The sequence below is a fragment of the Dromiciops gliroides genome, chromosome 3 (assembly GCF_019393635.1).
Source record: "Dromiciops gliroides isolate mDroGli1 chromosome 3, mDroGli1.pri, whole genome shotgun sequence".
Classification (NCBI taxonomy): domain Eukaryota; kingdom Metazoa; phylum Chordata; class Mammalia; order Microbiotheria; family Microbiotheriidae; genus Dromiciops; species Dromiciops gliroides.
Genome location: NC_057863.1, coordinates 469,197,028 through 469,269,116, shown reverse-complemented (window position 1 = coordinate 469,269,116; position 72,089 = coordinate 469,197,028). Strand labels below are relative to the sequence as shown.

The 72,089-nt window shown below is 37.7% G+C and overlaps 1 protein-coding gene across 1 annotated transcript; it reads right to left on the bottom strand.

The window, feature by feature from the left end:
- Nucleotides 1–22,490: 22,490 nt before the first annotated feature.
- RND3 (Rho family GTPase 3) lies at nt 22,491–45,698 on the bottom strand. Its single transcript, XM_043998651.1, has 5 exons — nt 45,281–45,698; nt 44,691–44,778; nt 30,138–30,247; nt 27,070–27,204; nt 22,491–24,496 (listed from the first exon to the last, which is right to left on the bottom strand). The coding sequence occupies exons 1-5, from the start codon at nt 45,428–45,430 to the stop codon at nt 24,245–24,247; spliced, it is 735 nt and encodes a 244-aa protein (XP_043854586.1). The 5' UTR covers nt 45,431–45,698; the 3' UTR covers nt 22,491–24,244.
- Between the last annotated feature and the right edge of the window lie 26,391 nt (nt 45,699–72,089).

Genomic DNA, 72,089 nt, shown 5'->3' with positions numbered 1-72,089 from the left:
TGGTTAAGAACATCTGGCATTGATAATCTGTAAGGTCCTATCCTTTCATAATTGATGAGTATATGAATACATGATATATCTTTCTTCAGCATAAGGAAGGTACCATTGTAGGAACCTACTGAATACCAGGCACCCAATCCTTAGTTGAGGGTAAACAACTCCTGGCTCTGCCATTTATTAATGTGTCTCTTTGGACAAATCACTTAAACTATGTTCCTTAAAATCCTTAGATTTATCTCTTAGAATCCTTAGAATTATCTCTATGGTCTTTTCCATCTTTCTATTTAAGACCTTTTGATCCTATGACACATACATATGTAGCCAAATTCAAAATATATACAGAGTAACTTCTAGGAGAAGGATATAGGTCTGAAATGATGGGCACTTTGTTAGCAATAGAATAAGGATTTTAAAGGGGACAAATAGGATGGGAATGCCAGAGGGTCAGGGATGGCTTGGATGGGTATAAGAGAACAAAAATTATTGGTAAGAGCTTAAATCTACTTAGCCCACAGCTTAGAATAAAATCAGAGAAATACATTTGTTTTTTTTCTTATCTAATCTATTTGTCAGTTCTTTGCTATGTGTAGACGAAGATTAACACTAAAACAACTGGTGATCAAAGGAAATGAGCGAAGTAATGCTTTCACTAAGGATGCTTTCACTGTTTGTACAACACAAAGCATACTGTGACAATTATTTGCTCAATTTGTCTGCAGCAGATGATTAAATAATAGAATTATTGTAACTAACCTGAAGATTGTCAAAACTCTACCTTTAGTGTAGTTGTACAGACTGCATATCTCTTATTTATATAGTCCTTGGAGGCTTCTAAAATGTTTACATTTATGATTTCATTTGAGCCTCACAACAGCCTGATGAGATAGATGCTATTATTAGTGACTGACACCTCCACGTTGTAGATGAGGATCCTGAGTCTTAGAGAGATAAGTGACTTTCTGAGGATCACACAAGAAGCATCTGAGGCAAAATGCAAACCCAAATCTTCCAAACTCAAGATCCACTAACTTTACCAGGTCACTTCTATCTTATTTCTGAGTTGGTTTATTCTATAACATCTGCCTTTGAAGATGTGTGGAAAGTTCATCTCAATGGCATAGTGCTGTATACTCCCCCAGCAGATAAATATATCATTAGTATACCAAATTAGAGAAGGAACAAGAAGGCCACACAGGTGAGTGAAAGGATTTTAAGGAAAGAAGGAGAAACCGAAACTAATTGTGTGGTTGGAGTCCTTTCTTCTGTTGAAGAGGGTGATGGAAGTTTCCTGACTCTTCATGTGTGGGAAGATACAAGGATAATCATGTCTTCAACAAAAAGGCATGCTTAAGCCACTCCACAAGTTTCTCCTGCAAACAAGTGGAAGAGCTGGTTTTATTTTCCGGAGGTTACCACTACAGGAAGCAATTGTGTTTGTGAAGATGAAAGCCTGTCAGAGGTTCTGGGAGCAAGCCAAGGAAGTCTAACATCACTGGCAGGATGTGATGGAGGCTAAAAAACATATGAAGGAAAATGATATAATCTTGGAGAATTCAGCCTCTTAAAAGCAGATATTTTTAAACTGCAAAATTTTAAACAAGTCAAACTTTTACAGTTAAGTGGTGTTAAGGATTCATCTAAAGAAAGATGCACAAGAACAAGTCATTCAAAACTTAAGCCATCTTCAAGGTGTCTTGTTTTAAAACCAGAGATGTCATTTTGAAAGATGGGAACAAGAAAAAAGTTGGGTTTTTTTCTGTTTTATGGGGAAACTGAAACTAATTTAGCTTCTAGGGGTTGAAATTAATTATGGAAAATCTATAGTTTACTATGACATTATGTTAAATAACCTTATCAAGATTATACTTCTTAAGGTTTCTGTTGAGTTTTCCATTCTATTGAGAGGAAAGTGGCATGGGAAAATAGATTTAGAGCTAGGAATCTTTGAGGTCATCTAGTTGAACTCTTCCATTTTAAGCATGAGAAAACTTAACAAACACAGTCAAGCAGTTAGGTGCTGCAGACCTGGCATAGGAAGACCTAAATTAAAATCCAGCTTTAGAGGGGGAAGCTAGGTTGTGCAGTGGATAAAGCACTAGCCCTGAATTCAGGAGGACCTGAGTTGAAATCCAGCCTCAGAAACTTGACACTTACTAACTTTGTGACCCTGGGCAAGTCACTTAAACCCTCATTGGCCCACAAAAAAAGGAAGGAGGGAAGGAAGGAAGGAAGGAAGGAAGGAAGGAAGGAAGGAAGGAAGGAAGGAAGGAAGGAAGGAAAGGAAGGAAGGAAGGAAGGAAGGAAGGAAGGAAGGAAGGAAGGAAGGAAGGAAGGAAGGAAGGAAGGAAGGAAGGAAGGAAGGAAGGAAGGAAGGAAGGAAGGAAGGAAGGAAGGAAGGAAGGAAGGAAGGAAGGAAGGAAGGAAGAAAATCCAGCTTTAGTACTAGCTGTGTGACCCTGGACAATTCACTCAACCTTTGACTCAGATTCCACATCTGTAAAATAATCACTATAATCACATTTACCTCCCAAATTTGTTGTGAAGATAAAATAATTATTAAATGCTTTGCAAACCTTAAAGCCTTGTATGGCTATTGGTTATTATTATTGTTGTTGTTATTATTGTTATTTTTGTTGTTATTCTTAGGCCTTCTGTATCTTTCTCTTCTTTTTTTTAAAATAATAAACACTTTTATTTATTTAAAGTTTTGAGTTCCAAATTCTATGCCTCCTTCCCTCCTTCCCTTCCCTACTCCCTAAGGCAATAAGCAATCAGATATAGGTCATACATGTGCAATCATGCCAAACATTACCGTATTAGGCATTTTGTATAAGAAGATGAAGAAAAAGGAAAAATAAAAGAAAGTGAAAAATAGGAGGCTTCAGTCTGTGATCAATCAATATCAGTTCTTTCTTTGGAGATGGATATTATGCTTCATCATTAGCATGCAAAGCACCAAACTACCCCTATACTTGCCTACCTGAAGAAATACCTCATGTTCCTGACATTTTCTCCATCAAAGCATAATTATCCTGTACCCTATTCAACAACAGAGTATTGCTCTGTAAAATAGCATTACAAACTAATTGTTGTTGGTGTTCAGTCATTTCAGTCATGTCCAACTCTTTACAATCACATGTGGGGTTTTCTTTGGCAATGAATTGGGCTTTTATTAATAGAATAACTGAATATAGTGCCATGATTCAAGAATCCAATTCCATATCTGACATTTATACATTAAAAACCTATATAAAGGCAACTAGGTGGCGCAGTGGAGAGAGCACCGGCCCTGGAGTCAGGAGTACCTGGGTTCAGATCCGGCCTCAGACACTTAACACTTACTAGCTGTGTGACCCTGGGCAAGTCACTTAACCCCAATTGCCTCACTAAAAAAACAAAAACAAAAACAAAAACAAAACCCTATATAAATTAAAGCTTGTGGCTAGTAGAGGAGATTTTAGCCACCAACCAAAGATGGTGAGTGAGATCCTTTCATTCAGAGAAGATTCCTAGATATAGCATACTAGCATGAATGGCCAACATCTCTACATTTAAGGGCTTGATTAATCTTTGGCACAGAATAGTATATATATTTTTTTATCAAGGACAATAGATTTAGAGTTGGAAGGGATCTATGATGCCACCAAGTCCATCCAAGCCTCTCATTTCACAGATGAAAAAAAATTAGGTAGAGTGAGGTTCAGTAACTTGTCAGGGTCACACAGCCAGTAACTGTTTGAGTCAAGATTTCAAGTCAGAATTTCCTGACTGCAAGCCAATGCTCTATCCACTGTATCACCAACATGTCTACATTTTAGGACATGATCAAATTAGATCTAAAACCTGTGAATGGATTTTTGATTTCAAACACTTGAATAATTATGATTTCCTAGGGTCAAATGCTTGAGTTTCCAAGATTTGAAACTAAGTTTTCCATAGTCAGATGTCTGTTTGGCCAGTTTTTTCCATCTTGACTCATTTACTTACAATACTTTGATTATAGGAAGGAAGAATGTATCACTTTCCAGATGACTGGATGAAAATAGTCCCAAAGCAAAACTTTCCCATCCTTTTGTAAATTTTTTTTGAGATTTCTGAACCAAAATGAAGCACAGTTGTGTTTCAAGTGTGGATTTTGTGCCTTGGTATTATAACAGCATCCCAGGGTGTTGGATTTCTTTCAGCTCTGCTTTTTGCACAATTCTCTTAAAAGTCAAGAAGGGCTCTAAGCTCTGTGCTCGGTAAGATAAGCTTCATTGGGTATGGAGTAGGGTATAAAATTAGTCCATAAGTCACAATGACCTTTTTTCATAGTGAAATCAGTCTGTAGTTTTTCCTTACAGTGACCCTAAAGCAGACTGTATTTTCCCATAAGAAAAATGTTATAATGGGAGAGAGGTTTTCATTTTCCTGACAAAGAATTTAGTATGAAATAAGTCAAAGATATGGCCAAAATGTCACTAAAGCAAATATACAACATAAATGAACCTCTATGATAATTTAAATTAGCAAAAGCATGCTATAAGTCTTTAAAAATGGACAGAAATGTGAACTTAATTAAAAGATGCTCAGATTTAATTTAAGCTCCTCTTTATGACAAATTGTTTTTAATTTTAAATGAACAATATTCATTGTGCAGTTTTCTAAAATGGCTAGAACAGTGATTCACAAAGCCTTTGGGGGTTCATGAAAATGATTCAGGGGGCTCACACTAAAAATCCTTTAATGGCACGCAATTGCCCAATTATGTTACAAATGCATTTTTCTTCTGTGACTACAAGCATGAGCATGATGGAAGCATCATGGTTGAGTTTCTACAATGATTCGAAACCATCATGATCAGGTGCTCACTGAGTTGGCTACATATAGAGAGATTACATCACACTTTGGTAATTTCTGATTTAGTGCAATGTATTCATGCAGTTTTTTAACCTATCATCAAATCAGTCCCAACCTTCCCTAAGGGTTCAATACTTAAGCACAAAGGAATTTTCAGTGGATGGTAAGATGCATGCACATACTCTCACTTGTATTCCATACCAAAGTAAAGCCTTCATTCCACTTTGTTATTTTTTTAATTGTGCCTCATCGGCAATATAATCACATGATTGATTTTAGGTTATTGTTGGATATATTAAAAATTAATAGAGTATAGACAAACTCCAGCATACATAAACAATATTTTCCCACGATAACTTAAAAGTGTGTTTGTGGATGCTGTCAACATAATTAATTTTACAAAATTAAGACCCACTAACTCTTTATTGTATACCATTTTCAGCAGAGATGGGCAACAAGTGCATTACACTTCTAACAGAGAGGTATTTGGTGGTTTTGTGAAGGCAGTAATTACTCATCTATTTGAATTAAGAGAAGAGTTAATTGTCTTCTTCATTGATCCACCATCCACTTAACCTTAATGAAATTTATAACTGCTATGAGATGACTACAAAGATATTTAGCCAATATCTTTTTTTTAATTAATAAACTCAACATAGCATACAAGGAACACAAAACAAATATTTAGTAACACAGTCGAGAACAGCATTAACTGCTCTTTGACATTATATAATTTTAAATTTTAGTTGTTGTGCTATAGATCTTGGGTTTACATTTGCCCTAGTAGTGGAAATGCTGTGCTTAGAGAAAATTTGGTAAAAGGCCCAAACTTTGGAAACAAGAGACCTTGCTTCAAAGCTGAGCTCTGCCACTTGGTACCTCCGAGATATTAAATAATTTAACTGCTCTAGGCTTCAGGGGTGTTTTTGTTTTGTTTTGTTTTGGTTTTGGGGGGGAGGCAATTGAGGTTAAGTGACTTGCCCAGGGTCACACAGCTAATAAGTGTCAAGTGTCTGATGCCACATTTGAACTCAGGTCCTTCTGAATCCAGGGATGGTGCTCTATCCACTGTGCCACCTAGCAGTTTTATCATTCATAAAATGATGGCTTTGGGCACTAGTAAATTATAGAATATCCAAGAAACCAAATAGAATTCTGAAGGACCTTAATTTCATGTTTTAAAGGCATCTTAGGAGGAACCGATCATGTTTAACCTGGGAAAGAGAAGATTCATTGAAGATAGCTATCTTGATTATTTGAAAGAGTAGAGTTCTAGAGGATAGTAATAACCACTGAACTATAGGCTTATTTTCTTATCTCTATGATAAAATATCTCCAATTCTTTGAATGTTCACATTCTTCATTGCTGCCATCTGCCTAAGCAAAAGACCTTTCCTAATCCCCCCAATTGTTAGAGTCCCACTTCCATATCACTTTGTGTGTTTATATATATATATATATATATATATATATATATATATATATATGTGTGTGTGTGTGTGTGTGTATGTGTATACATATACACACACACATATACATGTATATGTATGCATGTATAACTATATATGTGTATGTATATATAGTTTATAAATTGTACTTATTTATCCATAAAGGTGTTATATTTTCCCAGTAAAACACATTTCTTGAAGGTAGGGACTGTCTCACTTTTAGATTTGCATTCCTTACACAGTGCCTAGTATGTAGTAGGTGCTTTATAAATGTTTATAATAAATAAAGTGCTTAATAAATGTTAATTGATTTACTGATTACCAAAGCATGTATCCATTTGATTGAAATGCTCATTGAGCTAGTCCAATACTACATATATTTTCTGTAAATACTACAGATAAAAAATTAACTGGGTCCCGAAATGAATAAGAGGAGAGTAGGTTGAATTGAATTTGGGAAACTATAGTTCGTTCAAAGCAACAATCATCTCCCTGAAACCAAGAATGGAAGTTGTTTTCCATATAAAACTCATATCCCTCTAGCTGCAGTTTAGGAGGTTTTATGTATTAGAGAAGGTTTCAAACTAACTATCTTCTCTCCTGTATCTACATAGGATGAGAAAGTGGGCAGAGAGCTGACCTTAGAGTCAGAAATATCTGGATTCAAATCCTACCTTTGACATGTACTGAAAATGTGACCCTAGGCAAGTAATTTAAGTTTTCAGAATCCTAGGCAATTCTAAGACTATAGGTCACAGAACAGTTGTCAGTCTGAATCTGTCAAAGAAGTTTACTTCCTAAGAGTTCCCCACTCCAGTAAGATCACACTGTCAGAACAATGTGTGTGAATGCGTGCATGTGTGTACATACTTATATTTATATGTGAATATAGTCTAATATAGTAAAAAGAACATTGTACTTGGAATAAGACCTAGTTTTAAATACCAGAACCAATACTGAGTAGATGTCTGACCTTGGGCACATCACTAAGTCTTTGTCTTTGTTGTGTTTATTTTCTTATTCAGTCTTCTTTCTCTACTATTGATTGATACAAAAAAATTGAAATGAAGATGCTATGATGTTCTGCCAGAAAATAATTTTCTTCCTATTTTGGAAAGGTTAAAAAAGTATCTAAAATATGAAAGGATTGAATGACTGCTGTTTGCTCTAAGTTGACAGTTTGATTTAAGAACTTGGTCATCTTTAGTGCCCATAGGGTTCAAAGGGCAGCTGGAAGATTGAGCATGATCAATCTAGACAGCTCTGCAAGAATAGAAGGAAGATATCCCATCTTTTCTCAGACTCACAAGTGGTAGAATTCCATTTCTTTCTAAGTAAATCAATATTAAAGGGCTTTTCTACCATCTCTCTTTCTAAAGCTGTGTGGAAAGATAACAAATCCCTTCTTAAAGGGGGCTTAGCAGATGCTGGAATGAGTTTTATGAATATCCTACAAAGAAGAATTGTTGGGATAGAATAAATAAAAACAATAATAAGGCCCACTTTTTTGTTGTAGTTAAGGCATTTTTCAGTCATGTTCCATTTGGAGTTTTCTTGGCATAGATAGTGGATTGTCATTGCCTTCTCCAGCTTATTTTACAGATGAGGAAGCTGAAGCAAATAGGGTTAAGCGATTTGCCCGGAGTCACAAAGCTAATAAGTGTCTGAGGTCAGATTTGAATTCAGAAAGTTGAGTCTTCCGAACTTTCTAGACCTCAGAAGGAGTCAATTAACTTTTCCTTAGAAATGTTTGGATTGCTTCAGGCTGCTTTGCTCCTGATGTCCCTCCTAAGGTCCTGTATTAAAACCTTTGGTATGTGTGCCAATTTTCTTCAAAAATGTTTCACTTTTAACACCTGAAGGCAGCAAGGTCATGCAATGGATAGAGAACAGGGCCTGAAGACAGAAAGATCTGAGTCCAAATCCAGTCTCAGACACTTGCTATATGACCTTAGGCAAGTCACTTAATGCCTCAGTGTTCTCAACTGTAAAAGGGGGATACTAATAGCATCTATCTCTCAAGATTATTGTGAGGATGAAATGAGGTAATATTTGTAAAACCCTGAGCAGAAGTGGTTGGGACATGGTAGGTGCTTAATAAATATTTATTTCCTTCTTTTCTTATCAGAAAGTGTGTTCTCTCTCCCATTCATGTCAATAGGAATGTTATTTTGTCACCTTTATAGGAGATTTAATCCAAATAAATTATGGATTTGCAGTAGGACAACAGAACTTTATTACTCATTTGATAAATCATATAATTTATTTTCTTATATCAAATTATATGAAAAATAACTAGCCCTCCTGAAACATTCAATATAATGTGAGAAGAAAGGCACAAGAGCAAATAAGTACAAGCCAACCAACACTCATGTCTTCTCTTATTCACCCAAGGATCTCATTCTGACACTTTAAGATATTTGAAAGAAGGAATTGTATTATAGAAGAATAAAAGGGAAAGGGTTCAAATTTACTCCCCAAATAGAAACATCTCTCACTGACATGGTTTGCTTAATTCATCTTTCAGAGAAAAAATTCCTCATCAACCAACAGCATCGCATCCTAATTTCTGAAAGTCCATGAATTCTCTCAAGTGATACTTTTGTAATCTATGGCGATTTCCCTTTAGGCAACACTGTCACTGCAATGGAGAGTGGCACAACAGAAAAGGTTCTAGATTTGGAGCAGGGAGATATGGGTTTGATTTCTAGCCAAATCTGCCATTGACTTCCTGCACTACCTCAGACACCTGAGTCTGATTCATTTGTAAAATTGGAAGAATGAGGCTTGAACTAGCTGTCTCATAAGGCTATTTAAAAGAAATTGTTTGCAAATGTTAAAAAAAAACTATAAAAAGTATATACTATTACTGTTAAATTTATAACAGAGGGAAATGAAGTGGGCAGAGTAGTGAATCAGTCCACTATGCTACTAATTATAGCTCTTTCCCTAATTCACTTGAAAGTGTCCAAGAGAATTCCATCCACTATTCCTGTCTTATGTAGCTTCCCCCAAAAGGAAGATCATGGACTTCACTCTTCCCAACTACAAAACAAGGTCATTGGATTACATTCAGTTTGGCTCTGTGACTTAATGTTATTCTGCCAGTTGTCAAATGGGGAAAATAATCCACTCTGCTATTTATATTTTTCAAGAATCAACTGCATATAATATATTTAAAATCCATTTGAAAAATGTATAGAAAGCCATATTTATAGAACCTTCCCCAAGGCAGTTTTACAAATAGTTTAATACCTGATTGGGTCAGTGATTTCATCAGTGTGGGTATGAATAGAATCCTTCCTCATTTTTTCATCCTATGTAACTCTTGACCATGCTTTCCCCTAAGACCTGCACAGTGAATTGAGCCAATGCTCTGGGCCCTTTTTCTGGGTCTCTTAATATTTTGTAGGTACAAGGGTATCACTTGGGTTATCAGGTACCTTTAAGTTACATTATTTCCTACCTTCTTTTCTGGTCCTATATGTGTTTGGTGATATTCTTTATATCACCCATTTTCCCCAACCCAATTGGTCATTATTTTTCCTTTTCTCCCTTCCCCTCTTCTTTCCTCCTTTCCCCTTCTCTCTTCTCCTTTCCTTTCTCTTTTTTTAAAGATTGAGTATTGAGGGCAGCTAGGTGGCGCAGTGTATAAAGCACTGGTCCTGGATTCAGAAGGACCTGAGTTCAAATCCAATCTCAGACACTTGACACTTACTAGCTGTGTGACCCTGGGCAAGTCACTTAACCCTCATTGCCCCACCAAAAAAAAAGAAAGAAAGAAAGAAAGAAAGAAGAAAACTGAGTATTCATAGCTCCTTCTGGATCCTCATTCTTATTGGCACAGGAACTTTGACCTATTCTATTTCTGATAGGTCAGTTAGATCCATTTTGTGCAACCCATTTCTTCACACACACACACACACACACACACAATGGAGGATTCTTTGAAATGTCTATCTTTTTTTGAGAAATTAAAGGTGAAAATAGATGAAATTGGAGTGTGATAAATTCTAAAGGTATTTAATGGATGATTAGTAAAGATACTTCATGCTTATTATGAATATCCCCGATTGACCATCTTTGAAATGGATATTGTGAATCTAAAACTACTACTACATGGACAGAAATAGTAGAATTTTCAGGATAAAATGGTCTGGGAGAGGGGGTAAAGAAAATGCTATAAATGCCCTATGTGTATGTTTTATTCTATCTTCTTGTTTAAGTCTCTGTCTGTCTGTTTCAATTTATTGATCTATTATCTGTCTGTGTGTAAGGACAGAATAAGATGCAAATGGTATTCCATAAAGGAAAGGAGAAGGATGAAGGGGATTTTATACAGAAAAATGTTTGTATGGGTTGGGATCTGGGGAACTATAGAAATAAGACTATTCTTAAGGTTGAAAAGAGCCTATAATACATAAAATTCTATTTCTCATTGGGTGAGATCATTATAACTGTAAAAGAGAATTAAGTATACAAGCAGCCCCCATTTATGAAAAATTTATGTTCCAAAAGTTTACAATTAAGTTGTTTTGAACAGGGCTTGTATTTCCCCATAGAAACATTTATAAATAGTGACTAGGTTTTCAGGCCAGGCCACAAAGTCTACTTAAGTCATAATAGACTGTGCCAGAGCACAACAGAATAAATAAAAAGCTGGACTTGGAGTCAGGAATACCTGGGTTCAAATTCCCTGTCTGACAGATCCTGGCTATGTGATTCTGAGCAAGTTTATTTAACCTCTCAGTACCCCAAGCAACTCAACAAGACTATCAGCTTATAAGCTTTTTATCATTGCATGTTGACAATTTCTCTAAATTAGTAGAGCAAGTTTCTCACTAGGAGCTCCCTACCCATAATGTAACCACAAGTCTGGTGGTGGTGGTCGTAGTGGTGGTTTTTAATATTTCACTATTTTACCATAACATTCTGTTGCTAGTAGCAGAACTGTACAACTAAGAGTACTACAGACAATTACCATGTATTACAAGGATCCCATCTAACTCCACTCTGGGAAGAACAGCCAGGACTCCTACACTCCCTACTTTCCTGACCTGCCTGCCAATGGGAGCATAGGGAACCTAGATACAAGCAATGACCATAGTTCCATAATCTGGAATAGATGCTTAGAAGGACAGAGGTTCAGGCAGAAAGGGCCAGGAATGTGGACTCTGGAGTAAGGATTAGACTAATGGGGTAATTGAGATTGAGGGTCTGAAACAGGGACTCAAAGCAAGTGGGAAGCAAAGAGTTGAAGGGAACTAGACCAAACAGATTGGAGTTGTATTAGATTATGGAGCATGGCAAAAAAATAAAATACATTTTTAGATTATATGGTATGTAATAGATGACAGGTGAAAACCACTCCTTCTTTTATGTAATCTCCAAAAGGAATATCTGATTTTATATTGTTTGGGGGAAGTTTTCTTTTTCTTTTTCTTTTTCTTTTTTTTCAGTATTCCTCACTGAAAAGTTTAAAACAATAGTTTTAAACATAACAAAAGTTTAAAACAATTGTTGTTTCTTGGTAGTTCCAGGCAGATCTAGGTTTGTGGGATAGTGAAAGAGCCTCCTAGCATAGGAGGGATAAAACCATTTCCCTAGTTAATCTTGTGTCTCTCCGGCCACCATCTTGCCCTACCTTCATGAAATGTCAGTACTAGTTCATGTAAATAGAACACCAGCATTGCGTGTTTTCAGCCTGTTCTCTGGTGGGCCTTTTGACTTTTTTCCACAGATAATGTTTGAAGAAAGATGTTCAAATGACTTTAAGTGATTACATAACCCAGTTGGGCAATAAATGGATAAAAGAGCAGGAGCCAAGTGGTTTGTGGGTTAGACAAGAAATAGAAATTGGCTAAACTTATTTTCCAGAGAAACAAAATCCCACTTAAAGAAGAGAAAGCTCTCAACAAATGTTTCTGACCACAGATTGCATATAAAAGGTCTCTCTAGACTCCAACTCTATTTCATTAGTAAGCATGCCATTTATTGAAAAGAAATTTTTTTTACTTGTATGTATTAATTCAAACACTTCCAGTACGCAAACTATATCACTAGCAGTAAGGTTTGTAAAAACTATTTTAACTCTTTGTTACTTTTGAATTAGTGACTTATTGAGAAGTAAAAAACTTAGTGACCTGAAATTCAATTCAATTTAAAAAATCACTTGTAAAATGTTTCCATATTAAGGGACCTATCCTAAGTAATGGAACTGATTTTTTAAATGAAAAATGAGGCTTGGTTCCTGAGTTCATTGTGTTTACAAAAGGTTATGGCCCAAACTCAGATAACTGTAATGCATAATAGAATAATCTCAGTGTACATGAATAGTTAAAAGTGATAATTAGATCTGAGGAAGAAATGATGATGTCCAACTAGAATTGAACTTTATTGGAATTTATCTGTGTATCTTCTTTTCTAGCACAGATAACTTAGGCCAAGAATAGTTTACATACAGTACCAAAGAATATGGCACCTGATAACTCACTATTAATAAGGCAAGATGGGAGCTTAAAGAAAGTAGGGTCTAGCTATCAAGATGTTTTTGTACAAGCCTGAGACTTTATTAGGATAAATACCTCCTTCCAATTCAAATGAGCTTACTCTTCTATAACTTGTAGTCCTAAAGGGTTCTCTTAGGGCAACTCAGAGGTTCAGTGACTTTCCTAGGGTCACACTGCCACCAAGCAGGTGTGGGCTGGAGACAGCTTGGAACTGCTCCAGAAAGCTGACTGCTAAATTTTCAGTATGAGCATTTTTACACTTCAGAAATCTACAAAGTCTACAAATCAGGGCTTAACTTTTTATTTTGTTGATTTTATTCTTTTTTTCTGAATATAAAGGAAGTAGAAGCTCTGAGGAGAAAGCAGCTGCTCAAACTGCAAAGAATGATGAAGGACATCTACAGGTGCTGAATGGTGAGAAATAATTTATTAATAGTCAGAAAAATAGATGAAGTGGTGACCCTCTTCGGAGGGTTTTTTTTCAAACTAACAACAAGAAAAGAGAGATTTGTTGTCTTTCCACAGTCTGCATCCAAGATATAACAAAGAAGTTTTCAAGACATCTCAAACCAGATGAGTAATACCAGTGTCTGGTGATACATGCAAGCATAGATGATACTGCCAGAAAGAACTTGGAAAACATTGTCATAGATTATGAAGTCTTGGGCAAAAAGCAAAAAAGCAAAAAAAAAATGGAGACCATGGGAACATTGGTGATATTTTCATTACTTCTGTCCATCTATGGCAAGGATAAAAAAGAAAAGAAGATCTAGAATTTGAGCTTGTTAAGGAGATTTTATTTGGCAATGGGATTTGAATACCTGTAGCATATGTTAAAATGTTAGAAGGACAGACTCCTAGCCAGGAATGGAGTACACCCAACAAAGATGATAAGAATGTATTTCCATAGTATTTTGCAAATATAGTTTTTAAAAGTTGCTTTAAACTGAGGAGGATGGTAGAGGTCAAAAAAAATGTCCTAGCCACAATAAGTAGTAAAAATGTAGCAAAAAGTATATTTGAGACCCTTGGAGACCACATAAATAAAAATCCAAGAAAAATTCGGTCATAAAATCTGTGATTTTCTGTGTAAAATATACCAAGTATAGGCAAAATGCCTTATAAACACAAGGAGGCATATATGATCTCTTAAATATCACTGACTAGATAGCATAAGACCTATGGCTGGAACCAGGTTCTGAATGGGTATATCTTTGAAACAAAACAGTATAAACTGAGGGGAGTAGCACAGTATTGCATATTAAAATGTATTAATGTGAGGATATATGATAGAAAAGCATTTTGGATGAAGATCAATGGAAGGAAAAACAAATGTGATTTCTTACATCTGAGTATACTGCAGTTTTCTTCTTTTTTATTTCCATAAAAGTATTTTATTATTTTCTAGTTACATGTAGAGATAGTTTTCAACATTTGTTTTTATAAGATTTCCAGTGTCAAATTTTTCTATCTACTCCCCTCCCTTCCCCCTCCCCAAGACAGCAAGCAATCTGATATAGGTTATATATGTACAATCACATTAAACATATTTCTGCATTATTCATGCTGTGAAAGAAGAATCAGAGCAAAAAGGAAAAACAAAAAAATAGAAATAGTATGGTTCAATATGCATCTAGATTCCATAGTTCTTTTTTCTGGATTTGGAGAACATTTTCCATCATGAGTCCTTTGGAACTATCTTGGACCATTGTATTGCTGAGAAGAGTGAAGTCTATCACGCTGATCAACATACAGTGTTTTTGATACTGTGTATAATGTTCTGGTTCTGCTCATTTCCCTCAGCATCAGTTCATGTAAGTCCTTCCAGGTTTCCCTGAAATCTGCCTTACTGCAGTCTTCTTTGACAATCTCTGGGACAGCTAGGTGATGCAGTGGATAAAGTACTGGACCTGGAGTCAGGAAAATCTGAGGTCAAATCTAGCCTCAAGCACTTACTAACTATGTGACTGTGGGCAAATCACTTAACCTCGATTTGCCTCAGTTCCTTATCTGTAAAATGGGGACACACTGAAGAAGGAAACAGCAAACCACTCCAGTATCCTTGCCAAGAAAAGCCCATAAACAAGTCCATGGGGTCACAAAGAGTCAGACACAACTGGACAATATCACAATCTTCTTCTTAGATTTTGTGATAGAAGATAGAAAATCCAGCCATATTTTGCTATGCTTCCTAGATCTTAGAAAAACGAATTTCAAAGGTGTCATTCAGATAATGAAGAGTTAAGATGTCTTAGATGAAAATTATGTAGGGAAATTCAGCCCAGAAGGGATGGAAATTGCTCAAGAATGAAATGCTGAAGACACAGAGACAATTCTGATAAGGAAGAAAAAAATTATAAGTCATATAGAGAGGATGAAAGAAAAATCAAGTAATACAAAAGCCACTGCACAGTTCTGTAAGAATTGTATTATAAATGCTAAAGCTCAGAATGCTTTGAAGCTAGTGAAGATAAAAAATAGATGAGAAGAAAGGTTGATAGGATTTGGGGATAAGGGATTGCACCTGTAATTTCATTAGCATACTGGCTACTACTACAAGAAGAAATTCCCTCCACCAATGCAGGTAAGCATCTTTATTGCCTGTAGAGTGTGGGGAAGAGAAGGGAATAAAGGTGTATATAACACCTACTATGTGCCACAAAATGTGCTAAGTGTTTTTGGGGGGATTAAGGGATTTGCCCAAGCTAACACAGCCAGTCTGTGTGAGAAGCAGGATTTGAATTCGTGTCTTCTGTGCTCAGAGGGAAATTCCGAGGAAAGCTGTTGTAAGAAGCTTTCTATCTGCTCTGCCACATGGCTTTACACTCAAAGAAGGGCAAACAACTGGGGCAGGAAAGGGATGACTTTGTTTGCCCCACTGGCCCACATCCCAGTGTATCAGACCCAGAAAGTAGGGGTGGGTGTGTTGCCCTATTTAACTTTTAACATGTGGGTGACGGCACTGAGCAAATAGTCTTTGATGGTCATGAGATATGGATGTGTGGGACCTAGTTTCCATCTTTTAAGCAATCGAAACTTTGCTTCCTTGAGGAAAAATCTTGTTGGTAAACATCCATTTTTGTTATTGCTGTGTTGTTCGGTCATTTCAGTTGTGTCCAACTCTTCGTGACCCCATTTAGGGTTTTCTTGGCAAAGATAATGGAGTGGTTTGCCATTCCCTTCTCCAGCCCATTTTATAGATGAGGAAACTGAGGCAAACAGGGTAAGTTACTTGCCCAGGGTCACACACCTAATAAGTGTCTGAGGCCAGGAAAATGAGTTTTCCTGACTCCAGGCCCAGTGCTCTATCTACTATTCTATCTAGCTGCCTCGTTATTACTATATAAGAAAGTATTTTTTTTTCTTAAGCAAAATTATAATGATAAGATTCTGAGTTTTTTATGATTCTGGGCCCTTTGAGGCTGGAGTAATGACTCATTCAAAGAGAATATGTGGACCTAGTGACCTGAAGTTATTAGTCACCTTTCTTGGGACCAGTTAATGAGTGTCCTTAGCCCTACAAATGAGCCAGCAGCTGAAGGCACTTCTCAACCTGGAAGCAGGAATTAAAAGAGGGAAGTACAACAGAGCTGCTTAGCTTTGAAATAAAAAGATAAAATGCTTGGTTCTTAGGAATATGAAGCAGACGATTGTTCGATTGTTCCGGGGATGATGGTGCTAGACTTTGGGAGCTATTAGACTACAGAATGACTAGGTTTATGTGTGAGTCAGAGCAATAAACTGAGTGTTCTTAAAGAGATGGAGCTTTTTTTAACAGATGACTTGCAGATTTGCTTTAAGCAAACTGACCAGTATGGAGAGAAATGAATCGGATGAAATATGACTTCCAGGGGCCCAAACCATGGACTCTTACAGCAAAGGGGAGGGAAGCAACTATAAAGTCAGTGTGCCTGATGGCCAGGAGAGGAATCTCTGGGAACAGATATGGAAGTGCCCATCTTATCCAAGGATAAAAGAAGGAGAATAGAATTTCCAAAGTCAGGGCCTTCGAAACCTCTAGTTCCCAGACTCCATTTTCTTCTACTTGGAAACCCAGAGCTTGTCACATGCTCTCATTGGCATTGCTACCACCAATCTTTTCTGTCCTACTTATCTCTACTTCAAATTTTCTTTCAAAAAGGATGCAAGTTCTCTCCAGGAGGAGCAAAGGAAGTAGCTGCAAGTTCCCTATAGAAAAGTCTGCAGTAAAGGAGCAGAATCTTTGTCGTGTCATCAACCACAAGCCCCTACATGTAGAGATAAAACCATAGAGCAAGCTTCACAAGGGGCTGAGAACCCCAGCAGCCCAGTGAATCCCACTACATCACATCTTAAGCATATTGTAAATGATTGTTGACTGACTGACTGACCTCCCGGCTTGCCAACCAGAATCTTCCTCAGGCAAAGTGACTGTAAACTTCCTCTGGCATCCAATCCAGAAAGATTCTAGCAGGATTGACTGGGGAAGAAGAACTAAAAGATAAGTGAGTGAAGGAGAAAAATTAAGGCAGATGAGACCTACTTCCACAGATATTTCATTGATGGCAGGACTATTTGCTCCTTCCTATAGGTTTATAAAACTATAACTTTCCCCCTCTCTTTATTATTTCAAATTCTTATCTCCCTATGATTACTAATAGAAAAAAAACTTTTACATTTATTTCAGAGACAATAACATTAGGGAGAAGCTCAAAGCCTGTACCCATTTCTGTAGGAAAATTTGAAATAGAAATAAAGGAGGCCAGAAGAAGGACAATCTCAGTGATGCCAACAGAAGCCTGGGATGAACTTCAGGTTTCCAAGTAGAAGAAAGAGGAGTCTGGGAACTGCCTTAGGTCAGAGAAAATGTCTCCAAGGCTTAAATATCAACTTGAGGGCCTGGAAATGCACCATAGCCTCCCAAATGGCAATTTATAACTCCAACTGACCACCAGGTGTATTTGATTTTCCTTTTTTTTTCAATAGAGTACCAGGGGCAGCTAAGTAGAGCAGTGAATAAAGTGCCAGCCCTGGATTCAGGAGGACCTGAGTTCAAATGCAGCCTCAGACATGTGACACTTACTAGCTGTGTGACCCTGGGCAAGTCACTTAACCCTCATTGCCCTCCCCCCCCCAAAAAAAAATACATAAAAAATAGAGAACCAGTGTAACTGTATCAATGTCTAAGGATGGAAAATGAGAAAAAGTCCTTTTTGCAAAAAGAAAGGAAAGAATGAATTGACTTTACTTTTATCACTCATTTTTGTTATCGGTTCACCCATTGGATGTTATCTTTTCATTCTGTGTGTAAATTTTTTTTCTTCACTATCCTTATTGAGGTTCATTCTTCCTTTCATTCCCGGTATGGTGATTTATAGTGTTAGCACTGCTATATGATGGACTCTTCCCCTTCATTCTGTAAGGTTCTCATCATTTTCAGAAGTCTCCCGAGTGTTATTTTAATTTCATAATTCAATTACTATACTTTATTTCATTTCACACATTTTCAGTATACTTGGTTGATTGACTGTAAATTTCTTAGAAGGATGGAAGTACATGACAACCATCAGTTATTCACAACAGCATCAATTATGTTTTGCTGTCGTGTGTGTGTGTGTGTGTGTGTGTGTGTGTGTGTGTGTGTGTGTGTTTAACTCTGGAGTCATTAGGGCTATTTTTAATCTAAAAGAAATATACATGTGTGTATGTGTATATACTTATATGTACATATGATCAGATCGCTTTCCATCTTGGGGAGGATGGAGAGAAGGGAGGGTGAGAGAAAAATTTGGAACTAAAAATCCTATGAAAAGAAATATTGAAAACTATCCCTACATGTAACTGGAAAATAATAAAATACTTTTATTTATATGTACATATGTCTCATTTTGCTCTCTACGTCTTTGACCTCTCTATCATAACATGAGTAGCAGGTGTCATTATTAATTCTTTAGAATCGTGGTTGGTCATTATGTTTATCAGAGTTCCTAAATTTTTCAGAGTTGTCTTCACAGTATTGTTGTCAATGTTTTCCTGATTCTGTTCACTTCACTTTGTGTCAGTTCCTTTTCACGGGTTTTCCTGAAACCATTCCCTTCACCATTTCTTAAAGCACAATAACATTCCATCACATTTATATACCTTGTCCAGCCATTCCCCAAATGGTAGGTACCCCTTCTGTTTACAATTCTTCATCCCCTTAAAAAGAACTATATTTTTGTACATCCTTGGATTTGTTTTGATTAGGAATAATGTCTCCATTAAAGCAGCCTCCCTCTTATCATCTCTTTTCCTAGTTTGATCTATTTTCCCATACTGAACACAATTTATGATCAGGCTTTAATACTACATTGATCACTGATCCCACATTATTTACCTTTTCTCGTGTTCCTTTCTCCCAGAAGCCTCAAATATAGACAATAGAAATTAGCTTGTAGAGATCCCATTATTCATTTTCTCTAACCCAAAACAGACTCGTATAGACTTATTTCACCTTCTGCTTTTACATGGTATAATCCAATGGGAAGAGAGAATAACTTTTTAATCAACTCCAAGTTCATTTCCCTTTAAGGGTAGGACAATAAGGTTTAAGCCTGCATAGGTCTCTTGGGTGAAAGAGGGACTCAATGGACTGGGAGGGGTAGCCTTTCTAGCAATCTAACAGAGGATTCATAGGTCTACAACTGAAAACTGAGACCCATGGTTGCTATATGACTTGCCCACAGTCACAAGGTAGTAATCCTCAGAACTAGGGTATGAAGTCAGGTCTTCTAACTGCATAGTAACTGTTCATTCTCTTATCCCATACTAGGGAAATACCCTATATCTATACAGCCTATGTAAATCCCTGGGGGTACAGATGGGTTATGCCAGAACTTTAGGGGGTTGTCTAACATCAAGTTTGCCTGCGACTCTCCTCCTATGGGAGAAGATGGGATTTGTGAGAGCTATAGGACAAGTATACCAATTTTTAATGGACTATTGTTTTCTGCATCCTGTTTATGGGATGAAATAAAGGCTGTACATTACTGAATATGCATTGTCACCTTGAAGGCTTACATGGGAACTGCGTCCCTTTTACCTATATCTGTACTACCCTAAGAGTTTTAACTTCTTCTAGTAGAAGAAAATGAACTTGGGCTTGATAAAAAGGTAGCTCTCTTTCCACTGTTTTGCACCATGGAAAAACAGAGAATGAAAAAGTAATTCTGATTTAGGCTAGGATACATCTTGAGATTCCCATGGGAAAATCTAAGAAGGGGTAAAATGAGCCAAAGAAATATAATAGTACATAGTGTGGCATAGTAGAAAGCCCTAAATTGGAGTCAGAAGATGGGTCTAAATTTGGTTCTATTAGAATGTGTGACCTTGGACCAGTAACCTAACCTCTCTGCTCAGTCGTTTCAGTCATGTCTGACTCTTCATGACCTCATTTGGGGTTTTGTTAGCTAAGATGCTTGAGTATCTTTTTGCCATTTCCTTCTCCAGCTCATTTTTACAGATGAGGAAACTAAGGCAAGCAAGGTTAAGTGATTTGTCCAGAATCATGCAGCTAGTAAGCTTCTGAGGCCAGATTTGAACTCAAGAAGATGAGTCTTCCTGACTCTAGGGCTAGCACTCTTAGCCACTGTGCCACCTCCCTACTCTTCCGTTTCCTTAGCCACAAAATGAAGAGGTTGAATTAGATGAACTCTGAGGGCCTCTTCTGCTCTAAGTCTATGATTCCTAAAGGACTGGGTCTGTTCTCTATAAGCCAAACCTAAGGTGCTGGATAATAGGTTGGAAATTCATGCAAATATAATATACAGTTGAACAGTATATAGAGAAGTGACACAACAGAGTTATGTTATTATCAAATATTATCAAATAAAATTATCAAATAATAACAATAAAATTATCTTGGGTCATTTTCTCCTAAATTAGGTACACTCAAAAAGGCATGCCAATACATTAGATTATTATTATAAATGGAATATGAAATATCGTGCCAAGTACTGGTGTGTTTACTACTAAGCTGCTACTGGAATGAGTTAAAAAAATAAAGGTTTGAGATCATTACCAATAGAACTTGGTTACATTGTGCTTTTAATAAAAAGAAATGTTTATTTGGGTTACTTATATTCTTCTCCTGAAAGTTCCCTACAAAACCATGATCTTATAAGCAGCTATCCCAGCAGAGTTGGAAAGAAGGGGTTAAATCATATTCAGAGTTTGAAAACAAGCTCTCAGTATTTAAAAAGGGCATTTAAAAATCATGATCATTAATCAGTCAAAGAGAATTTTCCCAGAATGACCAGAATAAACGTTTGCTGAAGCAAAGTCAGAATTGGAAAGTGAAAACATACATGCCTAAGGCTGGAGAAAAGCTAATTTTTGTTAAACAAATTAAAGCAGTTGGAGAAGAACAATTCATCAGAGAAAAACATTCCTGAACAACCTAGCTAACACTGCCAAGGTCAGCAGAACCTCAGATGAGCTTTTTTTTTCCCCCTCTGTGCCAGTGATTGAGGAAAATTCTTTCCTGCAAGCTAGCTAATTCAGCCTTGTAACCAACTGGTTACTCAGTGCAATATAGTGAGGGGGACTAATTGAATTTCTTTTATGACTTTCATGTACCTCCTAACATCAAGGACTGACTGTAAACATTTTAGTGCCTTTTCTATGCCATTTAGCAAGGCTCTTCTAAAACATGTCAACCACCTACAGTCAATAAGTTTAATTTGCCCACTGGCATTTGCTCCTCTACTTTCTTTTCTCTGCATTCTTGAGAAATGTTATTTTAGACAAATGACTCATGAGTCTGTACATTGTACCTGAGTGATATCTAAGGAAGGTCATTTAAAAAGCCACAAAAGCCTATGTTTTCATTCAAATGAAGGAGCCAAGTGGTTTGGGGGAATAGACGTTTATGGCATAAATACTATCACTATTTTTTTTTAAATGTATCACCTTTACATGTATAAACTACTGGACCTTAAAGGCATAGCTGCCATCCTCTTCAGAGCAGAAAATTAACCCCTTACCTGATCATTTCCTATGGGGCTTAAATTCTTTCTGGGGTGCTACAACTTGCCTTAACTCTTTCAGACCGTAGTGGGTCTTTGGGGATCAAATCCCTACTCTGGCGAAACAAGATACTGTCTTTAATATCCAGATACTATTTCTTGAGTAGTTGAGATGTATGGGTACAGCTCCTCCTTACTCTAGCTCCCACATCCAAGATGACATATTTACAGGTAGGTTCAGGGAGAAACACCTGTGACTATGAAGTGAAGCCTACCTGGTCCTATGTCGTAAATGAATCTTTGCCCTAAGGATTAAACATTTCCTTTTTGAATTGATAATATATATAGCTTCTGAAAGTGTTACTAACTATTCCTAGGGTTAAATAACTTGATTTCTTTTTCTTTGAGCAAGACATTAAATGACTCAGTTGTGTTTTAAGATTACCATATAGCTAGCTACATTATGTATTGTTTTTTAAGGGAAAAAACCTCTTATTGTTGCCAAGAAAATCCCAAAGCACAAAAGGCCAGGAAATGAAGTTAGGTAAAAGCTTATATGTGTTATGAATAGATGGATTGTATGTATGTATATACATATACACACACATGCATTTCTAATCATTGATGTACATACACGTACCTCTAGTAGAACCAAAGAGCTAGATCTTTATTAAGCAGGTTAAAAATGACACAGCAAAATTAAGCTAAAACATGGTTACTTTTTTATTTAAAGAAAAAATGATATCTTAATAAATACTGCAGGAACATTAACCAAACAAACATACAAAGTGACTTCAACATTTAAAAAATGTAATGAATGTTCTGTTTTATAACAGTTATAACTTATTTTCTTTGTACAATATTTAAATACAGAAAGCACTTGCCAGCTATTTTTGTAATACTGCCCAAAGCATAATGCTGCATCAATCAAAGCATATCATGTGGGTAAAACATCTGTATTCTGTGGGAAATGACTGGAATGGTATTTTCTTGCAGAGACAAAACAAAGTGCTTGTAAGACATAGAACCACGTGTTGTAATTACCTCAATCTCCTATCCTGCCACATTTTAATGGGAACACAGCTTTAACACTTCAAAAATGAAGTATCATCATTGGAAAGAATGCTCGTTTTCAACAAGCGCCAATAACGAACAGGTCAAGTCTATCTCTTCTTTGAAAGAAGCTCTAAGAGGAACTGGTCAGAAAACATCTGCAAACTGTTTGAGAGGCTGATTTATTTGCACCTGACATGAGAAATCGGTCCACAAAAGAGGGACTTGGCTGAATCTGGTTCCCTCAGCCTCAGCACTCACTCTTTAGATATGTACATGTTTGTCCTATAGGATTGATGCTATATCCAGTTTCCACTTGGGAGCCCTTAAAGCTCTACGGTACTTCTGGCTCCTTCTCTTATGAATGCTATTGGAAGAAAATGAAATAAGTAATACTCAAGGGTCATCAAATATGGCCATTTTGGAGATTATCCATGTACCAATTCCACAACTGGCCATGTTGACTTGAATTTGTACTCATTTAAATTCAGAGAACTTTGCTTATAATCTGTGCTTTTCTGCTATCATTCCTTCACGCCATACATAATCTGGTTAAAACTACCTAAGATTTCCTTTCCCCATGGATCCTTCCATAACCACAACTCACAGAAGTTTTTATATAACTTTGCAGTTTCATCTATGATGGCACAACCCTACAATGTATTTTCTAAACAGGGCACAAAAAGAAAACTCAGTGTATTACCACTTTTCAAATGACAAACACATTGATGAACAGAAACATAAGACTGAATAATAACTCGCAGACTCATTCTACTTGGTCTATTCCATCTCTTGTTGTGCTAGTCTGCAGGCCTTGAAAAACTGCAAAAGGCTTTCTTCGTGACTATCTTGTTCAGCTATCTCAGGAAGGCAACATTTCAAAGCCTCATACAGCGTTTCCTCTCGATACCCCATGGGTCTTGATATAATTTCCATTTTAATGATGAGCTGGGAGGAAATTAGATCACATCCTCTGGAAAACTAAACTCTAAGGTCACAGTGCCAGTTCCCCAGTGAGGAGGGTGTATTAATATTTTTAAAAGGAGATTAAAACATTTGAAAATTAAATCAATGCAGATAGCCATGAATAGATTGTTAAGAAAAAAAAGCAAGCACCAGACAGGGTGTGATTTTTCTTCTTGGAGGTACTAATCCCCCTCCTCATCTATTGAACCTCTCCTTGTTTTTGGCATATCTTCCAAGTCACATTTTCAAGTTCTTCAAAGTCTTCTCTTCCCACCACTTGGTCTACATGCTGATCCCTTAAGTACAGTATCCCACAAAAGATGAAGAATATCCTTTAAAATGGTCGCTAAGCCTCCATCATATATCACTTTGGCTGCGTACTTCCATTTGATCTTCACCTTTTCTCACTGGATTTTCTTGTCCTCATTACAGAAATCCGACACATTCACATTACAGTGCAACTCTTTGCTTTGTCCTTTCGTAAGTCTGTAGCAACTGTGGAAAGTTCTGGTCTGCCAGGCATATGTGAAATCCTCTTTGTTGCCCTTTGTGATTTGTTTCGCTTAACATTTTTATTTGTCTTATTTACACACGCCAAGGTGGCGACGTGGAAAATGTCTCTTACACTGTTTTCCGACTGTAACGCTGAGCATTCGATATAAGTAGCTGCTCCAATTTGTTTGGCCATGTTTGCACCCTGGGAAGAAAAAGAGGACATTTTAGTCAATAGTGATACTTTTGGGAAAAGCCATGGTATCTCTTCTGCTGCCATTAAGACAACAAGATGGGAAACATTTTATAATGTGTTTAAATAATTTTTGTCAAATATACAAGGGAAAAGTATCATTCTAATTGGAATTAACCCAACACCCTCCTCCCCCACCCCCGCCCCCGACAGCTTTTAAGAATATTTGCAACCAGGACTTCAGTCAATCATCAGAAACAGAATTCAGAGACCTTTCTCTTTTCCAATTAATCAAACAGTATTTACTGGGCACTGCACTAGGGCCTTGGGCCATCAAGGAATTGGGACAACTAAGGCCAAGCTATCAAGTCTAAGGTGATTCAAAGAAGCAAGAGCACTACTAAGGAAGTGATTCACCATCATTATCAACAACAAGAGTAAATAGTTATTGAACTAATTGCAAATCTCCCAGGTCACAGCAAAACAAAGTTAGACAAATTATCTCACTGCCTGGACAATCCTGACTAAAGAAGCCGGGTGATCTGAATCACTTAAGCAAAACATTTTCCATTTGGCTTTGGAAACTGAGACCAGCTCCCTATTCTAAGTCCATCAAAGGTATATTGTTCACTTCCCTGGATTAAGAGATTATTAGAACTAGAAAGGACTTTAGAAATCATATAGTCCAATCCCCTACAACTGTACAGTTGAAGGAAAAGAAGACAAAAGCAGTTAAGCAATTTGCTTAGCAGCAAATAGTAGCAGAGTCAGGATTTGAACTAAGACAATACCTTTTCTACTATACTATGAAACCTCATTCTGATCAATTCTGCTTTATTGTAATAGATGGAATGAAAGCAATCAACCAAGGAGATAAGATGCCAGCCAGGGTGAGAGGTGGCACTGACATTAATGTTTTAATGACAAAAACACAATGTAGAAGAACATACTACTACTACTACTACTACTACTACTACTACTACTACTACTACTACTACTACTACTACTACTACAGGGATTTCATACCCTTCTCCATTGCATCTTTGAAAGCTATGCTTTGAAATGCAAAACAAGGAGTTTCTAAAGGTAGGCAACCCCACCAATGTGTGCAGATGGCAAGCATATATACATGGCCAGGACAGCTTATTCAAATGTTCCCAGCTTTGCTAATCTGAAACACAATCTGCTTCCATGAAAATAAAGACCAAGTGGAACACAGTGTGGTTCTAGTGTTGAATGCTAAGGAAAGTTCAAGATGCTTCAAAATAAAATCTTTTTAGTGCCTGGGTTTCCAAAAGAAACTGTTAAAACAGCTTCTCCTAGCTCACTCTCTGGGAGAAGACCTATGGGAATTATGATGCTCTAAAACAGTCTTTTATGGGGTGTTCTAGCTTAACATCAAATGTCTTTTTAGTAGTTTATTATGCCACTGACTATAAAGCAAAATTAACTCTCTTAAAGGGTATTATTGATTCTGAATGGGCGCGATCTTAAATCCACATATCTCACTTAGTGAGAATTGCAGAGACACTTATGGGGGCAGAATGCAGGTGACTGTGTATACAGTGATGCAAAACCAGATAGCATGTTGAATGTAGTATGCCATCTTTGAATTACAGTTCATTCTTTCTGCATCTTCCCAGTGGGGTATATATACATATATCTATGAATAACAAGATGCATCTTTAACTTAAATCATTTAGGAATTCATTGCAAAAGGGCCCTGGTCTTTTAATGAGGTCATGTCTTTTTTATTTTTCTATAGTGGAAGGAAAAAAATCTTTCCTCCAAGACTTTGAGTTTACTAGGTAGTACTAGAACTAACTAGAACACAGCTCTCCCTTTGGAGGGAATAAGCAGGTAGGTGGTAAAGTAGATACAGCACTAGGTTTGGAATCAGAAAGACCCGAGTTCAAATGCTGCCTTAGACACTTACTAGCTGTATAACCTTGGACAAGTCTCTTAAACTCTCTCATCCTTCCATTCCCTCATCTATAAAATGAGACTTTGAGACTCAATGGTCTCTAAAGTTTCTTCCAGTACCCAAGCTATGATCCTTTGGTTCTAAAGAGTAAGATTTAATAAATCTACTCAAGATTAAAAGACAAAAAGATAAACAAGTCTTAATAGGTTGTTGTTCACTCATTTTTCAGTTGTGTCTGACTCTTCTTGATCTCATTTGGGGTTTTCTTGGCAAAGGTACTGGAATTGTTTGCCATTTCTTTCTCCAGCTCATTTTACAGATGAAGAACCTGAGGTAAACAGGGTTAAATGATTTGCCCAGAGTCACCATAGCTAATAAGTTTCTGAGGTTGAAGTTGAACTCAGGTCAGTCTTCATGACTCTAGGCCCAGTGCTTTATCCACTGTGTCACTTAGCTGTCCCTGAGTCTTAATACACTTGAGTTCATATAACAGAATGTAATTACTTCAGGGCATAGAACTCTTTCAAAACGTTGGACTAGAGTTTACTTTGATTAGAGGTGCTGATGAGAAGTATCTCCTAGCAGCTTTGAATTCCTATAAGGATATATACAGCTCTTTGTTTTTAACCAACATTCACAACCAAAGGGACAGTATACATACCTGATCATAAGATACTGGTGTTTGCCTGTGATTTGAAAGTTCTACTAATGTACTAACATCTGTGCGAAGATCAGACTTGCAGCCAACCAGCAGCATCTTGGTGTTAGGACAAAACTCCTGGATTTCACCTTTCCACTGTAAAAGAGATAGTTGGAACATTAGGGATATGCTGGCTACTTTAAAGGCCACCATCACTTTGTGTCTGCAAATGAGTCTCCCCTTCTTACTCATAGTTAGAAAACTTTTGCTTTGGATAAGGAAGTGAGTTTGCATTAAGTTTCTAGATATATTACTATAAACGTTATGAATTTAGGGGTGGCAAAGACCTTAAATTGCCATATAGTTCAACTTCCTCGTTTTACAGGTGCGACATCAGGCCATTTGCCCAAGGTTACAAAGGCAGGAAGTGGCAGGCTTAGGATGGGAATTCACATCTTCAGATTCCAAAGTGTTTGCTTTCTGAAACAAACAAGGTTTGTTTTTGTAATTACATTACAAAATGCTAATGCATATTATTATCTATTCTCCCTCCCCATGATTCATTATCTGCTTATATTATAGGAGATATATTGTTGGGAATTTGTCATACACTAAATATTGTTTTAATTATCAAATAACAAATAGATACAGCAAGGAAGATAAATGTCTATTAAGAGTACTTACAGATGTCTAAATTTCCAAATATTTTGAGCCAGTACCTCCTAGGTCACAAGCTAATTTCTAGGAGTTGATTCAAGCACTGCTGAATCAACTAGGTCACAGAATTCAATCTCTCACCTCTGACATCTATCTTGGTGGCTTAGATGCTGTTAAGAGAGTCCCAAGCTTATGGGACCAACTAATTGCTCATTCTTAGTCTATAACTCATATTGAGGCCTCCATGAATAAATTCACTTAGGAATGAAGCTCCTTTACTGTGATGGGAAGAACACTGAATAAGAAATCAATAAGCCTTTTTTTAAAGTTTTAACTATGACTTTCTTTGTGACCCTGGACAAATGAACTTCTCTGGACATTCTGTAAAATGGGAGTCTAAGTCTCAGTCATTTTAAGGCTCCCTTCATCTCTTTGAATTTAGGATTCATTTTCAAATTTAATTAAAATAATTTAATCTATGAAGTTAGGACTCCTTCTTTTGGCAATACTTCAAAGATATGATTTCATCCACATGAATACCCTGTTAACTGAGGCAAACTGCAACCCTTTCACATGTTAGCAGATGGTTTTCATGAGTTCTTTGGCCAAAAAATTTAACCGCCAACCTTCTGGTGATAAGCCTCTTAGAACTTAGCTAGCCTGGTCCCCAGGTGACAGAGTTACAGTTCATCTATAGACTATACTTTCAAGTCTGATGAGATAGGTCAAAACTGGCACCCGACTTGTAGAGCCTTCCGGAACCCAGGGTTACCTCTACACCACAATGAGGCACTGCAGAAGTGACAAGATTAGTCACTCTTAAAGAAAAAAAAAACTTCATAAATCATGCACAGCAGAGCTGCCTGCCTGCATTGGCAGTTGCTTGGCAAAAATACTTCATTGCTCAGTTTGTTTGTCTTGGCCAAGTCAAAAGTAAACAGGGACTATTCCTGGGGATAAAGTCCTGATGTCTGTAAGGTTTATCTTCTGGGTCTCTGATCTCTTCCTTTTTGCATTCTTCCCCCCACGGAGTGGCAGCCCCTCCCTACCATTTCAGATACTCAGGGCCTTCCACTTCTCTGCCACCTCTTCCCTAATAACAGGAAAAAGTTGCTGATAGAACCATGCATGCTTACAGACTGACTGGTTACACTTTAACTGACCTTCATTCACATAATGTTTTCTGTTGTTGTTTTAATCTCTTAACTGAAAGAGACCTCTTTTCTTATTATCTCTAATTGTTGAAAGATTTTTCCAGCAGCCAGCATAGTCCCGGACACATAGTAGGTACTTAATAAATGCTAGTTGAATTACTGATAAGGGAGCTTCAGACAGAACAAGAGTGGAAGATTGTTTGAAGGGGATTTGAGAGAGAGGTTCTAAATTTGGCAGGGGTCCTACTCTGTTGCCTCTGAAGATAACTGAGTCTTTCCAGGTTAACTAAGGGAGAGAGGAAGCTGGACCATGCTTTCTATAAGCAATATTTCCCCATGGGAGGACAGCTGGGGAAAATGGACTGTTCTGGCTGAGACTGTAGGAAATCTCTTCCCATCTACAGAAGGTAACTTCATGCCTTCATCACCAGCTTCTTCTGGGATTGGGAGCCTAATCCACACAAATGACTTAGATAGCTCCTAATTGGACCCATGACCTTGGCTCATTTTAACCCAGTATCTTCACTAAGGCTTCCAAATTCATAGGATCTTGAGATAACAGCTTGAGAACTAGAAATTCCTCACAGGCCGATATAATCCTAACCCCTCGTTTTACATGTGAGGAAAGAAAGGCATCCCCCAGAAAAATTAAGTGGCTTGCCCAACACCATAGATGTCAGAAAGGAGATTTGTACCCAGGTTCCCTCATTCCAAATCCAGCATTCTGTTCACTGGACCAAGCTACTTACAACATTATTGATGGGTTTTGGTACATGACATTTTATCCATTTTTTAATACCAGAATTCACCACATATTGTCTCTTCTATTATGGTCTTCTTGGATTATGAATTGTCTGATAAAATGTTGTGTCAGATATTCTTTGTCAATAAAGCTCTTCCTGAAAGCACCTGATGCCTGGTCAACTGATAGACTTGAAAACTAAGGAGAAAATAGCAAACTTACAAGAATTCTTATTTCTACTAGAATCTTTTTCTACCAAAATTTTTTTTAAAACTTCTAAAAATGTATGTTATTTGATATGTGAAAAAACATTTTCTGAAATAGTGAGATTATCTATATTTCTAACACTGTTGCATAGCAAGTCTCCTTTAAAGAAAGCTCGTAGTGTTTGGGGTGGTCAATAAAATATACTCTACAAAATCTAATTACAAAATCTAAGCCAGGATATTAGCCTCTGGTGATATGAAGTCTTCAGTAAGACTTGTATTGATAGGTCATAACATGCTAAAATGTATTCAAATTTTTCAAATACTTGCCTTTTTTAGGACACTGTCAAGAGTCTCCGGTCTACTGATGTCAAAACATATCAATACAGCATCAGAATCAGGATAGGAAAGGGGCCGGACATTGTCATAATAAGGAGATCCTATAGACAAATGAAGATATTTTCATTTAGAGCTTAAGACATCTTTTCAGAAACATACATTTACTTTGTCCATGTAAAGTGAATCCCTTGAGTATCCAATCATATTTGCTTCCACTCAATATAAATTTCCCAAATTTGCATTAATACTCCCACCTCTGCATCCTATTTAAAATGGACATTACATGTACACACACACGCACACACACATGAAATTGTATCAATAGTCCATTTCTTTTTGTTTTAAAATAGTCTCCTACCTTATGTGTAATCCTTTAAAACAATAAAAATAATAGACAAAGAGAGAGAAGGACTCACAGGTAATCTAGTCCAAACTCCCCACCCTGCCTCCTGATTTTACAAGAAATTAAGGTCCAATGAAGGTGAGGTACTTCCTCAGGGTCATATAGGTAGGTAGTAGTAAAAAGGCAACATCAGGATTTGAAATTAAGTTTTCTGAATCCAGTCAAGGGCTCTTTCCAATGTGCTACAGATCAGAGGCCAAAGCAGATAGGTCTAGTGCTCCATATTAAAAACTTTATATGAAAAAAAAGACAGATAACTAAAATAATAACTCAAATTTATATCTTTTTGTGGTTTGAAAAGTATTTGCTATGCATCATCTTGTTGGTTGCTCCTTACAGCAACTCTTTAAGGTAGATACTCTTATTATTCCATTTTATAGATTTGGAAAACCAAGATCAAAAAGCAAGATTCAAATCCAGGTCTTCTGCTCTTTTTACTATACATTTTCTACCATACCACAGTAGCTTTCCCAGTGCCTCTAAAAGAGGCAAATACTAAAAATGTGGCATAGGTTATAGATGACCTAGCCTCCTTGTGGCTCTTAGTGGATGGGAGATCTGAAAAAAGCTTCTCTGAAGAAAAGTTAATAGAGAATGGATGGAGATGTTGTTCCAGAATCCAAAAGGAAAGAGGATGCAGAAATTAAAGAACATTTAAATATCTAGTGAGCTTAGTTGTGGGTAAGGGCAAAACCCTTAGTTTCACCTTTAAAAGCTTATTATTTGAAAAACCAGAAGACAAATGTCATGATGGATGTGGATAGAACCAATGGTCTCTTTATGTTACCCAGTATTCTATCTTGGACAGGAGTATCATAGGCTGATTGAGGTAACCATTATGATACCATCAGACCATATTAGAAACACCAGGAAAATGTCACACTCTGAATTAACTAATTTATCATTTTAATCACTAAAGTACTCATACTCCTCAAAAGCAATTTTTATATTCTCAAAGAACCCAAAGAATGAAAAGTTCTATTGGGTCAACCTTACAATAAATTGTTTCCAGTGCAAAATTAAATGACCTCTTTAATTTGCTACTTCTATCAGTTTTGACATGCAGATGTTTTAGAAGCACATGTGTATTTTAAATCTGTATAGAGTTTAAAAATTCTTATAGGAATTTGACTGCAGCATATAGGAAGAAAATTCAAAGCATATTTTAAAGTCACAAAGCTTCTCAAGTTACATTTCGGGCAAGTTGTACTTTTGACACTACTTTTTAGCATAAAACCAATCTATGCCTCATGACATATCTCTTGATGAATCAAAAGCTCAGTAAGCCAAAGTCAAGTGAAAATTTTAAAAGAGGTGGATTGCTTTTGTTGGTCTTGTTTTTTGCAAACTTTAGAAATGCCAATTAAAAAAAATAAATTTCAAAGCAAACTTGATTTCTACTTAAAAGGTTGATTCTACTTAAAAGTTGAAAGTTTCTTTTTTTTCTTTTCTTTTCAAAGCACTTTAGATACATTCTCAGTTTAGCATACTAAACTTGTAAGGTAAATAGTATAAACATTTTTAATCCCATTTTATAGGAAAAAGGCAGCTAAGGCCTAGAGAAACAAAGTGATTTGTCAGAGGTAGGATTTGAACCAAGGGCTCTCCTGAAACTAAGTTTGGGGCACTCTCTACTTTATCATACTGCCAACCTGGAAATTACTAAGGGACCTCTGCTATTTGAAGACTTTCTGCGTATAAATCTGCTGAATCTGGGGGGTCACATGGAAAAATTTATCTATTCCACTTGTTTCACTGAGATAACTTAAGGCCAGCTGTGTGACTGTGAAGTAAGAGGAAAAGGAATGTGCCAAAGATAAAAGAACAAGAGTGTGAACAAATGAAGAGAGATCAAGCCAGCAGTTTGCAAGGTCTACAGTTGCTTCACTCTCTGATCAGGAATAGGCAACTGATGCAGCAGGGTTGACAGCTGGGAGACACTTTGTCTTTGCTCATATTACATATAAAAAATAAATCTCCTGAAGGTCAAGGGGTGAGAGGCCTACTCATAAGGGCTCCTTTACATAATGCATCTAAGAATGAGATCACCTCTGAAACAGTCATATGACTATCAAGATCAGGATTGGGGAATAATAATTTAGTCTAATAATGTAATGATAGAGTAATTTAGAAAGTTTTGAGTAGGGAGTTAATGGGACTTGGACTGGGCCAATAATATCAAGCCCCTAATGTTATGCATTCTTCCTATTCATTTCCTCATTTTGACTTTCAGCTCAAATTTCTCTAAGTTGTGCTTTTCCTATTTCTGAGTTTAAGAGCTAATTTTTTTTTACAATTATTCCATTGTAATTATTTGCTAATTGATCATTCAAATTTTGTAGCAGAAATTTAAAATTTCCAAAATCAGTATCAGTATGTCCTCCTCCTTAACCCATTTAATTCTTTTTTCTTAAAACATTTTCCAAAAGTCAGGAGGCTAATAAAACTCTTCAAGATTTTTCCAACTACTCATAGTTAGCTTTTGGAATAGCCTACCAAAAAAATTCTGTTGACTCTGCTTTTAAAATCTACTGCATTCCCTTTCTTGGACATGTCTGGCTTTTTAAGCCAGTTTCCTCCACAGTCCCTCTCTCAATCCACAAATCTTCACTAAATATCTACCCCTAATTTAGTATTCAGTCACTTGTATACAAGACACTGGATTTGGAGTCAAGAAGAAGCTAGGTTCCCTCCACACCTCTGGGAAACACCTCTGTGACCTAAGAAAGTCACATACCTTCTTCTTCAGCTCAATTGCTCATGTGTAATATGAAGGTGTTCCAGCTCTTTATCTATGATGTTGTGCAATAATGCTATTTTGGCAAAGCCTTACCCCTTTGGTGCTTAATTGATCTCCCATTCCCCAACCATCCGTACAGGAATCAGAAAGTTAAGATCTTTATATGACTTTGTTAGAAATTTCATGCTTAGCAATATTCAAATAACCCCTCAGAGAGTTTCCAAGATTAATGCTTTGGCCCCTCTCTCCCATAAACAGAAATCTTATGAAGGTAATGGGAGTTTTGCATACATTGCATATATTGTTTTTGGTTTGGTTTTTTTACTGTAAAACACTAAGTACTTGCTATATGCTAGGCACGGTGCCAGCATTTTTTAAATTATAATATCATCTGATGTTCTCAACAAACCTGTGAGGTAAGGGTTATTATATCCATTTAACAGATGAGGAAACAGAGGTACAACAGAAGTTAAGTGACTTGCCTGGGGTTATATGTGTATTATCTGAAATGGGACTTGAACTATGGGACTTCCTGACTGAGGGTCCAGTGCTCTCTACCATCCACCTAGCTGCTTTTTAGGTTATAAAAAACCCCGCATTTGCTTAGCACATGAAGGTTGACAAAGTACTTGACATGTGGGTCATCTCATTTAAGTTTCACAATGACCCTTGTGAGCTAGTGCTAAGGTTATTAACCCTGTGTTACAGGATAGGAAATGAAGCCAAGAGAGATTAAGTAAAATGCCCCATGTTCACACAACAACCTTATAAGTGTCTGTGTAGAATTGAATCCAGATCTTTCATTAAAAGCACTACAAACAGTTCAAAGAAAACAAAGAACTTTTTTCAGGAAGTAAGTATGTAAAGTGATTCTCAGTAAAAGATGGTGCAACACTATATTCTTGTGCTAAGAAAATGCGTTTCATCTCAGTATAAGACAGTGCCAATTATAGAATGCCCTCATGCTGCTTCTGTATTTCTTCATTATTAAGTAAATGTAATGCGTGATATAACAGGAGCTAGATGTAAGGAAATATAGCAATATAAGGAAACCCACAAATACCATTTAGCTAAATAAGATCCCTTAGAAATCCTGTGGCAAAGCTTCATCAGAGTTTTCATCATTCTCAGAATCCATCAATCTTAGAATTCCCTTGAATTTGATGCTGTTACACAAAGGAAGCAAAAGAAACTGTGAGACTGAATGCTTTATCACTAAACACTTGTTAGATTTCTGGCAGAGCAAAGAAAAACTAAGAATTCCAGGAATTCTCTTGTGAAGTGAGAAGTAACATCTGGAGGAGCAAACTTTACCAAACTAGGTATCAGAAGATAATCTGTTGAAAGAGCCACCCCTCAGGAGAAGGCAGTAGGGGGGAAACCTCACCACCAATGTCAAGGACCCATATAGGGTGGTGATTTTTTCTTTTTTTGCAGATTTTATGAGTCTAATTTTTAAAGCATCTAGCATAAATTTAGAGCAGAAGACAACAGCAGAAAGAAAACTAAAAAAATTCACCATGACTCATGAGTTCAGTGTCCTAAACCCTTGAGGGAGAAATAAAGTCATTTTTTATCATCATAACTGTCTGTCTTGGGCTTGTAAATGTCCTGGGAGGTTCTTTTTGCCCCTTTATCATAACTTGCTTTCATATGAATGAAAAGGCTCAGCTTTTTCATTCCTACCATTTCTTAGTGGCATATTAAAATTTTAATTAAATATCATCCCTATAACACATTCATTTTAACCTATAAGAGGCTTTCAAAGGGAATCCCTCCCAGGGAAATCCAAATGCTAATGGATAAGTATACTCTCAAAGTGAAGAAATATTTTTTAAAAATAAGTAACTGAAGAGTTTGGCTAGGCATTAATAGGTGCAGTAGTACATCTTTTTTCCCCCTTTATGGGTCCTACTGCGTACAGTACTTGGAACTTGGCACATACAAGTTGCAAAACAGAAAAAGCCTTTTGAAAGTTCATGTCTGCCCATCTTTCTCCTTAAGATCATTAATTTCTGGGTGAGAGCAAAATTTCCAACCCAAGAATAGTCACAAAGTGCCTCACCCTGAAACTAATTCTTCAGACACATACCTGTCTACTTAAGTCACAGCTTCTCAAAGATAGAACAGACCATATATGTACATAATTAAATGTATATATACACAGAATCCAGCCCAAAAGGGAGCCTGTGTAGATCCACTTACCATACCGGTTACAAACATTTCAAACTTTAGAAAAGGTTGTTACAGAATGTTCTTCTAATTCAGTATTTCTATTATAATGTGGTTTTACAGTGGGTAGTTTTCTTACTCTTTAAGGAATTTAAAGTAAGAAAACTTAAAGTAGGACTCTTGCATATTTGAGTTTAGGGTAACGATCAAGAAAGCATTTGTATTAGACTGTACTAAGAGCTAACATGTGTGACTGTATGATTTGACCTGTTATAAGATACTGTTTTCATCATGCCATCACTAATCTAGATGAAAGCTTCAAATTATCAAGAATGTTAAGGAATGTGCATTAAGTCTACCCAGACCTTTTGGATCTGGCTCAATAAAAGATTCTGCTCAATTCCTCCCTGCCTTCACCCTCAAGCCCCACCAAGCTGGTCTACGCTTTTGAAAAAGTGCCAAGAAGGAAAAAAAGCAAATATGCAATAGCCACTAAATCTTTCTCAATAAAGCATTTTTGTTCATTTCCCCCCCATAAAAACAGATTTGATAGAAATTATGTGCAGATTTCTTTGAAAGAATTAGACTAGTATAAATAATGTTGGAAACTATTACTTCTAAGGAATGCAAAGATGTGTTCTTATAGAATTTTGTAGTTTTATTCAAAGTTTACAAAATTTTATAAAATCCTAATCCAATTTGGCTAATGAAATACCTAACAAAACTCATTTTATATATGAGATGGAACTGTATCATTCATACTAGGAGTAAGAATAACCCATCATGTTAATGATGAACCAGCCTTGTATCCCTCTACTCAGTATATTTTTTATTAGAAGATAACTTTGTGTTTTTTTTTGGGGGGGGGAATGAGGGTTAAGTGACTTGCCCAGGGTCACACAGTCTAATAAGTGTCAAGTGTCGTAGGCCAGATTTGGAACCCAGGTCCTCCTGAATCCAGGGCTGGTGCTTTAATCATCTGCGGCCACCTAGCTTGCCCTAGAAGAACTTTGAAGTCTAGTTTGAGAAGTGAATGGCTTTCAAGAACCGGCTTCCAACCCCAGGGCCTCTGGGGATTTAGAGTCAAGCCCACCTTCCCCACACTACCTAAGTAATATGTTCATCTCATGGAACAGAGCACCTTCAGAACACTGAAGAACTACTTGCAATTGAGGAATTGGCTGTGCTATAGTGACTGTGAATAAAGTTACTAATCAGTAGTAGCAACAGAGGCATCTGAAGGGCATTACAAGCTGGTTGGGGTTTAACTGTTTCATTTTTCATAGATCACTAAACAGCCATGAACTAATCTGGGCAGCTATTGGTCCTTGGTGTCACATCTACATGCAAAATAAGTGGATTAATGAGGAAACATCTGGTTAATTTAAGTAGTATCAATATGGCCAATCTGGTACCTTATTTGAGCAGTGCAACTGCTACAAATAAATAGGAAAGGATGCAGTTCTAAGTGGGGTTAAAAATGAATCAGAAAAAAAAATCTGAGTCTCTAGTGACAGGTGCAGACGGGCAACTGTAATTGAACTTTCCTTGGCCAACCAATGGTTGCAGTGGGGAAACCCTTTGATGTGGTCTGATGCATCTGTTAGCAGATCTAATTGGGAAGCCAAGTGCTGTCATCCTGTGCAAACTGCCACCAAGATAAGAGATCTGTCCTGTTTCAACCCTACTTCACTTATGGAGCCAGGTATGGTGAACCCTTTGAGTCAAGTTTGATCTTGGGGTTGGGACTTTTATATATCATAACCCACCTTTTGACACATCCAGTTCTTTTCCAGGCTTGCACCTTTAATTTTCACCTAGTGTTTAACACAGTAAACTCTCTACTTCTTTGCCACTCCCTGAAACATGCTTTCACTTTCATGCTCCCCCCTGCCAGAAAACTAACCTTGCTCTTGAGATGATATTTTATTTTGGTGTAAATATATCCAAGCAGAAATAGTTCTTAGAAAAGGGTCAGTGAGTTTTAACATGTTTAGGGGAGAATGCTAAAGTCTTTAAGACATTTACCTACCCCATAACAAACAAGCAGCAGGCAGTTAGGTGGTGCAGTGCGGTGTCGGGCCTGGAGTCAGAAAAGCCTGAGTTCAAATCCAGCCTCAGACACTTACTGTGTGGACCCTAGACAAGTCTCTGAACCCTGTTTGCCTCAGTTTTCCTCATCTGTAAAATGATCTGGAGAAGGAAATGGCAAATCATTCCAGTATCTTTGTCAAGAAAATGCCAAATGTGGATCACAAAGACATGATAGAACAAACCCCAATGGGGTCATAAAGACATGACTCATCGAACAAAACTGGAGGCCAGAGAGGCTTCTGAAATAATTGTGCTATATTGGGATAATCATTGGACTGAGAGCTTGGACCTAGGTTCTAGTGCCAACTCACTTTATCATCTAGCTCGTGTGATTTGGATAAGTAAAGTTTTCTGCAACCTCAGTTTCTTTATCTGTAAAATGGGGGAAGAGGAATCCCTTTCAAACTTTTTTTTTATATAAGTTATTACAAATGCAATGCAAAAATATTAGTAAGCATTTTGGTTTTCATGTGACTGAAAATATTTAGATATTATTCTGTGTATCAATGACACACCAAAATGACTAGTATGTCTTGTATTGCTCCTGAAGGTAGCATATCCTACATCTCTCAAATAAAACACTCTTAGATGTTGGGGTGCTTTTAGGCAGGTTTCCATGGGGAGAAAAAGGGGATTGATCTTTACCACCATATAGTGGAAATTTGCTTGGATCTGAAGACCAAGGACTTGGGTTCAAATCCTGGCTCTGCTATTGATTATTTATGGTGACACTGGATAAGTTTCTGGCTCTTAGTCTCCTTATTTGAAGGGGTTGGAACTAGATCTGTGAGTCTTCCTCCAGGTTCAAAACCCTATCAGTCTATCAAGTCAAATCCTACTACTGTTCTTAAGAGCCAGCTCGATCCTTTTTCCCTCATGAAATCTTAATACACTCAGATCCAAAGTGATCCTTTTCTGCTCTGAACTTGGAACATTCATTGTCTTATCATTCACATAGCAAGTAATCTAATAGTGCCTCAACATTCCTTATATGTATTATACAACTTTCATCAACTATTAAAGGGACTACACCTTAAGCTTTCACATCTTCCACAATGCTTCACCTTAAGAGCCCTGCACCTAATATCTGCTCAGTAAATATGGTTGATTTGGTAATCAAAGCTATATTTCTGCCCAGATGTTCCACACATTGCGCATATATGTCGAATCACAGTAAAGTTAATTTTGTTTTTGAGACCTCTAAGGCTTTTCCTGGATTTAATTATATGCTAATCCCCAGCACTGCTGTAACATTTTTGGCCCTGTTGAGAAATATTTCATTAGAGTGCTTGTCACAAAGTCCATATTTCAAATTCGAGACATAAACTAACAAATGGTGGCTGTAAACTGACAGGCATATATTTTTTGAAGAATATTTTCCTTAATATAAAATGGAAAAAAATATACTTAATTACCTAATTGCCTCACATGTAGACTTTTAAAGAATGCTTTTTAAAAATGCTAATAATTTTCAGAAAATATGCAACAATGGTTAACATAAGCATCCATAGGCTAAGCAAGGCTTGTGTCACACAAGTTCTTGAAAAATTTCCAAAAGATAATGCCCTGGAGGTTCCCTAGTAATAACACATAATTTTCATTTTAAATTATCTTCCTTAACCAAAATGTGAATTACTTTTGCCAGGTTAAAAAACTGCCATGAAGCACTAGAGAAAACAACTTATAATTAATTTATAATATTATTGGTACCAGTCTCTTAGAATAGTTATCTGCTGATCTTCTAATGACTATTTTATCAGTAGCTTTGGAACGTGCCATGAATTAGCTCTCTGCAGCAAATGTGAAACCTTTAGAAGAACTGGGAAAACGGATGCCAAACTCTTGTCTAACTTGACTCCACAAAAAAAAGCATAATAACTTATACTAGTAATAGTTTACAAAGCATGATTTTGTACAGTGCCAGCTGGATCCTTAAAACAACTCAGTGCAAGGATTAACAAAATCCCACTTCATACAGGAGAAAAAGGGGATCTTGGAAGATGTGATTTGCCCAAAGTTACTACCCATCTACTAAGTGATAGAGCCAAGCCACAGGACAGAGTTAAATTTAATGGGATTTCTGGTTCCAAATTCAATGCTTTCTCTGCTATATGAAGCAGCTTCATATTTAAAACACAAACCCATGCCCTATAGAAATTTAATTGAACTTGGAAATTATTTAGGTTGTGGATCAACTATTAATAAAGTGGCTGGCTCTCTCTACCACCAGTGGAAAAAGAAATGTTGTACACTAAAAACCTCAATACCATGCATTTCAAGTTTCCATGGAACTATAGGTTAGTCAGTCTTTTGAGTAGATTCTGATCTTATGTTGCATTTGTTCTTTAAAGATACTAGACAGTGACTGGTAAATTCCCTCTTGTGGTAAATTAAATTAGAAATCATTTTTTTTTCTTAGCATTGAAATGGACAGCCACTGGCTGAAAAAATGTAAATTGGCATAGGACTTTTCAATACTTTAAGTGAAATCCACTCTACTTAATACATTTCCCTTCTCCCTGATAGGGTCACAGACCTAATGATTCCTATTCTTTCTGACACACACAAAAATAATCCAAATACCCTATATTCCACCTTCTTTTTCTTTCTCATTTCAGATTCTCCCCCCTTTTCCCACTATTTAGTGATTTTGGGCATGCTGGGGGGGGGAGGCGAAGAGAATAGGCTGAGTGGTTAATGAGCTAATTTTGAAAGTTTAAAAATAGCTAAATCTAACTTTTAGCCAGAGACCTAATTTACTTTCTTTTTAAATTAAGTTGACAACCAGTTGGTAATAAGCAATTATAATCCAGAGGCACCAAAGAGTGCAATTATTTTTATAACCTGAAACAAACAAATGTTCTTGGTGGGTAAGACAAGTCAAAACTTTGTCACAAAATAATCCCGTTCCAAACATTTGCTTGTGAAAGCCATGAAAGGGAAATACAAAATACTAAAGTTACTTCGAATGACTGCTTGCTGATGCAATGATTCCAGGTTGAATGCAATGAACCATAACAGTGTTCATTCTACCTATGAATGACAAAATTGTTTTGTGGGAATAGTCTGTTCTAAGAAGTTCAGCACAGCTTGGTGACTTTGTGTCATTAAATAACTTTTCAATTATGTGCTACATTATAGATTTAAATAATCCTATTGTCCCCTTGTGAATATTTTTTTCCTCTAGATCTAAATTCCACCTAAAATTTTCCTTTATTATTAACTCCTAAAAAGATACTCTTCTTCATCTAAGTTGATTATGGAAGCTAAACACACATGAGCTTTGTGCTTCATTGAATAAAAATACAGATCTCATTCCAGGTGATTATCTTTAATTTAATGAAAGGCAATGTTTATAAAGTTGCCAACCTAATGTATTTTCTTTGTGCACTGATTATTCAGCTTCTGAGCAGCAATAAACACAAGGAAATCTAATCTACTTAGTGACTCTACGCATAAATAAATATGAACATTCATAAAATTTGCATGTTTGTCAAAGTCTAAAATGTGGAATTGAGAAATTCTCACATCTAAATTATATTAGTCTTCACACATTAAGTAATATAAAGACTGTCCATAAGATATTTGACTTCCCTGCACCCTGGAAATAAATCTACTTCTTTCATTCTTTCTCTTTGGAGACAGGGAAGCAAAAATTCTTTGATTCTACAGTAAACCCAAAAGAAAACAACAGTGATAGTTTCTGTGTAATGGGATAGACCCTGCTTAGATGAGAGTTGCCTTTTAAATATACTGCTTTCTCTCTTCTAAGAAGTCAAGCTAGTTGCATTCCAAGACTCGCAGAGTCTGGGTTTTAATGCAACATTCTGACCTTTTAAGGGCTTAGGGACTTTCAGTACAGGGAGATGACCCACAAAATCGAAAAGCTGAAGCCAAGCAATTGTCCTACTGATGGGGGAGCCCTGGTAAACCTATGTGCCTTGCAAACTACCTTCTACTGGTTTCTTATTCCTGGTCTCATTCATTAGTTTATTGTCCTTGGTAACCTTGGAACAAAGGGGAAGGGGAGCATCATAATGGGCACTACTCAAATCAGTTTTCCCAGATTAAAGCATTGGACCTAAAATGAAAACACCTAGGTACAAGTCCTTGCTGGGCCACTTATTGCATATGGAATTTGAGTAGTCACTCCTCTTCCCTGGGCATGTCTCCCAATCTTTAAAAGTGATTAGATTGGAGATGATCTACTATAGTAGTACTTGTGCACTTTATTTAGGAGTATAAGTAGTAAGAGAAAAGCAAACAAATGAAAATGCCTTCTCTTCTTCTTCTTCTTTTTTGAAGCTCCATGAGATCTTAGATAAGAGTGCCCCCTTGTTAGTGTAACTTCAGAGTAAGGAATCCTAGTTCAAATCCTACTTCTGACTTAATAGCGGTACGACTATGAGAAGGTTCTTAACTAGTCTAAACCTGAGTTTCTTTATCTGTAAAATGAGGATTACTCTATCTGCAGTGTCTGTCTGTCAAGATTACTGTCAGGATTAAATTAGACAATTTCTATTCTCAAAGTACTATGTAAAAGTCAGTTATTATTATAACTATGACCACAAGATCCCTTCTTTTCCAACTCTAAAACCCTATGAATAATGAGACCTCTTAGGTCCTTCCTAACACTAGCATTCTATGGGGGCTAAAAGGGAAGGTGTTTCTCAAAGCTAATTATCATTCATCCAACTGGTTTTCCTACATACTAGGTACCGCAAAGTTCATAGAGATAGGAACATTTCATTGGTAGAGGTGACATTCAGTATGAAAACTCCTTTTTACCACCGCAGGTAGGCACTTTTTCTGCAACTTGGAGTCTTAAAGTGAGCTGCAGAGTTAAGAATGTGTCAAAAACAGGTCTCAAACCCCAGTCTTCCGGTCCTCAGGCCAGCTCTATCCACTATTTCTCTGATTTTTCATGGGGGTCATAGAGCTTGAAGGAACCTCAAAAGACAAGAACAGGACTTCTGGATTAAAAACCATGAAGGGAATTCTGAGAGAAGATTATTCGATATGATAAACAGAAAAAATAAAGAAAGACACCCCACTCTTAATGACGCGAAAAGCCCCTACTTCTCCTGCTGCTTTCTCACTATCTAACCCAGAGGAAAGTGGAATCCCCAGGGAGAAAGAAGGCAGTGTGGTCTCAGCCCCTCCCTCCCTCTGCCGGCCCCTCAGCACATGGTGAGGCGTTGTGAAGCGCCTGGCTCTCTAAGTGGAAAATGAAAAGCTGCCCATCTGGGCTGGGATTGATTGTAGCAAAAGCGGAGTCTGGCACGGACTGCAGCTGAGAGAGGCTTTTAGGGAAAGGGGACTAGACTTTGCGTCCTCTCCCCCACTGTGCATGCGCGAGCTTTATCACAGCTGGGAGTCTCGGCGGGCTCCTTTCTCTGTCCCTTTCTTGCCCTCAATATCCTGGTTCACAATGAGAAGCAGGGCTGACCACAGGGCCAGAGGTCTACAGCTAGACCGCTACCAGCAGAAAGGAGCCGAGTCTCCTCCGCCTACTCCTTGGGGCGGCACTGACAAATATCCCTCAGGGGCAGATCCGACATGCCCGCACCTGTCTCCTAGTTAAGTCTTCACTTCAGCTTCCCACCCAGGCCCGATCCTCGTGGCGCCCAGTTTCGTTCCCGACCTCCCAGATCCCCAATTAGTTCAATTCCTTCCTGATCGCCGGCTTCCATCCCGCATGCTCCCATCTCAAAGCTTCCGCAGCTTTCTTTTAAACCCCCAAGTCCAGCCTCAGGCGCGTCGTGCGGGTCCTCTCCGCAAACGGGACTGGGGAGGCTTTAACACTCGGGGTTGTCCCTTGGTGGGGGGGGGGGTGGTGGTGGAAGGGGACAGTGCTCAGGTCTCAGGCTAAACTATCTCTAGATCGTCACCAATCACCCACCACTCTCCCCCCATAAGAAGCCAGGAGACACCTCCTCCCCCTAACATCCAAGTTCTTTCCATCCTTTTGCTTCTCATTCGCGAACTGCCCCAAAGCTTGGTTATTTATTTACCCTCCCCACTTTAAAAGCCAAGCCAAGAGGGTGGGGGGGGGGCGAGAGGGTAGAGGTCCAATTCTGAACTCAATTATCCCCTTTAAAAAGAATCACCCCCAATAATTCAAACAGAACGTAAAGATAACACACATAGCCGTGGAAGGAATTATTTTATCAGTATATATCATCTCATAGTCTAGGGTTCGGAGGGGCTGAAGTGGGCCTCATGATCAACACCTTATTCCAGGTTGCAAAGCAGCCCCTAAAAGGAGGGAAACCCTCCAGCTCGGAGTTTTCTCTCCCCCTCCCCCCACTACTCCGTTCCCGGCACCTCGCTGTTGTGCAACCGCCTGCACATACTTTCCTGTCATCGTCACGAATACCAGAGATTGCCTGCGCTCATGTTACTTTCTGGTAGGTTAGGATTCCGCACGTAACCGCGCCTATTTGGGGATTTTCCTTCTCCTCCCCCCACAACCACCTTCCCCGGTTTTCGCTCTCACCCTCCTAGAAAGCCATCAAGTTGGATACAGAAGGTGTCCTCAGGTTCAGAACTGGGTATAGCATAAAGTGGGCACTCGCTGCTGTTCGTCACTCCAGGTTCAATGACACTTCCCCCACCCCACCCGCACCCCCGGCCCTTGACTGTGAGGGAAAAGAGGGTCAATGGCCCTAGCAGAATCGCCCCCAGCTGGATCGCCAGGCCTTAGGACTGGAGACCGTAGCCCATTTCTACGTGCACGACCGAGAATGCCTGGGTTACTTCATGGAAAGCCCACTATCATTTCTTTCCAGTTTCTCCTTTCCGTTCTCCGTCTTCGATCCCCGCACTTCCTCCTCCTCCCCCCCTCACCCCCTTATCTTCCCACAAAGAAATAAAAGGCATTTGTTGCTGAATTGAATTCATCTCGACCGGAACGCGGGGATTACTCAAGGAGGAAAAACTTAATAGAGGCACTGTGGCTTGCGGGGTGGAATGCCAGAGGGCGCGCTGACCTCAGGGGTCCATGGCACTGGCCCAGCTCCCGACTAGGGTACATAAGTCGCCCGGTCTCAAACCCAGCACTCCCTACCCCCAGTACCCCAATCCCTCAAATAAAGAAACAAGCCCTGGTCTGAACACAGGTTTCTTCTCTTACCCGAAGTGTCCCACAGGCTCAGCTCTATCCTTTGTGTGTCGATTTCAAAACTGGCCGTGTAATTTTCAAATACCGTAGGGACGTAATTCTGAAGGAATACACGGAGAATACAAGGAAAGAAACAGACAACAAAACAAAACAAAACAAAATAAGGTTATCTTAAAAGGCATGGTACCAACAAAATCCCCCTCCTCCTTAAAAAAAAAAAAAACGCACGCAACCCAACAGGCACCAAACACAAGGAACCAAATCTCTCCCTCACATCATCCACCCTAAAAAACCCCCAAGACTGACCATTTTCTTCCCCTCATCCCAATCAAAATCACTCCGATCTCACACCAGTTTAGCATCTTCTCTCCAGATGAAAGACAAGTTTTAACAGCAAGGAGCTTCATCGGCAGGTTTTTTCCAGCCTCAGCGTCCTCTTCCCTGCTTCTTTCCCCTTTCAAGGGATCTTACAAGAAATGGTGAAGGAGAGGGAAGACTAAAGAGGTTTGGACATTAAAGCAATCAAATAAAAAAAAAAAACACCACTGGACTCCAGCAGCTGTGAATCCCTCCCGGCCAGTGGCGAGGAAAGCTAGACGTACCTCGGGGAAACAGTCCTTAGCAAACACATGAAGCAGCGCCGTTTTCCCACACTGGCTGTCTCCAACTACCACTATTTTGCATTTCACGTTCTGATTAGGATCCATCATAGATTTACTGTTTAATTTCTGACTGGCTCTTCTCTCCTTCATTGATCTTGCCTTATTTTCTCTTGGAAAAGAAATCTTCTTTTAAGAGAAAAAATGTATAAAAATCTTTGCAAAAAAATTTTTTTTAATTATAAATGAAGAGTGTGGCCAGAACCCCTGAAGCGCACAGGCGTTGTGGAGCGGAAAAGGTTGGTTACTCCCCCTGAAACAAGTTTTATATCCCGGATTCCACACGTTGCCTCCCCAGTCCAATTCCGATCAGAATGCTTTGTTTCACGCTTTCTGCTCGGCTTTATATGCCGCGTCTTCCAATCCTGTTCTTTCTCAATGAGAGAAAGAAACTGATCCGCCTCCTCCCCTTTTATGGAGCCTGGGAGAGTGCAGAGTCTCCTTGTCTGTTGAAAACCTGTATCCCGTGCGCCCTCTAGGGGAACTGCTTAGATTCCATTTCAAGGCCAGACTCCCGAGGTTTGAGAGAAATCCTTTGTAGTTTATTATTCCAGTATGAGGCAAACTGTCTACTAATTACAGCAAGTGCGTGCCTCCGGGAACAAACAAGTGGGAAATAGAATCCCTGAATACCGGCTTACTTCATGAGTAAGTGTCACCACGAATTTCCTCTTTGTTAATGGAAGATAACCTACAAAATAACAATCACTATTTTTTAGAGCAGTAGAAATAGAGACCCCCCCCAGCTGTTAGTAATAAAGCAATTACTAAAGTCTGCCAGTTGTATACTTTGCTCTCAAAAATGTATTGAAAACGCACACACACAAACATAACATATGATATCTATACATATATACATGTTGTATATGATATATACACATATGTTGTAGTTATTCAATTGTGTCTGACTCTATGTGACCCCATGTACTTTGTCCATGGAATTTTCTTGGCAAGGATACTTGGAGTGGTTTGCCATTTCCTTCTCTAGTGTGTTGCCATTTTACAGATGAGGAACTGAGACAAATAGAGGTTAAGTGACTTGCCCAAAGTCATAATTAGTAAGTGCTTGAGGCTAGATTTGAACTCAGATTTTCTTGACTTCAGACCTGGTGTTGTACCCACTATACCATAAAGGTGCCCCATACACATATGTACCTATTATATAGATATATGTGTGTAGACATATGTGTGTATATACATATATTTGATGGAGCAAAGTATGAGTTGAATTGTAACATACTCTCTTACAAATATTAGTATAGTCTGAAAAGGGATTGTAAAGGGAAAGTTTCAGTCCCTGGAATAGGCACGAAATGACTGTGCAAGCTTCTTTGTAGAGGAACCATTCATAAGGGAAACCTTTCCAGGGTGATCTAGAACCCTGTCTCCCTATAGGAGATCACCCCATAAGAGGTTAAGTCTGTGGAGAGAAGCACCAAGAGTTAGGAGCTTCTAGTCTAGGGTAAGAAGGTGAGAAAGCAACTTTTCACCTCTTGAGAAAGATTGGATGTATGTAGCACCTGTGGTCTCCTAGCTCTTGGTTCTCATATTTCCTACTGGGAACCAGTAAAGTCAGGCAAGGGCAACACGATTTTCCCCATTTCACAGAGGAGGTTTAGTAAAAGGAAAGGAAAAACTGAATGAGATAGTGTTGCACTATGTAACTGGATAGAACTATACAAATAAAAACTGTTATTAATGGCTTCATTTTCATTGAGACGCTCTTAATCTCTTCCACTGCCTGCCATTAGAAAGGCTGGGTCCTATTACCCAGCCAGTGGTAAATTCCAACAGCCCTGCTGGAGGCTGGAAAATTCTCCTTCTTGGGACCCCTGGGAAGCTTCCAGGGAAAGCACCTACATTATGGCTTTCTCAGAGTCTGTGCTTAATAAATATTTGTTAAATTGTTGAATAGGGGCTGCAGAGACATTTCCCTGACTCAGAGGAGGGTTTTTTGTTTGTTTTCTGTTTTTTGTTTTGTTTTGTTATTTTAGTTGTCTAGTATCCTACTGCACCATAACTAGGCAGGGTCTAACCTGATTACACTTCAAGTCAAATCTATTTTGGCTACTGAGAATCCTTAGAATGTTCTACTAGAGAAAAAAAAAACTTCACCTGGGGTTAAAAACCTAGGGGTAAAGTTGCTTTTATTAATGTTTTGATAATTAGATTTTAATATAATTGGTTTTCTGATGACTCATGGATTTTATGGATTTAAAAACACTATTTTGAGAAGGGGTCTGTAGGCTTGGCCAGATTACCAAGGCGTCTGTGACTCACACACACGCACAGATTAACTTGTCTACTAGATCTTTAGGAATTCTAAAATGCGAAATTAGGTCACTGAATTTAGGATTAGAAAGCACCTGGATATTATCTAGTCCAACCCCCTCACTTAATGAATAAGGACATCAAAGGGCAAGGAGAAAGAGTGACTTGCTCAAGGTCACACAAGGAACAGGCAGCAGAGATTGGGGATTCAGTCTCAGGGCTTCTTTCCTACATGCTATATTTCTTACTGCCACATCACAGGCACTAGCAACTTTAGAGTATAAAAAAATCAATGAGTTCAATATAGAAATAGAAAAAGGTCAGGGTAGGTCCTGACCAAAGCCTGGGGTAATGAAGTGTCCAAGGGAGGACTAGCACCTCTGGTGTGAGGGCTTGCTGAGCCTTTTTCATGCAGCACATTCACCCTTGGGGTCCACCCAACACCCAACTCTCAGCTGTGCCCTCCCAAGAAGCTTATAAATGCATTGTCAACCACATACTGGTAATACATCTCAGCAGATGGGCCTAAACCCAGGTTGAGGGAAACCAACAAGCCTCAAACCCATCAGTGAGTTAGGGGGATGTCTATCCCGAGTATGGGGTATGGGCAGATGAGAACAATTTGTTCCAATGGCCATGAAGGCAGCTGAAGCAGCTGCTGCGGAGCTCTTATAGATTGGTCACACATCAAAGAGGCCAAGGCCATCCACTGCATCCTGGAGCATCTCTAGTTGTCTAGACTTTTGTCACTGGAATTCAATGACTACTGAAAAGAGAGGTTGACAGCTTTGTTCATCACCCTGTGATGTTATTGGTCTTCTTCCAAAACAAAGAACCAACAACATCCTGCCTTCACTCTATGTAGTTTCTGGGACTGGACTTGATCATATGGATTAATGTCAATTCAACAGATATTTATTAAAGACCTCTTATGTGGGGAGCAGCTAGGTGGCACAGTGGATAAAGCACTGGCCCTGGATTCAGGAGGACCTGAGTTCAAATGCAGCCTCAAACTTACTAGCTGTGTGACCCTGGGCAAGTCACTTAACCCTCATTGTACCACCCAAAAAAGCCTATTAGGTGTGATGTACTATGTTTGGCATTAGAGTTTCAAAGATGAAAATAAATTTCCTTGACTTTCTACTATTGGGCAGATACCATGTACACAGATAAGTACATGAAACATAATTTCAGGAGACATAGCATTATATGTTGGAAGAGTCAAGGAAAATCCTTATGTAGGATATAGCTACTGCTGAGCCTTGATGGGAGGTAATGATTCTAAAGAAGTATACATGAAGAGGGAGAACACTGCAGGCCTGGGGGATAAGCTATGCAAAGGCACCAAGAAGAGATGGAACCACAAATTCAGGGAACAGATAATAAGCCAGACTGGCTAGAATATAGAAATCATAGAAGCGATTAAGTAATTTGAAGTAAAACTGGAGGCAAATGGGAGCCTCGTCATAGAGAGGTTTTTTTGTTTGTTTGTTATTTTTTTGCGGGGCAGTGAGAGATAAGTGATTTACCCAGGGTCACACAGCTAGTAAGTGTCAAGTGTCTGTGACCAGACTTTGAACCTCAGGTTCTCACTGAATCCAGGGCTGGGTGCTTTATCCATTTCACCACTTAGCTGGCCCATCATAGAGAGTTTTAATGTCCCATAAGATAAGTTTGGATTTGATTTTAGGGTCAACAGTCCACTAGAAAGTTATGATCTACGGATTACTGACTTGGTTTTAGACTTTGATGGGGAAGATTACCTTGGCAAGCTCTGTGGACAAATGAATTGGAGAAGGAAGAGATTAAAAGCAGGGAGATCAGTTAGAGGTAATTGCAACATAAAGAAGTGATGAAAACTTGAACTTGGATGTTGACCATGTGAATCGGAGAGAAAGAGTGGCTAAAATGATTTTGCTGGTAGGTGGAATTAACAGCAGAGGGAAAAGGTAAAGATGATTTTTGAGGGTACAAACCTAGGTTGATTGGAAGGATGGTGAATACCCTCAACTGACAATTGGGAGATTTAAATGAAAGGGTGGCTTTTTAAAAAACAGTATGTTGTTAGATACAAAGCTTTTACTCATTTATAGCCAAGAAACAACCTAGAGTCTTTCCAGACAGCCTGTTTCTGTTGTTATACTGCTGTCTCCCAAGAATCTATGTTTCCACAGAGCAAAACAATCATAGCACAGCCATAGTAGAAAGAAAACCGAACTGTTATGTCAGAGACCTGAGTCACATATATGAGTGGTAGCCACAATTATGCACTTTATTCCAGAAAGTTACAGGGATGGTAAATGGCTAAATAGAGAAGGTCCATTTGACAATCCTATCCAAAAATATCTAGCAGAGTTGTTTGATTATGGTTCATAGTGCCAGAACTGGAGGTGGGAAGTTGAGGAGAGGGAAGGAAGGGACCAAAAGAAATTTCAGAGTAGTTTGGCATGAGAAATTAAGGCCACCATGGGGGGCTTTCTTGTAACAGTTGCTCCAAGGTGAGCAGGCCCCAGGATTGGATGTCCTTCTAGGGACATTCTCCCATCTATGGACTAAAATAGAAGTTGTATACAACTATGACTGTTGAGGTGGGCATACTAGTGGGAAGACAAGAAGTTGATTTGGTGCGCAGCAACCAGAAAGCTCAGTTTGTCTGCAACGTATTGTAATATCAAGGCAGAAAAACTGTGTTGTAAGTTTGTAATGTAGACTGGAACTATAGTGTGGCAGTATTTAAGGCCAGACTTATATCAGGACCACATGCTGCCCATTATGTTCTGTCTTAGAGATGACTACTAACACAATTGATTGCTGCATTATGGCCTGATTACACCTCTCTTAGCCAAAAGGAAATGTATGCAGCTGTTGTGTATATTGAATAATAAGCGCAACTGAACTATTGACACATCCTTTTTCACTATTTTAATTCATTGTTTTAATTCTACTGTTTATAATTTTCATTTAATTTAACCTGTCATTTTGAAAGCATAGGCAATGAATTTAAAACTGCCAGTTTTTATGGGAAATATCAAAATTGAAATGAACCTCCACCTTTCCCAAAATCTGAACTTTTTGCATTCTTGATTTTTAAAATGCCTTGAAATATTAAAAATGCCTTACAGTAAAATGATGGTTATTAGTGATTAACCTAGGACAGCTTTAATGTAAGATTAGAGACTCCAATGATTAACATATCTCATTAAACATCCCTTTCTAATTTTTCTCTACCAATATGTCAGTACATTCTGTAAAAGTCAGCTAAAGGAAGTATCTCAAGGAAGAAGAAATTCCAAAAGAAAACATGGTATTCTAAAAATGAGTTGTTTATAAAAAGTATATGCTTAGGGTTACAAAGGATATAGCTTTGTCAGGTTTTGTGAGACAAGATAAAAGGAAAAGTGAGAACCCCAGAAGTCTAAGTGAGATACTATTTGGTTGGTTGTATTCCTTTTTTTTTCTTTCTGTTTCAGGACTCAATAGTTAAAATTTGCTTTGATAAAGTTAAAGTGGATTATATTCTTATTAGCCTATAGTTTTACTTTTAAGGAATGTTGAAATAGATTTATTTTATTTTATTTTATTAGAGCAGGCCCTTGGAGAATCCTGGGGATTACTTTTAATTTAATTTAATTTGATGTTTTTCAACTAATAATCCAATCTTTTACTGGAAGCCTTCCCCAAACTTTCTAATTCTAGTGCCTTCTCTCTGCCAATTATTTCCTATTTATGTTGTATATAGCTTAATTTGTATATATTTACTTGTATGTTGTCTCCTCATTAGACTGTAAGCTTCTTGAGGGCAGCAGGAACTGCTTTTTGCATCCTTAATGCTTAGTACAGTGCCTGGCACAAAGGAAATGCTTAATAAATGTAGACTGATCCATCTACTTCTCTTCCTCCTATTCCCAGCTCCTTAATTGAAAAATCATTGTAACAAATATGCATAGTCAAGCAAAACAATTTCCCACATTAACTCTGTCCAAAGATACATATCTCAATCTGTACCCTGCATCAATCACTTCTCTGTCAGGTGGTTAGTATTTCATTATTAGTCTTCTGGAATAGTGCTTGGTCATTGCATGTGCCAGAATTCTTAAGGTTTTCAAAATTGTCTTCATATATTTTGTTATTGGACTACATATTTTCAATTTCTCATTTTCCAGGGAAATCTCTATAGAACATCTTGGACTATATAGCTTGATTCAGTAATAAGGCACCAATATTATAAGTCTCTGCCTTGTAAGTGAGTTCATGAATCATATACTTAGAGCTGGGAAGGACCTTAGAAATCATCTAGTGCAACCCCCTCCACACTTCATTTTGCAAATGAAGAAAATGAGTCTCTAAGAGTTTAAACAAATTATCCAGGATCATAGATGTAGTAAGTGTCCCAGGTCCTTGATCCAAAATCTACTGAAATTTTCATTGCACAATGCTATTTTCAATAACAATTAGACTGTCTCCTATTCTGTTCAGCTATCCTCAGAGATGTTATGGTTGGTTACAAGAGAGACTTACTGAGATGATATAGCTGTCTCAACACAAAATACTTCCTCATTGCTGAATAAACTAATGTGTCAAGAATACCATTTTTACATTGGGAAAGAGAGCATGAAATGATGATGATAAAGATGGCATGATATTGATAAAGATGATGATTGATGTTGGTGGTGATTATTTTTTGAGTGCTACCTAATTTTGAGCTATTAAGTAAAATGATAACATTCTACATTAACTTTTAATTCATTTGAATTTTTGATTATGACATTTTAATTTTCAGAATACTTTATTAGTGTAATAGGCAATGATTAATTGATGTGTGGTCTCAACTCTCACTATAGTATGTCTTTAATAAATTACTCTTTCCCCATTCTACAATGAAGCACATATTTTTACTCCTTTTTCTTTGAAACTTAACCCTCATTATTTAAACAAATGAAATGTGAACAAATTTATACCATTATCATTGAAAGGCATCATTACTAATCCAAGCAGAAAATCTCATCTTGTGCCATGCAAACAATGCTTATTTGCATGTTACATGTCATTATTTTTTGTTAGTGATCAAATGCAATTTCTATCATCTTTGATAAAGTTGATTAGGGTAACAAAAAGTAAATGGTAAAATGAATACAATATGATTTAAAAAATCAAAAAAATACTAATTAATGTAGTGAGTTTTTAGTTTTATAGCCTTTTTTTAATGGATTCATTGGGTTGCCATGAACCCAGGTCTGTCTTATATTGCACAATTTTTTATTATAATCATCAATGACATTTGCACTCTTAAGAAGCATTCCCATATGAGCATGGTATATGAATGATGCCACTAAAGACAATGCCCAAAAATGATGAAAAGACAGGAGCAACTACTGATATGTGTGTATATGGGGTTTGAATTTCTATATGTTATATAGATGTTATACATATATTCTATATCTAATTTCTTTAAAAATATGAGAATAGATATTAACATATTTAAGTTATTCTTGAGGCGGAGCCAAGATGGCGGAGAGGAAGCAGCAAGCTGCCTGAGCTCTCCTTCTGTTCCCTCAAAAAGAAACATTAAATCAAGCCTCTGGACGGATTCTGAAACTACAGAACCTGCAAAGGGACAGAGAGACACAGTCTTCCAACCAGAGATCATTTAGAAGGACTTCGGGAAAAGGTCGGTCTGACTCTGTCAAAAGGGAGGCCCAGCGCAGGGCAGCAACCCAGTGCCGAGGGGGGGTTGGGGCAAGTCAACAGGGCTGTGGGCCACAAGCCGAACAACTGAGGCCCCTGGAACCTGGCTCAAAAATCTGGTGGCCAAGAAGGACAGTGAAAGACCCTATTTGCACTGGCCGGGTAGGACCATGAACGGGGCAGGCAGGATGGGCCGCCAGGATCAGGTGCTGGCCAAGGGCACTCAGACAGGAATGTGCAGGGGGGTGAACTGCACACACTTATAGGCCTCAGAGTAAAAAGCCAGTCACACAGCCACCTATACCCCTGCACAAGAAGCCCAAAACAGGGACCCTGGTAACCCCAGAGCAGACCTCAACTCAACTTAAAAAAAAATAAATAAGCTGCAGATAATGAGTAAGAAGCAAAAAAAGAGCCCTCTCCATTGAGAGCTTCTGTATCAATAGGGAAGAAGCCAACACAAACTCAGATGAGGACAATACCCTCAAATTGCCTACATGTGAAGCCTCACGAGGGAAGGCGAATTGGTCTCAAGAACAAAAAGCCTTCCTGAAAGAGCTCAAAAAGGATTTTAAAAATCAATTGAGAGAGGTAGAAGAAAAAATGGGGAGAGAAATGATAGCAAAACAAGAAAAACTATGAAAAAAGAATAAGCAGCTTGGAAAAGGAAGTACAAAGATTGACTGGCCAAATGGAAAAAAAAAGTACATAATTTCATTGAAGAAAACAATGCCTTAAAAAATTCATCTGGCCAAATGGAAAAAAAGGCACATAATCTTACTGAAGAAAACAATGCCTTAAAAATTAAAATTGGACAGTTGGAAGATAAGGAATCCATGAGACACCAGGAATCAGTCAAGCAGAATAAAAAAAATTGAAAAAATAGAAGAAAATGTGAAATACCTCATTGGAAAGACAACTGATCTGGAAAACAGATCCAGGAGAGACAATTTGAGAATCATTGGACTGCCTGAAAGCCATGACCAGAAAAGGAATCTAGACACATATTCCAGGAAATTATTAAGGAGAACTGCCTGAATCATAGAATCAGAGATAAAATCATCATGAAAGAATCCACCAATCACCTCCTGAAGAGATCCCCAAAGGAAAACTCCAAGGAATATTGTAGCCAAATTCCAGAAATTATCAGGTGAAGGAGAAAATACTCCAAGCAGCCAGAAAGAAACAATTTAAATATCATGGAGCACGGGTCAGGATGCTCAGGACCTGGCAGCTTCAACATTAAAGGACTGCAAGGCTTGGAATATGATATTCCAGAAGGCAAGGAGCTTGGATTGCAGCCAAGAATGTATTACCCAGCAAAACTGAGCTATCTCATTCAGGGAAAAGAGTGGACATTCAATGACCAGGTGGGATTTATACAGGAATGTAGGGCTGGTTTCAACATTAGGAAAACTATTAACATAATCAACCACATCAATAGAAAACCAACCAAAATCATGGATTATCTCAATAGATGCAGAGAAAGCTTTTAATAACAAAATACAACACCCATCTCTAATAAAAACACTGGAGAGTTTAGGAATAGGGGAGCTTTCCTTAAAAGAATAAACAGTATCTACCTAAAGCCATCAGGCAAGTATTATATGCAATGGAGATACATTAGAGGCCTTCCCAATAAGATCAGGGGTGAAACAGGGATGTTCATTATCACCCCTATTATTTAATATTGTACTAGAAATGGTTAGCTTTAGCCATCAGAGAAGAGAATGGACTTAAAGGAATTAGAATAGGCCAAGGAGGGGAAACAAAACTATCACTCTTTGCAGATGATATGATGGTATACTTGAAGAATCTTAGAGGAATCAACTCAAAAAAGTACTTGAAACCAACAACTTTAGCAAGTAGCAGGATATAAAAAATACACATAAATCATCAGCATTTCCTATACATGACCAACAAAGTCCAGCAGCAAGTAGATAGATAGATTTGCTTTGACCCAGCAATACCACTTTTGGGTCTTTTTCCCAAAGAAATCATTGAAAGGGGAAAGGGACCCACATGTAACAAAAATATTTATAGCTGCTCCTTTACGTGGTAGCAAGGAATTGGAAGTTGACGGGGGTGCCCATCAATTGGGGAATGGCTGGACAAGTTGTGGTATATGAATACAATGGAATACTATTGTGCTATAAGAAATGATGAGCAGGAGGAGTTCAGAGAAACCTGGAGGGTCTTGCGTGAGCTGATGATGAGTGAGATGAGCAGAACCAGAAGAACATTGTACACAGTATCATCAACATTGAGTGTTGATCTACTGTGATGGACTATATTCTTCTCACCAATGCAATGGTACAGAAGAGTTCCAGGGAACTCATGATGGAAGAGGATCTCTAAATCCAAGAAAAAAAAAAAAACTGCGGAGTATAGATGCTGAATGAACCATACTATTTCTTTTGTTTTGGGTGCTGTTGTTTTTTTCTATTTTGAGGTTTTTCATCAGTGCTCTGATTTTTTCTCTTATAACATGACTAATGCAGAAATAGGATTAGTGTTATTATGTGTGTGTATATATATATATATATATATATATATATATATATATATATATATATATATATATATATATAAAACCTATATCAGATTGCCTGATGTCTGGGGGAGGGGGGAAGGAGGAGAGAAAGGGAGAAAAATCTGAAATTGTAAAGCTTGTATAAACCAAAGATGGGAACTATCTTTACCATGTAATGGAGAAAATAAAATACTTTATTAATTTAAAAAAGGTATGCTTAATAAAATATGAGAAGGGAAGTGTCAGGCTTTTGCAGAAAATTTTCTATAGTACACCATATCTTTATTGTCACTGAAAGTTGCAGAGAATGAAAATGGGTTTTGCAATTGATTGGAAGGTGTAAAGAATACAATAGACCACTTTACGTATTGTTTCTTGATTTCTGAAAAATATTTGACTTTGTAGAACAAAACACAGTCTTAAAAACTCCCTTCTGGCAGGGTTTCTTCCATGCATTTACTAAGATTATACAGGATCCCTTGATAGATGGAACTAGAGACACAGGCTTTGTTCAAAGAGCTTTTGATTATCAGTATCAAACAAGGCCTGAAAGAGTTAAGGCACCAGCTTTACAAAAGTTATAAACAATGTCTTTCCTATATTCCAAACAGAAGATGGATTCTCCATATGCCACTGTTTTCCAGTTCCGTTCAAGCCCTAGATGATGACTACATGACCTCCTCAGTGATACCCATAGACTAAAACTATCTGCTTAAAAATGTATGCAGAAAAAACCAAGTGGATGAGGAAGAATTCACATTGCCCAAATTATAGCCATCACTTCACTCACTCTATGTTCCAAATATAATAGGTTTCTGGTTGTTCCCCAAACTCAAATTGCTTCTTCTTACTCCCTCAACTTTGTCTGTTAACTCCTATGCTCAGAATAAACATATCCTAATCTATACCTTTCAGATTCCTTCTTTTCCTCCATGGTTCAGCTCATGTCATCTCCTCTGGGAAGTCTTTAGTGATCTTCCCCAATAAAGACATGGTCTCTTTCCCCTAATGTGGGTAAAGGCAATCTATAGAGTTAGACTACTTGCTCTGGAGGTAAACAATGAGCTGGTTCCAGAACTGTAGTCACAACAGAATGACTTAGAGTGAATTAGGAAATTATACCTTGCTTTCTTTGATCCCAAGTTGCCTCACTAACACTAAAACCATGTTTTCTTTTCTTTTTTTTTTTGTAAATTTAATTTCTTTTTTGTTACATTTTAAGTTCCAAACTATTTCCTTCCCTCCCCCCATATGCCAAACTGGAGGCTACCATTTCACACAGATTTATAAATATATGTAAAACAATACTATGCATACTTCTATTTATCAGTTATTTCTCTAAATGTGGATAGCATATTCTTTCATAGGTCCTTTGCAGTTGATTTGAGTAATTATAATACTCAGAATAACTTGATTGTTTCCAATTATTCTTTGAACAATATTTCTGTTAGTGTATACAGCATTCTCTTGGTTCTGCTTACTTCACTTTTCATTATTTCATTAAAATATTTTCATAATTTTTGTAAAGTCAACCAGCTCATCATTTCTTATAGCACAGTAGTATTTCATCACTATCATGTATCACGACTTGGTTAGCCATTCACCAACTTATGGGCATCCCCTCAATTTCCAGTTCTTTGCCACCACAAATAGAGCTGCTGAAAATATTTTAGAACATATTGGTTCTTTTCCTTTTTCCTGGGACACAGACCTAATAGTGGTATTGCTGGGTCAAAAGGTATACACAGTTTTATAACTATTTGGACATAATTCCAGATTGTTCTCCAAAATGGTTGGATCAGTTCACACTTCCACCAACATTATATTAATGTCCCAATTTTCCCACATCCCTTCCAACATTTTAGCCAATCTGATCATATCTCAAAGTTATTTTAATTTGCATTTCTCTAATTAATAATGATTTAGGACATTTTTCATATGACTATGTGTACTTTTGATTTCTTCATTGAAAAACTGCTTGTTCATATCCTTTAGCCATTAATCAATTAAGGAATGACTTATATAAATTTGACCAACTCATATATGTTTAAAACATTTATTTTAGAAACTTCTTATAAATTCCCTTCCCCCAATTTTCTGCTTTCCTTCTAATCTTGACTACATTGGTTTTATTTGTACAAACCCCTTTCAATTTATTGTAATCAAAATTACTCATTTTATATCTCACAATGCTCTTTATCTCTTGTTTATTCATAAAGTCTTCTCATATCTATAAGTTTGATAAGTAATGTGTTCCATCTTCTACTTTTCTTATGATATATCCCAAGGTCTATTCCCAATTTCTGCCAGACTGCTTTCCAGTTTTCCCAACAATTTTTACCAAATAGTGTATTCTTATCACAAAAGTATAAATCTTTACATTTGTCAAACACAAGGTTGCTATAATAATTTAGTATTGCCAATTGTATTAAAATCCATATTTTTGACACAAATATTCTCCTGGTAATAATGTATTTTGCAGAATCCTGGATTAACACTATCATCAAAAAATAAAAGTTGTAGGTGGTCCAAAAAGGCAACAGAAAGATACATGATGGTATGAATAGGCTCTAATATAATACCACTTTTATCAGTGTTCAGAAGGCTAGTTAAATCAATGGATATCGGGAAATGATTCTCTGCTTTGGTTGCCAAGACAAATTATCTAGACATTCAGAGAAAAGCATACTCTAGAACATTGATTTAATCTTTATCTGAATTGTGAGCCAAAGTGACACTGTCACATATTAGGTGAATGCAAAAATTATCACATATTAGGAGTTAGTGCAAAGCATCATGACACCATCCATCCAGAATTAGAAGCAATATCCCCAGGTTGTGGCCCAAGCTTCTTCAGTTAGCAATAGGTGGTACCTCATTTCTCAGCTGTATAGCCAACCCCACCCAGCTTTTGAAAGCTGGATGTATGTTTAATTTTGTTTTGTTTTTAAAGTAACAGAGGACAACTTTAATGGGAATTGCAGAAAGATGCTTGTGTTCAGCAACCCTTTTGCAGGATAGAAGATTATGGAAATTTGGACACACCAGGGATATTAAGACATGAGTGTGTTTCGGCTCTGAGAAAATGTGTACATTGGTGTGAACATGGTTGGACAGCTCTACAGGGTACTTTATGATTATTAGATGCAAACTTCTAGTTTTGGGATTCCATATCTTACAAAAACAAACAACAAAAAAACAAAAAACAAAACCAGCAATTGCTCTGAGAGACCTTAAAAGTAAAAGAGAATTATAGACATGGCATGAATAACATTAGCTGAAAAGTTAGGCATAGGTCACATCCGAGGTTGAAAGAATAACCACATTAATGAGAAGTCTAATCTATCAAAGCATGAAAGTATATATAGCTTACTTGGTTAAGGTTCTCAGTTTCTGATAATAAATCCCTGGAGATTTTTAACTTGTAAATGGGTTGATTTCATTAACTTGTGGAGATATATTGAGTGATAGTTCTATCCTGGGTCAAACATTATTTAATATTTTTAATACAAAGTTTAAAGGAGGAAGTTGGAACATGCATGTGAAATATCTACAAGAAACCAATTTTTGAAGTGTTACTGGATAAATTTTATTACTGAATAAACAGCCATATAAAAGACCATGAAATCAAAATTTGTTTAATGAAAAAGTAAAAAATCATAAGAACAACTCACAATACAGAAATCTACAGTCACCTTAAAAAACACTATTGCGTAGCAAATAGCCCTAGCCCTAAAATGAAGATCCCAAAGAGGCTGGTCAACATGACATGAATGAGACGATTGCAGGGAATGCTTAAGGAAATTGAATTCTTGACACTTGACTCTCATTTTTAGACTCGATTCAATTCAGAATTAGCACAGTCCCTGGCACATGGTAAGCACTTAATAAATGCCTATTGACTTGTTGTCGGCATGAGAACAAATTGATTAAGGCTGAACTATGTTCAAGAAACTCTTCTAGGCCCTGTGAATGCAAAGACTTGAAAATGAAACAATCTCTGCCCTCTGTGCCCACTGGGGGAATCAAGAGGGTTTCACCGAGGTAGTATCCCTTAAAAGTGGTTAGCTCGGGGCAGCTAGGTGGCGCAGTAGCTAGAGCACCAGCCCTGGATTCAGGAGGACCTGAGTTCAAATCCACCCTCAGACACTTGCTGTGTGACCTGGGGCAAGTCACTTAACCCCATTTGCTTCATCAAAAAAAAATGGTTATCTCAAGGGGCAAGGAATTTATCTTTGGCATGAAAGTAGCTTGTGAAAATGTACAGAAGTGAAAGAATGAAAGATAGTTGTCTATTTTGGCTGGAAAGAAGAGTATATGAATGAGACTGATTTGAAATACAGTTAAAAAGTAGGCAGGGGTTAGGTTGTGGAGGACTTTGAATGCAAAGGTAAGTTGTTTTTATTGTATCCTAGAAAAAATAGCTAATGAAATTTTTTGAGTGGAGAAGTAATGTCGTCAAACCAGTTTGTTAGGAAGATCATTTGGGGAATTTGTTGTATGGAGGCTGATTTAGGGAGGTGAAGGAACAGAAGCCCAGAGACCAGAGAGGCTATTATAATCTTCTAGGTGAGAGGGGATAAGGTGCAGAAAATTGGTAGTAGCTCCCTCCCCCTCTCCATAAGTGGGGAGAAGATGGTGAATGTGATAGGTGATGTGGCAATCGAATCAATGGGATCCAGGGGAGTAAGAAGATGGAGCATTTATATAGCATTTTAACGTTTAGAAACATGTCATTACATGTTTTCTTTTAAATTTTTGTCAGTATAAATAGCTCTTTAACTTCCCCTCAATTAACATTGGACTTCAACTAATCAAAAACATTTATCAAGCACTTTCTACGTGCCAAAAATGGGCTAAGTACTGGGAACACACACACAACACAACACACACACACACACACACACACACACACACACACACACACACACACACCCTTTCCTTTTTTCCCAAGAACTTATAATAGAAAGACCTAACTCCCTCCTTTGCTTTAATTGCTCCTGATATGGTTATAAGTTTATTCTACTTTGTCTGAATTTTTTTTTCTCTTTAGTTCTTTATTCATATTCAAGCTTTAAACTAGATATAACTCCATCTATGTGGCACAATGGATAAAGTGCTGGGCTAGAATTAGGAAGACCTAAGTTTAAATCCTAGCCTCACTTAACTAGCTGTGTGACCCTGGGCAAGTTACTTAACCTCTGTTTGCCTCAGTTTCCTTATCTATACAATAGGGATAATAATACCTCCTACCTCCCTGGGCTTGTAATAAGGATGAAATGAGATATCTGTAAAATCTCTACAGAAATGCTACTTATTGTTATCATTATTATTATTATAACCATTATGCCTTTTTATTGAAGGACATTGAAAAAAGCCACAGGGAATGTCTCCTCAGCTTGTATTCAAAAAGAAAATCCAGAATAACTAAGAAATAAGCCAAAGCAAAATATCTGGGAATCTTACCTGAGAAAAAAAATTAGACATAAATGCATTTGAAAAATATCTTAAACTTGACCCTTTCTTCTGAACAGATAATCCCTTATTCGTTTATTTCAGTGGCATACTCTGACCTTGAGATACTTCTACTATCTCAATACGTCACCAAGAAATGACTCTAGACTCCTTGGCCTGAGATATTTTCAGTCTGACCAAGCATGGTTCAGTGTGAACGTGAATCGAATTTCCACTCATTCAGCCTGGCAACATAGGAGAAGATAAAATGACTCATCACAATTTGACCCTGCTTTTTATCCAGCACCATCCTCCAGTTCAGATCATTGTCACAGGACTGAAGCAGACTAGCTTTGTGTATACTGGCTAAAATCCTGACCTTGCTGTTTAGTTTGGGTAAGTCACTTAGCTCTTCTATGCCTCAGTTTCCTCATCTGTAAAAGGAGGGTGTCAGACTACCGGAAATGGACTCAAAGATACTTGTGAGATTTAAAGCTGCGCTCCTCTGAGCCACGAATTGGTTGCAAGAAGTTTTAAGCATTACAACACTCTGATGACTAGCTAGCCATCCAAATTGTGTGGAAAAACTGCTCTGTGCTTATAAAGGAATGTGGAGGTCTCAGTGCATCAGAAACATTATTCATCTTAATTTTAGCTTGCAGCAAAGAGCTTCCGTCAGCACATTGCATGCAGCTATTGATCTTATTAAATATTTACTCGGAGGTTTACGCCACTACACTTTGTTCATGCGTCCAGTCCCCTTGCTGCCTCTGCAGATGCCCCATGGTGCTTTCACAATGTCAGTGCACAAATTCTGGAATCAATCAAAGGACGGCTCTCTGGAGCTCCACATGTCAACATGAGAATAATCATCTTCGGCGAACAGAAGCCAAGTTAATATTAGATGAGGTCACTAAGCACCCTTCAGATATCGGCACCATGGTGCCTAAGCAGGTTTAGAAGGAGAGAAAAAACAGTATGGAGGAAAGGGAAGAAACCTAGGTAAAACCAAATTGTGTGCTATTTCAGGAATCGGGAATTTGTCAGAGAGAAGCATAAGGAAACTCAAGTAAAAAAATGCAAACACACTTTGAAATTTCTTGAAATGGCTACAATAAACTAATAAACTTCATGACTCAGAAGGGTTTAGCTGCTGCAGAAAGATCAGAGGATAATTCACAGTTAGAAGAGATACTAGAGGTCACAAATCCAACCATTTCATACTACAGATGAGAAAACTGAAGCTTACAGTCAATTAAGTACCTACTATGTGTTAAGGACTGTACTAACTGCTGGGGATACAAAAGCCAGTCCCTGCTTTCAAGGAACTCCAAGTCTAACAGGAGAGACAACGTGCAAACCACTATGTACAAACAAGCCATACAAGATGAATTGGAAATAATCAATAAAAAGAAGGTTCCACTAGTAAAGGGGAATTAGCAGAGGTTAAGTGACTTGCTAGACGGTCACATAGTTAATGCCTTAGTAATTGAACCTCCCCTCCCACCAACTTCACTTCTGAAGTTCTATCCACTATCCCATACTTTAAGAAACCAGCTTATTTATTATAAAACATTATGAAAGTAACCCAAATTCCACTCATCCTTATTGAAAAGCTCCTGGAAGAAATGCTTCCAAGTTATTATTTGGGCTTTCTGGACATTTTTCTGGGTGAGGATTGACTTCCAGAGAAATTTTCATTTTTGTTTTTGCCTTACCCCACCCCCTCCAAATACTCTCCCTTTGAATTTTTGTCAGGTTTACAAGGGATTTTCAGAAATTATTCAATGCAAAAAAATGCTACTTGACCTGAATAAAGAAGATTGTACACATTCACTTTCATCCTGAGGCTCCTAGACATTCCCAGCCACACCTTGTTCTGAAACTTCTTCCCATCTTGCAAGCGCCAGCCTACAGCAAATACACTGAGATTCCCATTAAAGTCAAAACAAAATAGGACCAGAAAAGGGAAGCACTATCTTTTTTCTTACAACATTCACTCTGGAGAAAGAAAGGAAGGGAGGGAGGGAGAGGGAGAGAGGGAGAGAGGGAGAGAGGGAGAGAGGGAGAGAGGGAGAGAGGGAGAGAGGGAGAGAGAGAGAGAGAGAGAGAGAGAGAGAGAGAGAGAGAGAGAGAGAGAGAGAGAGTTAGCATGTATTCCAATTTTATTAGGAGAAGAAAAATCTACTAGAGTGTTTCTAGAACGTGATATGTTATAAATAAAAGTCATATGGGGACCAGACCCTCAGATAAGTACGAGGAATAGTTTATGGAGAGAACTATGTACCTATTGGACATTACAATGGAGTGTCCCATAGGCATCTTGTTCAGCATGTCCAAAACAAATTTCATCCTCCTAATCACTCAGAATTGTCTCCCAATCATTCTAGATTCTTCCCTCTCCTTTACACCTCCCCTCCCTATATCCAGTTACAAATATCAAGTACTTTTCCAATATTTCTCATACCTATCCCCTTTATTCCTACTCAAACCACACCCACCCTAATTCAGGCCCTCATCACCTCTTGCCTGAACTATTGCAGGAGTCTCTTAATTAGTCTCTCTTCCTCAAGACTCTTTCTTCTTCTATCCAGCCTCTACACAGATGCCAAATTTATATTCCTAAAGCTTATGGTCAAGTTTGACCATATCACTTAATAAAGGCCCAGTGGCTCACACTATATTGCCCCCAGGATAACACATAAACTCCTCTGTTTGGTATTTGACATCCTCTGTAGCTTAACTTCAGCCTATTTTCCCCCAGGCTTATTACATATTATTTTTCCTCATAAACTCTATATTCTAGACAAATTGACCTACTTGTTGCTCCTCATAAATCACATGCCATCTTTCATTCTCATGTCTTTACACAGGTTTTCTGTCTCCCATGCATGGAATGTTCCCTTTCCTCTACTCAACCTTTCAGAATCTATATTTCCCTTCAGGATCACACTCTCAGCAATTTGGAACTATGCCCAAGGGACTATAGAACTGTGAATACTGTTTCATCCAGCAATACCCCTACTAAGTCTATACCCCAAAGAGATTTTAAAAGGGGTGGGGTGGGGTTGGGAAAGGAACCATCTTTATAAAAAGTATTTACAGCAGCTTTTTTTTTTTTTTTGTGGTGGCAAAGAATTGAAAAATGGTTGTATTCCATGGTGTTAAGGGTTAAAATTCTAGCTAGTCTGTCTAAAATATCTAATGAGTGGTCGCCAATAAATTATAAGCTTTAGCAAGAGTTAGACTTTTAAGCATTTATTAAGGAGAATAAGAATTTAGTAAAGAGAGAGAAAAAGGCCTAGATTTCTATCTATTAAAGGGAGAGCACATTTCTAGCTCCCTTCTTCACCAGAGTCCAGAGGAAAAGAGCGAGACTGAGCGCCAGTCTCTTCCTTCCTCCTCCCACTAGCCCGCGTCACTTCCTGACTCCTGGTCTTGCCCTCAAAGACCTTCCCTTCATGGGCAGAACTCCTCTACAGTAAGTATCCAGCAGGTGGCGTTATTCCAATCGTTACAGTCCCCCCTGTTGTTCCTCAAGAAACAAAATGTTTCCTTGACGGAACAGTAAAAACAATATGATAACTATTGCTAACTAATAATATGTGAACAACAATATAGAAAAGGAAGAGAGGAAAGTTTTGTCCAGAGGGGCAATTTTTTTTTTGTCCTCATGAACCGACGCTTTGACATTAGTCTTGCAAAGGGAGGGCCTCTGCAGAGAATACATGTTACAGATGGTGTATATTATAACAGAAAGAGAAAAAAACAACAAAAACAACAAATCAAAACTGTTCATTTAAAGTCTCTGAAAGTCTTTTCTCAGATGTCCTCTAGGTGTAGTCGTGGAATGGAAGTCTTTTCAGGGGTTGATGTGTGGATGCTGGTAATCAGCCAGGAAATTTCCTACAAAATTGAGCTTAACACAACTTTAAAATAGCTTTGTCAATAATCAAATCAAACAATGAAAGTTCTCAAAAACATGTCTAAGGGAATACAGAATCTTAGTTGTTAACACGTGAAACATACAATAAAACAAAAATTGAACCATTCTTTAAAATTATATTATTATTATAGTCCCCCCTTATGGAGGGGAATTAAGAAGACAATTGCTGCAATATTAATTAATAAAAATAATTTTTATCTTTGTTTTATCACTTTTTGCATCATCTGCCTAATTATCCTCATGCCATTATGAGAAATTAAAAATCTAATATAATTGGTAACAGGTGTCAAGCCAAATTCAAACACTGTATTTATCATGACACCTGAGATAATATGGGGGTTACCATAAAAGAACAGAGAAATGATGGGATATGAGCATTCCCACACTTGAGCAATATATACTGCCCATACAGTATGCCAGCGCTTAAAATAGGTGGATGGAATATATGTCCATGCCACCGAACATATTGGAAGAAACTGAGTCAGACTTAATCAGATGCATGGGATTGAGATGTCCATGGCATCAGGCATATAGGAGGGAGCATAGAAGCCAGGTGTAGAAGTGAGATGGGTGGGATGAATACTTCCAGCCATCTGTACAATATAAAAAAGAGAATAAATATTAAACCAAGAGAATCCAACCTCAACATTTGTCAAAAGCCGTTCCCTCGGCCATACCTTGACTTCATGCATGTCTCCCCCTCATGTGACAGGTTCAGTGTCTGCTCTTGCATGTATTCCTCTTGTGATTGGATGGCATCTTGGCCAACTGGCATCTGATAACTCAGAATAAAGGCAATTAATGTCATTAATGATAAGTTCCCCTTAATCCAAGTCTCATATGGATTTAAAATTGAGGATAATAAATGATTGCAAAAAATGTGAATACATCTTGACTCAAAATATAATATATAATTATGCAACAATTTCAAATAATACCCTTTTTTTTTACTTAGTATACAATTACTTTTGTGAAAAATCAGAACATACTTAAATACAAGTTAAAGCACAACAGAATCTCAAAGAACTTTTTTTTTTGAAAAAAGAAAACTTTTACAAATGTTCCCCTCTTTTTTTTTTTTTTTTTGGAATATGCTTATCAAAAATAATACTTCTAGAATCAATTTACACTTGCCATGGCAAACAATTTGCCAGGGAAATGCTTTAAAGAGTTTGATCAAATAATCAGTTGAGAAAAAATAACAAAAACAAACAACTCAGAATATGGGAGCACAATACTCCTAGAATTAACATTGTATAATAAAATCAAAACCATCTTGCAATGTTTCAAAATTAGATAGACAAATGAATAGAAGAAAATACACATGGAACAATAAAGACAGTGAAATTCAAACTAAGGAAATCTAAATGAATATGAACTTAATATCAATAAGAGTATTATAAAATATAAACTTGATCACATGACTATAAAAAGCTTTTAAAAATATTCTCCTTGTTTTAAAAACTAAGTATAAGACACAATCTCAAAAGCATGAAAATCTCTATGAAAATAAACCCATACCATTAATTTCAAAATGTAGATGTAATAGCATAGAAATCCTATGTAACCCTCTGAACTGACATTAATACTCTGAGTGAATTCAGAACACTTTTGATTCCGATATCTAAAATCCCCAACACTCGTATCAATACCTTGCTGCTTACTTCTACATTTCTCTAAAATATATACCCTTCCATGGCAAAAGAAGCAGAGTCTTGAACTATGTTGATGGTTGTCATTCTTATTCAGTTTAAGTTTTTCTTCTTTAACCCCTTTATATTGTCTGTCAGTCTTTTCACCATACAAATGCTTTATAAGATTACTAATTAAAGACAAAAGCAGGTTAGCAAAATTATGAACAAAACAAGCATATCTGGAATTTAAAGAGTTTTCTAAGATTGTCTCAAAAGCACAGCCAGGCTGCGGAAGGGCTGAGCCTGAAGCTGCAAATGCAGGTAGAAAAAGTTGAGCATGCGCATCAGATCTCTGGACTTCCCAGGCAGGGGAAGCAATGGGCTTGGCCATAGGAGGAGTAGAGGGTGGGGTCTGGAGAGGAGGGGAGGGACCAGAGCAATTTGAATCAGACTTGATTTTGAACTCAGGCCTGGATTCCTCTTCCCCCACTTTGCCTCCAGGTGCTAGGGGATTAAAAGCTTCTAGAGGGTGGGTCATTGCCTCCAGGCATGCAAAATTAGAGCAACAATTAGTGTTAGAACTGGGAAAAGCTGCGGGAATCTCTTCAGGTTTCTCTGAAAAAGCATGGTTGGGAGAGGGAGAGATATTTCCTTGTGTGAGTAAGTTGCTGGCTCTTTTAACAAAAATAAAAAGAAAAATAGAAAATCCACAAAAACAAAGCATTAACATGATCTTATCTCCCATTTGTCTGGTTAAACAGACCAAAATCAAAAATAGGATAATTAGGGAGTTTAAAAGGTCCATTCGAAAAAATTCAAAGGAAAAACACAGCCAGTACACCAGTACTTAGCAGTTAAAGGGAGAGGGAGGGGAAATTTCTTACCCAACCAGCAGATCAGAAGAAGACTGAGGGTTAGCTTTCCTCTTCGTGGTCAGCCATCTGTTAAGGGTTAAAATTCTAGCTAGTCTGTCTAAAATATCTAATGAGTGGTCGCCAATAAATTATAAGCTTTAGCAAGAGTTAGACTTTTAAGCATTTATTAAGGAGAATAAGAATTTGGTAAAGAGAGAGAAAAAGGCCTAGATTTCTATCTATTAAAGGGAGAGCACATTTCTAGCTCCCTTCTTCACCAGAGTCCAGAGGAAAAGAGCGAGACTGAGCGCCAGTCTCTTCCTTCCTCCTCCCACTAGCCCGCGTCACTTCCTGACTCCTGGTCTTGCCCTCAAAGACCTTCCCTTCATGGGCAGAACTCCTCTACAGTAAGTATCCAGTAGGTGGCGTTATTCCAATCGTTACAATGGAGAATGGTTGAAGTTCTGGTATATCTGGTATATGACTGTAATGGATTATTATTGTCCTATAAGAAATGACAAGCAGGATGGTTTGAGAAAAACTTGGAAAGACTTACATGAACTGATGAAGAATGAAGTGAACAGAACCAGGAGAACATTGTAGAGAGTGACAAATATGTTTTGTGATGAATAATTGCGAATAATTTAGCTATCCTCAGCAATATAATGATCTAAGACAATTCCAGATAAAGAATTGATAAATGCAATTGAATGTAGATTGAAACACATTTTCTTTCTCTATTTTCCTTCCTTCCTTCCTCCCTTTTCTTTCTCTTTCCCTTCCTTCCTTCTTCCTTTCATTTTCTTCCACAAAATGACCAATATGTGATTGTATATGTATAACCTATATCAGATTGCTTACTCTCTTAGGGAAGGGGGTGGGGAGAGAGCAATAGAATTTGGAACTCAAAACTTTTAAAAATGAATGTTAAAAATTCTTTTTATATGTAATTGGGGGAAAAATAAAATATTGTTTTTTTTAAAATGGACTCTTCTCTCAACTGTGATGCCTTTTGTGAATTCTCCATTTAAAATTGTTCTCCCTTCCCTTCTTTCTTTTTTTTTTCTTTTTTTTTTTTTTTTTAGTGAGGCAATTGGAGTTAAGTGACTTGCCCAGGGTCACACAGCTAGTAAGTGTTAAGTGTCTGAGGCCGCATTTGAACTCAGGTACTCCTGACTCCAGGGCCAGTGCTCTATCCACTGTGCCACCTAGCTGCCCCTTTTTTTCTTTCTTTTTTTTTTTTTTTCCTCTCCCTTCCCTTCTAACCCCCAAGTTATTTTATATTTACTTTGCATATAATTTGTATTTACTTATCTGTTTAAACACAACTTCTCAGTAGATTGTAAAATTCTTTAAGAGCCCTGGGTCTGGAGTCAAGAAGACCTGAGCTCCAATGTGGCCTAATACACTTAGTAGCTGTGTGATCCTGGGCAAGTCACTTAATCTTGGTTTGCCTCAGTTTCGTCATTTGAAAAATGTTCCCAAGGTTTTTGCAAAGATCAGATGAGATTATAATTGTAAAGATCTTAATTGTAAAGTGCCTGGAACATAATAAATTTTACATAAATGTTAATTATTACTCATTATTATTAGCATGGTGCAGGGAAGATAGTTGGCACTTACTAAATTCTTCTTTGAAAGAATGAGTGAATTGATGAATGAAATTGAATGAATGAAAAAATCCCACAGGATTGAAGAAGGGTGGTAACATATCGTCCTTTGAATGAGAAGTCAAAGGAACTTTTCCAGGAAAATGTGCTAGATATCTCAGAATTCCTTCAAGAAATGCCTTTTCCCCTCCCCCAGGGCTATACAGTGGTAAGAACAAAACTGCTCACACAGTTTGGATGAACCCTGAGTCACTAACACTAATCCTTCTAGTGAGATAGAGGACCACCAAACCTTGTACTAACATTAAGAACTAAGGTCCTGGGGGCCTTATCTTTTGACCTGACTCTACTCTCACCCTGGCTCTAGGACACTGATTCCAGACCTGATTATGCACCAACACTAATCCTTCTGGAAAGATAAAGGACCACCAAGACTAGCTTTACCATTGTATTCTAAAATCCTCTGAGTCTGGCCGGAACACTGGCCATACATAGCCCTAGGCACTGTCATCTGACTGAGTGATGCACCCTTGGGGCTTCCTTGGTTTTTCTACTTGCTCAGCACCTGATCTTCTTATTCTGTCCCCTAATTAGATTGTGAATTCCTGGACTGGCAGAGGGTCTGCATTTTTTAATTTGCATCCCCAGAACTTAGCACAGTGACTAACACATAGAAAGCCCTTATTACATGTTTTTCTTTCATTTATCTGTCAAGCTGATTTACCTTGCATATGTTTAATATTCATTTATCTGTGTAAATGTGTTGTTCCCCTTCTCAGCAAATATAAGTGCCTTGAATGCAGGGATGGCTTTTGTTTTTGTTTCTTTAGTCCAATCCTGGTGGCAGGTTCATCCATGTGGGTGTCCCCCAAAGTTCTTTCATGGGTTTTCTTCTCCCACTAGGCTACTTAGTGGATGGAGCACTGGCCCTGAAGTTGGGATGACCTGAGGTCAAATTTCACCTCAGACACTAGCTGTGTGATCCTGGGCAAATCACTTAACCCCAATCACCTTAAACATCCAGGGCCATCTCCAGTAGTCCTGATCAATAACTCACCACTGGACCCAGATGGCTCTGGAGGAGAGAGTGAGGCTGGTGACCTTGCACAGCCCTCCCTCACTTGAATCCAATTCACTTCAAGTCATGACATCACCTCCTGATGTCATGATGGTCCTCTTCAAGAATGAAGGACAGACAACAACCATCTCCCACCCTTTAGCTTGGTGTCTAATCATCCTATGCAGATGACTCTCAGATCTCTTAATTCAACCCTAGCCTCTCTTCTGAGCTCCAGCCCCTAAGTCCCTGAAAGAACTCAAACTGCAGACATTTTAAACTCAATATAGTGAAAACTGAACTCATTATCTTTCCTACTACCTCCCCCAAACCTTTCTTCTCTTATTGATTTCCCTATTACTGGGAAGAGCAATACCATTGCAACTTTATGTGTCATCCTCCTCCCTCTCTCTTATAACCCCCCCATTCTCCTCCCCCACTCCCCGTCCCATACCAATTTGTTACCAAGTCCTGTTGACTCTACCTTTATGGCATTTCTTGCACATGCCCCATTTTCTCCTCTGACACCACTCCTCATTATCTTATCCCTATACTCTTGTAATTGCCTCAAGTTTCCCTGCCTCAAGTCTCTCCTTATTTCAGTCTATTCTCTACTCATTTGCCAAATTGATCTCCCTAATGTTCAGATACGACCAAACCATTTCCACATTCAGTGAACTCCAGAGGCTCCTTATTATCTCCAGGATCACATATAAAATCATTGCTTTGTCTTTCAAAGTCTTTCATCACCTGATCCCTTCCTTTCTTTACAGTCTTCTTGACACCTTATTCCCCTCCATGTATGCTATTATCCAGTGATTCTGGCCTCCTTGCTGTGTCTTGCACAATATACTCAATTGCCAAACTCCACATATCCATGTATTACTCCTATTTCTGGAATTCTATCCCTCCTTATCTCCACTTTCTTGTTTTCCTGACTGCCTTCAAGTCTCAATTAAAATTCCATCTTCTATAAGAAGCCTTTCATGAACCTCCTATATGCCTGAGGTCTTATTATATTCATTTTATCCCATGTATATATACACATACACATATCATATGTATATACACATATGCATGTGCATATACATGCAAACATACTTATATGCATAGCCATGTATATACACGTACATGTGTACACATGCATATATATGCATGTGCATATGCATATGTAGATACACATATACATGTGTGCATGCACATATGTATATTGTATATATGTATACGCATATGTATATATAATCTTTGTATATAGTTATTTGCATGTTGTCTCTCCCCCCTCCCCCCAGACTTTGAGCTCCTTGAGAAAAAAGCTGATTTTGCCTTTCTTAATATACCCAACACTTAGCACTGTCATATAGCAAACATTTAATAAATGATTATTAACTTGACTTTATAAATGCTTATTTAAATGGGAGAGAAGAAGGAAGGAAGGAAGGAAGGGAAGGAGGGAGGGAGGGAGGAAAGAATATTTCATGAGAATGGGGAAGAGTAGCAACCCAGAACTTACTTTTGAATAGATGCTAGAGTAACTGTTCCAGTTCAGGAAAAAAAGAACTGAAGTGTCCCAAAAGCAGTATGAGCCAAGCTGATCTAAGAAGCTGAGAAATTATAAGAAATGATGAGCAGGTGGATTTCAGAAAACCTGAAAAGACTTATATGAACTGATGCTGAGTGAAGTGAGCAGAACCAGTAGAACATTATACAC

Bases quoted from the DNA above. Each gene is read 5' to 3' on its own strand.
- RND3 (XM_043998651.1), bottom strand. From the start codon at position 45,430: ATGAAGGAGAGAAGAGCCAGTCAGAAATTAAACAGTAAATCTATGATG. The intron at 44,779-45,280 runs GTACGTCTAGCT...GTATTCCTTCAG, and splicing joins CTAAGGACTGTTTCCCCGAG to AATTACGTCCCTACGGTATT. The intron at 27,205-30,137 runs GCAAGTATTTGA...TCTCTTTTACAG, and splicing joins TTGACAGTGTCCTAAAAAAG to TGGAAAGGTGAAATCCAGGA.